The sequence below is a fragment of the Rhododendron vialii genome, chromosome 4a (genome assembly GCF_030253575.1).
Source record: "Rhododendron vialii isolate Sample 1 chromosome 4a, ASM3025357v1".
NCBI lineage: Eukaryota > Viridiplantae > Streptophyta > Magnoliopsida > Ericales > Ericaceae > Rhododendron > Rhododendron vialii.
The window spans coordinates 26,206,222-26,278,310 of NC_080560.1; the positions used below are offsets into that span (position 1 = coordinate 26,206,222).

At 40.1% G+C, this 72,089-nt stretch overlaps 4 protein-coding genes and 1 long non-coding RNA gene across 8 annotated transcripts in view; 3 read left to right on the plus strand and 2 right to left on the minus strand.

Annotated features, from left to right (window-relative positions):
• The first annotated feature begins 20,156 nt into the window (after positions 1-20,156).
• Positions 20,157-21,314, plus strand: LOC131323848 (uncharacterized). The gene is made up of 2 exons (XM_058355685.1): positions 20,157-20,386; positions 20,552-21,314. Exons 1-2 carry the CDS (start codon positions 20,157-20,159, stop codon positions 21,312-21,314), a joined length of 993 nt encoding a protein of 330 aa, XP_058211668.1.
• Positions 21,315-23,770: 2,456 nt separating this feature from the next.
• On the plus strand, positions 23,771-24,358 carry LOC131323849 (uncharacterized). The gene has a single exon (XM_058355686.1). It carries the CDS (start codon positions 23,771-23,773, stop codon positions 24,356-24,358), a length of 588 nt encoding a protein of 195 aa, XP_058211669.1.
• Positions 24,359-33,286: 8,928 nt separating this feature from the next.
• LOC131323850 (uncharacterized) lies at positions 33,287-35,417 on the minus strand. The gene is made up of 3 exons (XM_058355687.1): positions 35,359-35,417; positions 33,643-33,967; positions 33,287-33,523 (listed from the first exon to the last, which is right to left on the minus strand). Exons 1-3 carry the CDS (start codon positions 35,415-35,417, stop codon positions 33,287-33,289), a joined length of 621 nt encoding a protein of 206 aa, XP_058211670.1.
• Positions 35,418-40,582: 5,165 nt separating this feature from the next.
• LOC131322508 (uncharacterized) lies at positions 40,583-43,895 on the plus strand. 3 transcript variants are annotated; one of them, XR_009198861.1, is made up of 4 exons: positions 40,583-40,821; positions 41,059-41,124; positions 41,781-42,726; positions 43,404-43,895. It is a non-coding gene; the product is annotated as an uncharacterized LOC131322508 (long non-coding RNA). The 3 variants fall into 3 exon arrangements; XR_009198862.1 differs by lacking the exons at positions 40,583-40,821; positions 41,059-41,124 and having other exon boundaries at positions 41,172-42,148; positions 42,444-42,726; XR_009198860.1 differs by lacking the exons at positions 40,583-40,821; positions 41,059-41,124 and having other exon boundaries at positions 41,135-42,726.
• Positions 43,896-58,971: 15,076 nt separating this feature from the next.
• Positions 58,972-72,089, minus strand: part of LOC131322494 (uncharacterized protein At5g41620) — a 15,225-nt gene continuing 2,107 nt past the window's right edge. The window contains exons 2-3 of one of the 2 annotated variants that reach the window (XM_058353834.1): positions 66,740-66,856; positions 58,972-60,651 (exon numbers count right to left, since the gene is read on the minus strand). In XM_058353834.1, coding sequence (XP_058209817.1) covers positions 59,248-60,651; positions 66,740-66,856 — 1,521 coding nt within the window. In that variant the 3' untranslated portion in view covers positions 58,972-59,247. The remainder of the gene's footprint in view (positions 60,652-66,739; positions 66,857-72,089) is intronic. The other variant, XM_058353836.1, reaches the window with a different exon arrangement.

A 72,089-nucleotide genomic window follows, 5' to 3' on the forward strand; every position in this document is an offset into this window, starting at 1 on the left:
GAGTTTAAACAAACTAGGAAGCCCCTGTTTTGGAGTGACGTGCACAGGATGAAACCAGCATGCACTGAACAAATCACCGCATGCTGTTCACACCTGCACGCACAACTCCAAAACATGTGCGCGCCAGTCAACTCAAACCCATAGCTCTTATTCTCAAACCCTCTGGGCTCTGGAAGGACCAGTGCACACCTAGGACAAACCAAGCAGTTATAAGCAGTTGATAGGCAGTTCTAAACAATGTTTAAAGGCTGAAAAAGCCTTACAAACTAACAAAACACCCCATAAACAGTGTGGGACAAAATAATGGCCTAAGGTCGAGCTACCCGTGCAAGGCCACTCACTGGTCAGAGGCAGACCATCGCGCGCTTATCTAACTTTGGCGCGTGACGGTGCGCTCAGGCACGCGATGCTCGCGCCCTGGCGCGCGATGGTCTGAGCCTTTTAACCAGTGTGTGGTTTACACATTTTTGGTTTCTGAAACATATTCAGAAAGGTTCCTGTGGTACTCCATAACAGCAGAAATGCAAATTGAACTACAACTAACAATTCTAAGAAAAGAAAGCAGTAAAATGGTTGTTAACATGCTTTAGAGTGATCTATATGTAAATAAATACACGAAAACAGCAAGACACCAATCCCCACGAGGACTTTCGCTCGCAGACTAGAACAGTCGCGCGCGTGAGTGGCTCCATCGCACTCTGGTTCTTTCCACAACGGTTTTTGAAACCTTGCCAGCTTTAGGACCAGGACTGGTATTGATTACCAGCCTTGGCCTGCCAGCCCCCCTCAGGGATCAGAACAGAAAATAGTAGGTATCCTATACCTTTGGTTGAGTTTGATACAAATTTGAGCTTTAAGGTTTGATTGAGGTGTTTGAAAAGGTTGAGGTGGAAGAACATGCTTTGTTCTTGGATGTATGTTTGATTTGCTTTGTAACCCAAGGTATATGGGCTTTTCTAACTCTTCAAAATTTGGAACCCTTTCAATGGAAGAACCATGGGGGTATAAATAGGGAGAGAGAGAGGTAGGTATGAGCTGCAAACAGAGGAGTTCAGCCAGTCCACGAGGCCTGGCTGAGGTTGCATTGGTGGCCGAGTTTCCTCCTCAAGAAAAGTTGGTGGTAGGTTTGATCGTCGCGCGATGGAGTCAGTCTGTCGCGCGATGGTGCGCCCTGGCGCGCGATGGTCAACGGTCAAGCTTTGACTGTTGACCACCACCTGGCAGTTTGACCATCGCGCGCGGGAGTCAATCCGTCGCGCGATGGTGCGCCTCGGCGCGGGATGGTTGAGCCCTAGCGCGCTGTGTACCACCTACTCACGCGTTGGTCAATGGTCAAGCTTTGACCATTGACCAACACTTGTCAAGTTGATCTACCCGTGCAGGCTTCAAATCAGCACACGTTAGTAGGGTTTCTGACTTTTGAAGTGGCTTAAGCTAGGATTAGGTTCAAGGGTTTTGCAAACACTCAAAGCTCAAACATTTATCATTCTCGGGGTGTTCTTGATCCAATTCATCATCGGGGAATCAAATATCGTAAGCAAACTAATCTAGAAGCCCAGATTGGGGTGTCTATAGTAGCCCCTCTTTGACGGCACTTGAAGTACCATCGACTTGGTACAAGTAACATCAAAGAATTCTAGACAGCCCTCAAGGCAATCCAGAGCAAAGCATACTAGCAAAGTAGACAAGTAAACATAAGGAACCTGATTGGTGGAATGGACAAGCGGTCCATTGCCGGGGCTGAAAGTAGAAGTGGACGAGTGAGTCGCCGCTTGTTGATCGAATTTGGAGAGGACAGGCTATCGCTGCAGATTTTGGACGAGACAGGCCGTCATTGTTGTGGATCAAGCTATCCTCCGCACAAAGTGTTCCAACAAACACGGGTATGTCGCGTTAAGCAGGTTGAATTCCATCTGTTGGGAATCAGAGCCAATCTCCTTATCAAAGACCATCCGAGAAAGAGCAATAAGGCTGCTGAAAGATGTGGGTGAAGCTAGATTGAAGTAGAGGTAGTTTTTCAGGGCAGGCCAAGGCGAACTCTCCTGGGGAACAACTAGTTACGGATGAACGGACCATCAGACGATAATTTGATCATTGTTGGGGCCTGAAAGGATGATACAGATGATATGGCTGACCGTTGTTGATGATATGGCAGATCACTATACAAAATGATCGAGCCATTGAAAATTGGACAGGACCGGCCGTCGTTGATTTGAACAGGGGGATCACTAGACAAAGTGATCGAGCCATTGAAAATTGGACAGGACCGGCTATCGTTGAATTGGATGGGCGGATCATCAATCTAAATGATCAAGCCGTTGAGAAATGGACAGGACTGGCTGCCGTTGATTTAGAGACGGGAAGATCAGTGTGCAGAATGATCGAACCGTTAGAGGTTGGACAGGACCGGCTGTCGTTGATTTGGTTCCGCATGAGATTGCATCGCATCCTTCGAGAAACAAGTCATGGATTCAAGGAGATTTCTTCGCATCCGCTAACCAACAATAACAAAATCGTAGGAGATTGCATCGCATCCTTCGGCAAACAAATTGTGGATTCAGGGAGATTTCTTCGCATCCGCTGATCAACGATAACAAAACCTCATGAGATTGTATCGCATCCTTCGGCAAACAAATCATGAGTTAGAGAGATTTCCATTGCCTCTTCTAACCAACAATAACAAAACCGCAGGAGATCGCTCCGCATCCTTTGGGAAATAAAGTCTTGAGTTTAGGGAGATTTCCATTGCCTCCGCTAAACAAATTGAAACAAAACTGTAGGAGATTGCATCGCATCCTTCGGCAAACAAAGACTTGATGGAAACCATTCGGGCATAAACTCCCACAAACTGGCCACCTTCCTGTTTTCAACAGTTGATATACACAATATACAAAGATGTATGCTATATGAATACACAAACTGAAAATGCAGACCCTAGCTAAGGGTGGCTCCTAGGAGGACAACGATGTTTAAGGACTATCACTGAGCCGCAGTACTTTACAGTCTTTGCTTCTGAGATGCGCACCCAGACAAAGAGACATTGAGTGGGCTAGTGTGCCCAATTGATATAGTAACGACATTGGGCCTACGCGCCCTTTCTTCGATGCTTGGGCGGATGAGCCCCATAGATGCTTTGCTTGGCCTTGGGCTGACATGCCCTTGCCTTTCACGAGTTTCCACAGCTTGTGGATTTCAGAAGCTAGGATAGCAATGTAAAAATTACATTTTTCCAGTTTATCGACATATAAACCATGCGCTAATATCTAATTTGCATTGACAAGTGAGCTGAGTCGACAGACAGATATGCGCACATGCACAAACTCGCCTAGCTCAAACGAAAAGGTAGAAAGAGCCCCAGGATACAACGCGGACCCTTAGACACATGGAACATAATGAAATTTTGGGCATTAACATGCCAAAACTCAAAATATCCCCTTTAGACAGGTGAAACTGACGCTTATGTAAGGTCAAATAGCTGTACAATGACCTTTACGAACTGACAAAATTGGGAAAAGTATCCCAAAACGACAATGGATTAAAAAACTGGAAAAATGCCACAAAGACGGACATAAGACGCAAATGATGGCACATATAGGCCCGGACTGAAACTGACACCCCGTGCAGTCACATTAGGTCTGCACTGTATGATAAAACTTGGCAAAAACTCCTTGAACAATATTCGAGGTGCTTTGAACCTGAGATGACAAGTTGGAGGCAGTAACTGACTGCTTCTAGCTGCTATTGGAATTAAAGCAGCGCGCGCAGGTTTGAGACCAACGCGTATATCTTTGAACAAATGCGCGCGAACCTCAAACTAGAGCGCCTGAATACAAGTTCGCTACTGCTACTTACACCAGACTCCGCTGAACTTAGAATAAACTGTGAGCCGTTAGGCCTCGCCAGCATTTCATTCTGTATTTTATGCTTAAATCTTTTAAGGCTTTTACTCAGTTTTGAAATTGAAGTAGTAGTTTGAAACAAGATTGAAAGACAAAAGGTTTTTTTTTTTTCCCCTTGCATAGATGAAGTTTGTCTTCTCCTCAACCTTATTGACCCTTGATGTGCACCAAAACGTCAACCATGGATCTAATCAATAGATTGTGACTGAGTCTCAAAGAGAGACTGCCTATGTATCCCATTTTTGGGAATTAGGTCAAAACGTAGTTCAGGCTAAGGTTCACTCGAGTGTTTTACCTCACCTTTTACGCTCTAACTTTTGCCTAGAACCGCCCATTTGGGTATTCGGTCTAGCAAGCATTCAAATATTTTCTTTACTTTTGCCTAGACCTCCTTCATAGGTTCTCAGTTTAGTAGGCTGCTCTAATTTTTGCTTGGAACTGCCCACCCTTGGGGTTTTCAGCCCAACGAGCTTCTCTCAGGGAAAAGGCTTTTGAATTGATCCAGGTTGACCAAGGCATTGAATTGATTGCCATCGAGGTCGGTGATCTTTGGCCACAGCCCCAGATAAAACGGCTTTGATAGCATAGGGTCCAGAGTGCTTCAGTTGACATGCCTCGCTCCAGGCTACTTTTGAACTTTCTAACTTGTACTTGGCGGAATGCTGTTCCTGCAAACTTGAACATGGTATGAGGTGCTGGACCCTCTGAGCTTTGCATTACATGATTTGGCATTCGGTAACAAAGGGATTTGATGTTCCTTTATCTCCGGATCAACGTCAGGCATGTCATTTGAGAGACCATGACAAAACATTGATGAATTCTTCGAGCCTGTCCTGCTAGGCACAATGCTCCTCTGGGGACAGTGTTGAACCAATTTGAACCATTCGGGGGTCTACTTCATCTTTCAATTTTATTTGAAAACTACTATTTCAATTAATAGGCTGAGCATGCTTTTCGTCTTCCCTTCTAACTAGGGAACACATTTCCTTGGAGACGAACCCATCGAAATCTATCCCTTCATCATCAAGGTCGACACAGTTTATTCAAAAGCCAGCGAAGTACTTAGAAGCAAGAATATGCATATCATAAGAAAGCCCCTCGGGATTGCCAAGGACAGAAAAAGATTTGAATAGAAGCTATAACATGGAGGGCCAAGAGGCACAACCTCCAACTCAGAGCTAGACTTGACAGACACTGTGTCAGACTCATACTCAAAAAGTGTCAATGCAAAATAGACGCGATTTGAAAATGCAACTTTTATAGAGTTACCCTTGGCTTCCTCACAAAGAGGTGGGATCTAGAGGACATCAGGCCCAAGCAATAGCACTTCGGCTTCCTCACCTTCTTCGACCAAACCTACTCGGTGCTCCTTTGAATAATGGACCTCAGTCACTCAGTCCGCTCCTTTGTAAGCTCCTCATTATTGTCAATCTAAGTGTCGGCAGTGAAGACCTCAATTGCCCGACCTATAGCCATCATGTTAATCTCCAGTTCGAACGGGACGGATATGATTGGTTTGGGTTGGCTTTCTGGGACAATATAGTGGCTAGGGTTGAATATGGTGGAGCTCGGGTTGATTTGAGTGGAGAAGATAGATATCTGACCAACCAGAGGATTAGAGTGGTGTTGAGGCAAGGGTTTGGAGACAGTATCGGTTGTTGATGGAGATGGGGTTGTGATGATGCCACAATCGGTGAGATCTTGAATGGCATGTCGAAGCCGGAAGCAGGCATTGGTAGAATGGCCAGGCGTTTGATGGTAGGTGCAGTAGAGGTTATGTTTGAAATTGGCAGGGGGATTTTTTGGGTAATGGAGTTGGATTGAGGGGCTTGATGGAACCAACATCGAGGAGCTTCTCATAAACCGAGGCCAAAGGTGTAGTGAAGCATGAGAAAGTCCCCGGTGGGTTCCGGCAAGTGAATTGAGAATTCAAAGCGGAACCCTTGTTTGCTTTGCAATTGCACCACATTGCCTCATCAACAGGATGCATTCTTTTGCCTTTGGGGTTGAATTCATCACTAAGCATGTCTTCCCCTTTGGCAATGGTTGTGAATAAGGACCCAGCATCCTCCTTTGGGTATGTCCTAGCCTCATGGAATTCAGCCAGGTCTTTGAACATGTCTCTCGAGCACAACTTGATTCCGACCGCTGAAGAGTGGTAGGCTTGAGAAGGTTCTTTGGCTAACCCCATATCCGTTTGCGGGGCTATGGAGGTAAAGAGGCCAACCAATCCCTAGACCATAACCATTTGTTTGTCCATCTTGTGACTGAAATCCTCTACAGCTTTCTTGAGCTCAGCCAGCTCCATTTGTGCTGACATTCTGGATTGAAGAACAAGGAAGACGATATGACTTTGGAAGCAAAGATGTAACAACCCCGGTAGACGTTCTCAAGCAGGTTTGGCTCTTCCTTTCGGTACCCTCTTGCTTTGTAACAACTCCGATTTTTCGTTCAATAAAAATCTCGTTGTTATTTGAAAATTTTTAATTTCTCTTAATTGCTCGTTGATTTTCTATTTGATTCCTTGTGGTTTGTATTTAAGCAATCGATCGCTTTATCATCGTATTTCTCGACTAGAAACCCTAATCGCACTTTGGACCCTCAAGGATCGTTTCTTGACTTTCGAGCCCTACTTAGCAAGTCTAGTTAGCTTCCAACCGGCTTGTTGAAGAAACCAAACTAGGAAGTCACCTAGTTACTTTTCCCTAACCAAAGATGGACAGTTTTGCCCATCTTGAACCTTTTGAACCTTTTCAACCCTAGACGAGAAATTGTTTAATTGTTTTCTTTTATTGTTTCAACTTCATTCTTTATCCTTTGGACGATAAATGTTAGGGGAACTATTACCCATTGGATAATAGAAACTCATTTCTTTATATTAAAAGGATTTTGAAAGATTTAAACAAAGTACTATGATAGACATTTATAATTACTTTAAAAGTACTTTTCGATTATTTTACTAATAAAAGTACCCTTGTAGCTATGGTCCATTGGACAATAACCATTAGGGTAATCTTTACCCATTGGACAAAAGCCTTTCCTTTATTTTATTTGGTAAGTACATATATATATATATATAAACACATGTGTAATGACAAAGGACACGTAGTCTTTTTCAAAAACTTAGTTTAGTATTTAAAGTACTCGTACCTTATTATCCATTGGTTAATAACCGTTAGAGGTTTTATTATCCATTGGGTAATAGGTTCATCTTCCAACTAAGTACTTAACCCATTAAAATAATATTTTGTTAAGATTCCCGGGAGTACAAAAGTATATTTTTATATTAATTAAAGTACTTGTACCTTTTAATTGTTTATTGGGAGAATCTTGACCCTTTTAGCCCTAGTATATATTAGTACATATGTATATATGTATATAAGTACTTGGATGATGTAAATTGCCTTAGTACACTTGTACCCATTGTTAGTTTATTAAGGAGAATCTTGACCCTTAAAGGCTAGTTTGATCTTTTGTACAAAAGTACCCATTATTTTATTTTTGTCTTGCATTAGTAGTACATATATATATGTATATAGCTAGTACTTGAGAGAGAGAGAGAGAGAGAGAGAAGCCGAGAGAGAGGAGAGGAGAGAGAGGCCGAGAGAGAGAGGAGAGAGGCTGAGAGAGAGAAAGAGGGAGAGGGAGAGAGAGAGAAGGAAGGAAGGAAGGAGAAGAAAGATGGGACTTGTACTTTGATTTTCTTCATCTTTTCAAACTTGGAAGATGAATATCTTCCATATCTACCACCATTGTCCTCCTTTGTACCACTTTCAATTGTTTAAACCAAGAATCTTGTAACAATGTCTCCTCCTTTCCAACAAATCTCCAAAATCCAATCCTTGGTACAAATCTTAGCCATGCAAGCCTACCATTTAGCCATTAATCTTCCAACCAAGCCTTAACTTCACCCATCAAGCTTTCAATCAAGCTTGACAAGTGAAAGAAATCAAAGATGTAGAGAGAGAGAGAGAGAGATTCGGTTGAGAGAGGGAGAGGAGAAGCCTTTGCCTATAAATAGAAGCTCACTCCAAGCTTAAACTCACACCTTCAACCATTGCTCTCACTTCTCTCTAGAAATTCCAAAAGTTCTTGCTTTCAAAGTTCTAGTTTTCTTGTGTTCTTGAGTGTTCTTGAGAGAAACCACTAAACCACCTTCCAAAACCACCTTTAGATCTTTTAAAGTAGCTTAGTTAAGTTAGAAAGTTGTTTCTAGGAAAAGAAAGTACAACTCTTTTCCTTTCGAAGCAAACCGACGCCGTTATGCCGCCGAAATCCAAAACCGACGACCGAATTTTCATAACCAACTACTACCGCCAAGAAGCATGGTAGGATCTCCTTAACTTCCATCCCAAGTAGTTATCCTACCTATTTTCCCAAATATAGTCTTGCAACCAAATATAAGTTCGTTAGGAAGAAACTTTAATCATGTCATCTAAAGTAGATAATGTTATCTTTTGTTGGAAGTGTATGAAATGCATGATGTTTGTTATTAAGTGATTCAAGCATGTCAAGTAGTTTGAAATGTATGATCTTGTTAGATTGAATAATACAATGAATGATATCGTATGTGAAAAGTCCCACCGCGGAGTCTATGCATGAGAAATGAGACACGGAAATCGAGAAAGTAGAAACATGACACTTAGGTTGTGGTTCATGAAAAGGGCGTGTTTTGAAAAGTGTGAAATGTTTTGAAAACCGCAATGTGGCCGGACGTTGTAGCCCATTGTGTGGTGTGTGTTTTGTGTGCCAATGGGAGACCGGGACGGCGGAACCATTGTGAGGATACTCGGGAGTCCGAAACGGCGGAACCGAGGTTGGGTGTGTGCTTGGTTATCCGCGTTACGGAGCCAATGCAATGTGTGCCAATGGGAGCCCGGGACGGCGGAACCATTGTGAGGATACTCGGGAGTCCGGACCGGCGGAACCGAGGTTGGGTGTGTTAAAAATTGAGTTTTTGAAAAGGTGATACGTTTATGAAATATGGAAAATGTTGACACGGTCTACGAGGAGTCACGTAGGAGAAACTCACAAATCTTGGACACCAATGTTGATGGTTTATCATATACGAATGTGTTGTTATTAGATGAGCATGCTATGTGGAAATCTTGACTATATGTTGTATTGTTATAAGTTAAGGGTTAGAGGGTTTGGATTATTCTATTGAGCGTTTAAGCTCACGGTGTTGCCTTTTTGGTGACCCTGACTTATTATATTGGTGGCGACGCCGGTATAATATGTCAGACCTCATAGATGAACAGGGTGAACTTTACACCTTGGAGGCATTTGGAGCCGAAGAGCTAGCTCGGATGGAAAAACAAGCGGAGCAGTAGTTAGGAACCTTAGTTCCCTTCCGTTTGTAATAAAAGTACTTCTTTTAAGTTTTGTAATAAAGAGCCAGACTCAGTTTATTTTCAATAAAATGTCTTCTTTAACGTACCCAAAATTCGGGGCGTTACATGATTGGTGCAATGGCTTTGAACTAGACAGTAAAGTAAGTGAAAGCTCAGTGGCGTTCCTACTTGCAGCAGCAGTTAATTGCAAAAAGAAATGCAATGCACGCGTCATCGTCGCCAGTGTCCTCCTAGACTCTACAACTACAGACGAGTTTGTCTCATGATGTTCGGACGCTGCAAGAATCCTCAGAAATCTTTTCGAGGGTGTATCCTTATTTGAATCGACTAACACTAAGAGATGTCAAAACAGTCTAAGCCTTTGACTACTCCATTCTTGAAGTTTCAACTTTGGAGTAGGAACAACTCGGTGTAGATGACATGATACCTTAACCGGAGTGGCGTAGGCGACACAGCGCCATAGCCTAAACAGTGTATGTGCTGCGCACGATAACCAAGGTGGTATAAGCATCACGATATTCTCTCCGTTGTTCCTTGTTTTCTGTTTAAAACCTCGATCGGGTATTTAGACAAAGACTTAGAAAGTCTTGATTTCCCAAAGTCTTGTTGATCCAAGGACTTTGAAAATTGATAACATGCACCATCGAGATGCATGACTCTTCATCGGGCCATGGCAGCATCCTAATAACCATAAGGCATACTCGAAAAGGGGACAACCTAGAAGTCGCCCTAAACATGCTCCTATGCAAAACGACATGTATGTACAGTGCATGCGATAGGAAAAACAGTAACACGTAGACAGTATATGGGGTTAGATGCAAGTAAATCTTACCCTGTAGGTACTTGTCCTAATTTGGAGAGTTCTAGTGCTTTGTATATGCAAAGGCTGGTTTTGGCTTATAACAGGTTCCTCGGACTAAAGCCAAGATATACCTCCCACTGCCCGCGTAACCGCAGAGCAACAGTCGAATGGTAAAATGACTTATCATCATCGAAGGTTGTTGGTTATTTGGGGTCCCCGAGCTCCGGTAAATCATGCCGGATTGCCAAAACGATCCAACGAGGCTTATCCCACATCGATGCAAATGAAGATGCTAAAGAATTTGATTAATGGAATAGAATCGCAAATTCGCAAATGCCTTTTCAAATTTGGCTCTCTTTACTAACCAATACTTAGAAGAAACTACACAAGAGAACAATCGGAAAAGCCCCAGTCAGGATGGCCGGACATGAGATCCTATTAAATCACCAATCCTTTCTTTAGCAGCACGAAGCTCACTATTTTGACAGACTTTTATGGGATTGTTCTCAAGTGTATTAAATCTAAGTATAGATCAATAATGATTCGATCCCCAGAGGAGTCGCCACCGTGGGCAGCTTGCCCGGAAAAAGGCAGATCGATGAGCTCGCTTTTTTTTTGGCAGATGAGCGCTCAATGCAGAGTCGACACTTGGGTTTGAAGGTCCGACACCCAAGGAACCGAACTTGAAACGCTCGATGCGCTGTTTATTTTGAAAAAGTAAAGGAACCAGTCTGTCATAATCATATCTGGGTTCGGGAGCCAGGTTACAAGAGGGGAGGGGTTTTAAGGCACCCCTCTCGCCCAATCCGGAGATCGGTCTCTACTTAGACATTTGCGAAAACATTTGCAATTCTGTTTGATTAATCAATTCTTTAGCCAATTAGGGGTGGGGGAACAGTTTAATGGGATTAAAACCGTAACAATTTGCAAAATGTGATAGATGGCATGGATGAGCAGTTAGTATAGGATGAAAACAGACTGCTGTGGGAGTTTAAACAAACTGGGAAGCCCCTGTTTTGGAGTGACGTGCGCAGGAAGAAACCAGCATGCACTAAACAAGTCACCGCATGCTGTTCACACCTGCGCACGCAACTCCAAGGCACACACGCGCCAGTCAGCTCAACCCCAGAGCTCTTATTCTCAAACCCTCTGGGCTCTGGAAGGACCAGTGCACACCCAGGACAAACCAAGCAGTTATAAGCAGTTGATAGGCAATTCTAAGCAATGTTTAAAGGCTGAAAGGGCCCTACAAACTAACAAAACACCCCATAAACAGCGTGGGGACAAAAGAATGGCCTAAGGTCAAGCTACCCGTGCAAGGCCATTCACTGGTCAGAGCCAGACCATCGCGCGCTTATCTTACTCTAGCGTGCGACGGTACGCTCAGGCGCGCGATGCTCGCGCCCTGGCGCACGATGGTCTGAGCCTTTTAACCAGTGTGTGGTTTACACATTTCTGGGTTCTGAAACATATTCAGAAAGGTTCTAGTGGTACTCCATAACAGCAGAAATGCAAATTGAACTACAGCTAACAATTCTAAGAAAGGAAAGCAGTAAAATGGTTGTTAACATGCTTTACAGTGATCTATATGTAAATAAATACATGAAAATAGCAAGACACCAATCCCCACGAGGACCATCGCGCGCAGACTGGAATAGTCGCATGCATGAGTGGCTCGATCGCGCGCAGGTTCTTACCACAACGGTTTTTGAAACCTTACCAGCTTTAAGACCAGGACTGGTATTGATTACCAGCCTTGGCCTGCCAGCCCCCCTCAGAGTTCAGAACAACAAATAGTAGGTATGATATACCTTTGGTTGAGATTGAAACAAATTTGAGCTTTGAGGTTTGATTGAGGTGTTTGAAAAGGTTGAGGTGGAAGAACAAGCTTTGTTCTTGGATGTATGTTTGATTGGCTTTGTAACCCAAGGTCTATGGGCTTTTATAACTCTTCAAAATTTGGAACCCTTTCAATAGAAGAACCATGGGGGTATAAATAGGGAGAGAGGGAGGTAGGTATGAGCTGCAAACAAAGGAGTTCAGCCAGTCCACGAGGCCTGGCTGAGGTTGCATTGGTGGCCGAGTTTCCTCCTTAAGAAAAGTTGGTGGTAGGTTTGACCGTCGCGCGATGGAATTAGTCTGTCACGTTATGGTGCGCCCTGGTGCGCGATGGTCAACGGTCAAGCTTTGACTGTTGAACACCACTTGGCAGTTTGACCATCGCGCACGGGAGTCAGTCTGTCGCACGATGGTGCGCCTCGGCGCGGGATGGTTGCTCCCTGGTGCGCATGTACCACCTACTCACGCGTTGGTCAACGGTCAAGCTTTGACCATTGACCAACACTTGTCAAGTTGATGTACGCGTGGAGGCTTCAAATCAGCGCGCGTTAGTAGGGTTTTTGGCTTTTGAAGTGGCTTAAGCTAGGATTAGGTTCAAGGGTTTTGCAAACACTCAAAGCTCAAACACTTATCATTCCCGGGGTGTTCTTGATCCAATTCATCATCGGGGAATCAAATACCGTAAGTAAACTAATCTGGAAGCCCAGATTAGGGTGTCTACACTGTGACCCATAGAATTTCTGGTGATCATATGGCTGGTCTTATTAAACCTGTAACATAGGAAGAAATTAGGACAGCCATGTGGGCTATTAAGGGTGACAAAGCTCCTGGTCCTGATGGGTTTTCCTTTAACTTCTTTCAAAAAATTGGGACATTGTTGGATCCGATGCGGTTCAAGCTATTCAACTTTTCTTTGACACTTCTTATCTCCCTAGACAATGGAATTGCACTACTCTCACTTTGATTTTTAAGGTTTCTTCTCCTAATTCTATCAGAGATTTTAGGCCTACTGCTTGCTGCAATGTGTTGTACAAATGTGTGACTAAAGTATTGGCCAATAGGCTGCAACCTTTGCTCCCTCTTATTATCAGTGTGACTAAAGTATTGGCCAATAGGTTGCAACCTTTGCTCCCTTTTATTATCAGCCCTTGTCATCCTGCATTTGTGAAGGGTAGGTTTATAATGGACAACATTTTACTTATGCAAGAACTGGTTAGGAATTATCACAGAGATGGTGATAAACCAAGATGTGCTATAAAATTGGATCTTATGAAAGCATATGATTCTATGGAATGGGGCTTTCTACTGAATATTCTGAAGGTCATGGATTTCCCAAGCTAGATCATTCAATGGGTGGAAACGTGTATTACCTCCCCTATGTTTTCAATGGTGCTTAATGGAAAATTGGAGGGATTTTTTCTAGGTAAGAAGGGGCTTAGGCAAGGGGATCCATTATCCCCTTACCTATTCCTTTTGATAAGGGAAGGCTTTATGGCCTTGTTACAATATAAGAACAGTCAGTATGGAGTTTTTGTCTTCCATCCTAAATGCAAGAGTTTAAATATTTCTCACCTAGTGTTTGCGGATGATTTGTTTATCTTTGCTGGTGCTAATGAAGGATCTTTTCATCTAAAAGCAGAGGTTTTGAAGGATTTTCACTTGCTCTCAGGCCTTCAGCCCAACTTGCTAAAGAGTTCAATTTTCTATTCTGGTGTTATTGAGGCAGTGAAGACCTCTTTGGGCAACATCCTCCCCATCAGTGAGGCATCCCTCCCTGTCAAATACTTAGGGGTTCCTTTGATATCAACAAGGTTGAAAGCAGCAGATTGCAGCCAGCTAAAGGAGAAAATTTTGAGTAGGATTCAATCCTGGGCAAACAATACTCTGACATATGGAGGTAGACACCAATTGATTCAATCTATGCTTTTCAGTGTTCAAGTCTATTGGTCCTCTCTTTTTATTCTACCACAGAAGGTGTTGCATGATATAGAGCAAATATTGAAATCCTTCCTGTGATCAAGTCCTGACCTCAAGCATTCGGGGGCCAAGGTCGCTTGGCAGGCCTTATGTGTACCTAAGGAGGAAAGGGGTTTAGGTTATAGATTGCTCAAGACCTGGAACAAGGCCTCAATGATTCAACATCTATGGACAGCATGCTCTAAAGCTGATACGTTATGGATCAAGTGGGTGCACACCTATATCATAAAGGATCAAAGTGTTTGGTAGGAAAAGATACCACATGAGGCTTCACGGACCATCAGGAAAATTTTCAAGTTACGAGTTGATGTCCAGCCTTGGATAAAGTGTGTAATTGGGGATGGCAGGGCTACCTTCTTGTGGTTTGATAATTAGCACTCTCTTGGACCTTTATACTAGAGATTTGGCGAATCAGTTGTTTTTAATTTGGGAAGGTCCTTCCAAGCTAAAGTGGATTCTATCATTCAAAATGGCATGTGGAAATGGCCTCGCCCTAGAAATGCAATCACTAAGGAGATCATGGCTAGTATTTCCCTTGGTTTGATCCCAAATACTGATGTTTATGATTCTGTGTGTTGGTCTTTGAATGATAGTGGAAAATTTACACTCAAATCTACATGGAATGCCCTGCGTACTGTGTATCCCGTGGTCCCGTGGGCTAAAGGTGTGTGGTTCTCTCACAATGTCCCTCGGTGGGCCTTTATTGAATGGTTAACTTTCCTAGGCAGATTGTCCACTAAGGATAGACTTCTAAGTTGGGGTCTAGAGGTGAATGCAACATGTGTACTCTGTTGCCTGGAAGATGAGTATCATGAGCACTTATTTTTTTATTGCGATTACTCCAAGTATGTGTGTACTCGTATGCTTGGAAAAAACAACATTGTTAGGCCTTGTTATGGGCTGGCTAGGGAAATTGATTGGTTATGCACTCATATGAGGACCGACTCTTATACCAAAAGGACTTATAAATTGTCCTTAGTTGCATCCATCTGTTGAATATGGAGGGAGAGGAATGCTAGGGTGTTCTAAGGAATTAGCACTTCTGCTGAAAGTTTGTGGTCCAAGATTGCAGATGAAGTCAGAGCTTGAATGTGCTCTTGGAGGAAGATAAAGCCCAACGATGAGAATAGGCTGCTGGTCAGGAGCTGGAATGTGCACTCCAGTATTCTGACTTTGAGTTAGTCTTGCATAGGAGTTTAGTATTGTTGTTTCTTGTAGCATTGTTTGCTTTCTCACTTTGCTTTGTTTTGCTTTCGCCTTTTTGGCCTGACTGCTTGTAAAGGCTATGCCTTATGTTTGGGTTTGTTTGTATTTATTGAAATGGTTGAGTTACCAAAAAAAAAATTGGAAGACAAAAGTAGCAGATTTGAGAAGGAGAGAGGGAGGAGCGAAGGTGGAGCTGATGGAGAGAGAGGGGGTGGTACGATGGTTGGTCTGTGAAAGAGAGAGGGAGGAGAGAAGAGAGGTAGTCATAGGCATTGAGAAAGAGTGAGTGAGAGAGAGAGGTGGGGTGTGGGGAGCGACTGAGAGAGAGACGTGGGGGTGTGGCGGTTGAGGAGAGAGAGAGATGGATGCCGAAAGCTAAAGAGCAGCTATGTACATGTTTGTATGAGTGGGGGAGGGGATGCTAGTGTCATGCATAAGAAACGTTTTTGTTTTATTTTTTTTAACAGGTATGGAGAAGAAGTTGAATCAGCCGAAAGTGAATGAGTAGTGGGGTTGGGTTGTTGGTCTCTTGGGCGGGAATGGGTAAAGTACACAAAGCAACCACTAAGGTGGTAGCCCAGTTGGTGAGGTTCATTACCTCCCTTAACGCAGGAGGGCGTTCGAGTCTCGACAGGTACTCGAACCTTGTCTGCGGACCAAAGGGGGGGAATTTTCACCAATTGTGCACTAAAGTGGTGCCATGGTAACGTTCCGTCCTCCCGAACGGTAGCTATGGCTCGAACTGGTCATTCCATTGGTAGGTAGGGAGCCCCTATGGTCACGCCCAAGGTGAGTTGTTACGCTCGTCGCCCCCTCTTTATCACGCCCTGCCCCAAAACAACACCCTGAGTGGGCCCAAAATGGCACGACCATGTGGCATTCCACACAAAAGAACAACAACTAAACGACAACCAAACAGGAAATAGAATAAAAAAAACCCAGCGGAAGACTTAACATTAATATAAACAAAGTGTCAACAAACTTTGCAAACATACATAGTACATAAGATGCCTCATAATGCAACACAAGTAATTAGACATAAACGGAGCTCCTAACATAATTACAAACTTGAAGTCATAAAGTAATTGACCACATTAGTCACAAAATGAGTTTAGCAAAAGTAAGAGTTTGACCCAACATAACCAACTCGATCACAAACACTAACACTCGATGCAAAAGCAAGTGTTCCCAAAATGTCGACAGATAGTGGACCAACTCTACGACCACCTATGACTTGGCAATCCAAAAAGGAAAACTAGAGTATGTGAGATATAGAATACATTCAATAAAATTCCACGATACCCGAAGGAACACCTCACTTGAATATAACTCACACCAACTTAGCATAAATATTCAAATGAGCAACACACATATAATCACAACACATGCGGTGGCACGTCTGCCACGATCCCATATACCCCAGGAGTGGTGTCTCACTCACCATGCTCCCAACTACCGTTAATTAGGCAGCATGGCTTACGACATGGTGTGCCTCACACGCAATCCTTCGGCGGTATAATCAACATCCAACAGGCATGCATATCATTAGCTAAATCTCAAATAGCATGATACACAAACACCACCATGCAATATCTCATTGAACATAACTATATCAAACACACTCACCTTTGTATCGACCAAAGTATGCCAAACTATGGTTTCAGCACCTCCTGAATGACAGGTTCTTTACCTAACCACAACCTAACTTGTATTAGTTACAAATTCCATGAATACTGGGCACAAAGTTATAAAGCTAATAAGAAGTTAAACAATGTCCAACAAATACTAATATGTGCATATCAATACCTAGAAGTGTCCCAAAACAAGCATAAAGTACCAATATGACATAACGCCTAAAATCAGTTTGCAAACTTACGACCAGCTTGTCTTATTTTGGCTATAAATTCTTGTTAGTCTAGAATTAGATCATGAGACTACCACCAATGAAAAGTAGACTTTCAGCACATCAATTTTGATACATAATATGCCCAAAATAGAGTTCGGATGAAAAAGCTATGCCCAACCAAAGTTTTTCCAAAAATGTTGATTTTCAATCTCTACCTGTAGGACAAATTTCCTACAGGTAGAAAACCTCAAAAACACAAAAATGACACCACTGGACAGTGTTTCTATCGGTAGAGACAAAACTCCTACCGGTAGGACCTGGATTTTCAGCCAAAAATCAAGCACAAACACATTCCACACCCCACCAAACTCATACCCAAACTTCACCAAAACACACATAAACACCAACCTCCTCACAACAACACAATCATATGCATCAAAACTAGTATAACTACACAAGTGAGAGTATTCAAGCTATGGGGTTCCTTGAGTTCAAGAACACTCAAACCATACCCCCATCCATGGATTTCAAACCACAAGAATCCAAATACAACACAAGAGAGTATGTAAGCACAAAACCCACTTCTCCTCTTCTTCTCTTCTCTCTCTCTCTCTCTCTCTCTCTCTCTCTCTCTCTCTCTCTCTCTCTCTCAACGTACAAGGGATAAGAATTGTAAAGACCCGTAAATTTATAAAATTGATTTAAATGTTTCATAAGGAATAAAAAGAGGAAATTGATTTGAAATATCAAAAATTGGGGCTAATGTGATAAGGTGTTACAATGGAGGGGTGAAAGTGTGATGTGTGTGTAGTGTGTATATTGTGAGGGTGTAGGGAATAACTTTCCCATTCTCCACTCTCTCACTCTCCCGACTCCTCTCTCTCTCGGCTCTCATCTCTCTCACTCACTCCCACTCAAACTCCACCCAAATCACCCAAAACCCCCCACAAAACAACCTCAAATCCTTCACCCATACGCGTATTTCAGTCCGTATATCGCCGGTTTGAGCTCGGTGGAGGCGTAATCCTTCCATTTTCAAAGTTTAGAGCTATGGCTTGGATACACTCTTTGAATTCGTTCTTCAATCTTGAGGTAGGGAGTTCTAACTTTCAATATATGCTTATCACTTGTTTCTTGTAGCTTGATTCTTGCCATTGATCGTTGTTGATATTGTTGTGGTTGTTGTTGTTGAGAAACCCATTGAAATCTGCAGAAAATCTGCTCAAACAGCTATGTTATCGATACTTTTGAACTCCAAAACCCAGAAAATCTATTGTTATCGATACCTTTGGCCCTTGTAATCGATACTCTTGCATCTGGAATGATTCTGGACCAAATGGTATCGATACCATTTCACTTGGTATCGATACTTGTTGCTTATCTCCAGCTTTTGCTGTTTTGATTTGTACTTCACCGTTTTGGTTGTCAATCACTTCCAACCCATTCCAATACTCCCCGAATGATCCCTTAACTTGATTACTCATACCTAATGACTTCATTGAACGTATCTATGACCTTAATGCTCATTTGAACTTGATTTCACGAAAGTCATTTTATAAATCAAAGTTGGATCGATTTGAACGATACGAACGTGTTGATAAAAGGATTTTGAAACTTACGGACACGACGAGAACATTCAAGACATCCCGAATGGGTAAAGAGCCTGGCAGAGGCATCGGGGTCCTTTAATTGGCCCGGTATGAGCTATACGCTCGTAATTGATACTTCAGGACATCCCGAATGGGTAACGAGCCTGGCAGAGGACATTGGGGTCCTTTAATTGGCCCAGTAAGAGCTTCGGCTCATGACACGTGTACGAGACACATTTGACATATGGTGTTTTCAAAGTTTGTTCTGTAAGACACACGGTTGGTTTTGAAAACGAAAGGTTGATGTTGAATTGTTATTGTTGTTCTCCCATTGGATATTGTAACCATTGTTCATCCTATGACCGTTCCTGCATTTCATCTGCATACATTGTTAGATTAGAACTTTCTACTGGGCTGGTGTTGCTCAAACCTTACATTATATTTCAGGTACTAACCTTGGGCAGTAGTTGCATGCTTGGAGTGCTTGAGCGTGGACACTCTTTTGGAATCTAACATTGAAGAAGTTACTTAGCCATCTTTGTAAATCACTTTTTGGCAGATGTATTTGTAACTCCATTTGATACTTTTGTTGGTTTCGGAGCCATTGAGCCAATGATGTACTTTTTGTAAACATTTGAACTTTAAAGTGTAATTTATGGAAATGGACTTGTTAAATCCTTTTTGGGGTATCGTAAGGATAATTGTGAGGTTTTATTTATGAAAACCCTCTATATTTATATTGAAAATCGAGGACGTGACAACTTGGTATCAGAGCTTAAGTTTAGAACACCTAGAGACCGTGGGGAGACGTTTCGTCTCATGGGTTCAAAATGTCGCGCCTTCTAACATAACTTGTGCATGCTTATGTGACTAACTTTCATGAGACTACTTGGCATTGCATTTTCATTATCGTAGACTGGTGTAGAGTTGTTAACTCGTGTTGGGAAGGTGGGGCTTGACCTCATGGTAATAGTGTTGTGATTAGTAGTTTTCCTTTCTTATATCATGTAGTAAGATGCCTCCAAAGACGAGTGGTAGACGAAGTGGGGTCGGAAATCGGGGTGGTCGAGGCCGTGGTCGTGGCCGTGGGGCGCCACTTGAGGATGAGGTTAGTCAGCTTGGGGAGAATCCTGGTGGGAATCCGGGGGCTAGGGTCGGTCGAGGTGCAAGAGTACCTCCTAATCAAACTCAGTTTGCTAGGGACCTCGTCGCAGCACTTACAGCTGCATATCTTTTGAACCAAGCTCCTAGGGAGAGCGTCGAGGATCGCGCTATGGTAGCAATGAGGGAGTTTAGCCATAGGAATCCTCCGGTATTTGATGGGACTAGTAGCGACCCGTTGGTAGCCGACCACTAGCTAGCTCAGATCCGCAAACTCTTTAGAGCTCTAAACATCACTACGGATGACATCAGGGTAGGTATTGTGGCCGTTCAGCTAGTTGGGGAGGCAGGCGAATGGTGGGAATCCATCCTGGAGAGTAGAAAGGATGCAAGGAGGGCAGCAAGGACCGCAGGTCAAGTGAACGAACCGGACGTTGAGAATTTGACGTGGGCTGAGTTTGAGGCGCTCTTTGAGGACCAATACTTTCGGGAAACTTCACGTGAGAATTTGAGAGATCAATTGAGAAACTGGAGCAAGGCAATATGACCGTTTCAGAGTATGTGCAGAAGTTTCAATCCTTGTCTCGTTTCGCTCCGGAGTTGGTGGCAACGGAGGAAAGGAAGTGCCGACGGTTTGAAAAGGGGTTGCATAACATTGTGAGAAGAATGGTGACGGTCCAATGTAAAATGAAGTTTTCTGAAGTGGTGGAGTGCGCGAGAAGTATTGAAATACCAAAGGAAGCTCAACGAAATGCAAGGGCATGGGAACCAAGGCAACCAGTGGGATGTTTGAGTTCTTCCTCTGGTAGTTTTGGTAGCCAAGGATGAAAAAGGCAGAGGGAACCGTCTCAACAACCACCCAATCAATCCAATTTTAGGGTGCCTTCTTCTTCGGGAACTCGGGGTGCCTCATCTAAACCTCCGATTGTGTGTTACAGGTGTAACCAACCCGGGCACGTCCGTACTCAGTGCCCTCAGCTTCCTAAGGCGTGCTATAATTGCGGTAAGACGGATCATATTGCTTGGAATTGCCCTCAAGGGGCGGGAGCGCGTAGTGAGTCAGGCTCGGTACAACAATCGAGGGCAGGGCGTGGTGTTGACCACCAGTCTTTCAGGGGTACTCAGAGGCAGCAGCCTCATTTCCGCCAGACATCGTCAGTTCAGAATTCTGGGGTTGACCGTGGAGCGAGTCCATCCGCACCTTCTCAAGGTTCCAGTCATAGAGGAGGTTTTGTGCAGGGTCAGGGTACCCAGGGGCGTGTTTTCAACATCAACACCAATGCTTCACCTTCCGTTTCTCAGGCTCCAGAGACATTTGTTGTAAAGGGTACTTTTCTTCTATTCAACTCTTTTGCTAGAGTACTCTTTGATTCTGGAGCATCGCATTCTTTCATTGCTATGTCATTTGTGTATGCATTGGAGTTGGACGCCGAGGATCTTGATTCGCCTTTGTTTGTTAAGACACCATTAGGGGGACAGTCATCTCTAAATCGTATCTGTAAGGAGTGCGAACTCGTTATTTGTGACCGTCGCTTTGTTTTTGACTTTATCGTTTTAGACATGTCGGTTTTCGACCTCATTCTTGGAATGGATTGGTTGTCTACATTCCATGCTACGATTGATTGTTTCAAGTGTCGTGTTCGCATATGTCTGCCTGAGGGTGTTTGTTTCGAATTCCATGGGAACGTCGAGAACTGTTAGCACCGTATTTGTGTGGGTCTCGGGAAAGGGAGTCGATTTATGCTTTGTTGGCAAGCTTAACGTTAGATGAGGATATGTATGTCTTCACGTGAGGAGCTACCCTTGGTAGTTCGTGAATTTCCCGATGTATTTCAGGAAGAGTTACCCGGTTTGCCTCCCGAGAGAGAAATCGAGTTCACGATAGACTTGCTTCCAGGCACCACTCCTATTTTGATTCCTCCTTATCATTTTGCACCCACCAAACTTAGAGAGTCGAAGGTTCAACTGTAGGAGTTAGAAAATTTGGGGTTTATTCTAGTACATCACCGTGGGGAGCACCGGCTTTATTTTCTCAAAAGAGGGATGGTTCACTTCGTTTGTGCATCGATTATCGTAAGCTTAACCACGTAACCATTAAGAATAAGTATCTAATGTCGAGAATCGATGACTTATTTGATCAACTCCGAGGTGCCACTTGCTTTTCCAAAATCGATTTGAGGTCCGGTTATCATCAATTGAGAGTTTACAGAGAGGATATTCCTAAAACCGCTTTCCGTACTCGCTATGGTCATTACGAATTTGTTGTGATGCCATTTGGTTTGACTAATGTTCCAACTACTTTTATGGACCTAATGAACCGCATCTTTCATGCCTACCTGGATCATTTTGTGGTTGTATTCGTTGACGACATTCCTGTTTATTCATCCACGGAAGAGGAACACCAAACTCATCTTGCCATCGTTCTAGAACTCTTAAGGGAACATCGTTTATATGCCAAGCTTAGTAAGTGCGAGTTTTGGTTACCCGAAGTTAAGTTTTTGGGTCATGTGGTTTCGAAAGGAGGGGTATCCGTCGATCCGGGGAAGATAGAATCTATTATGAATTGGCAGCGACCGAAGAACGTGTTTGAGATTCGAAGCTTCTTGGGTTTGGTCGGGTACTACCATCGTTTTGTTCTTGACTTTTCTCGTTTAGCGGCACCGATGACTAGACTAATGCGTAAAGGGACCCATTTCGTTTGGAATGACTCTTGTGAGACGGCTTTTGAGGAGTTAAAAAGGCGATTGACTACCGCACCAGTTTTGATCGTGCCAGAACGTGGAGTTGGCTACTCCGTGTATTGTGATGCGTCTAAAGAAGGATTGGGGTGCGTATTGATGCAAGCGGGGCGAGTGGTAGTGTATGGTTCGAGGCAATTAAAGACTCACGAGCGAAACTATCCGACTCATGACTTAGAACTCGCGGCCGTCGTCATTGCCTTGAAGAGTTGGCGTCACTACCTCTATGGTGAGAAATTTGAAGTCTTTTCCGATCATAAGAGCCTAAAGTACCTATTTTCCCAAAAATAGCTTAACTTGCATCAACGTCGTTGGATGGAACACTTAGAAGATTACGATTTTGAATTGCATTATTATCCAGGTAAGGCGAACGTCGTGGCCGATGCGTTGAGTAGAAAACCGATACACTTAGCGAGCCTAGCCATACGTGAGTGGAAGATGGTGAATGATCTAGGCAATTATGCTTCGCACTTCGAGGAACTTCAAGAAGGGGTTACATTGTGCAATCTCACTGTTCAATCGACCATATCGGCACGAGTAGTGGAGGCTCAATAAAACGATGAAGAAGCGGAGGAACTTCGTACCAAATTCCTAAATGGGAATGCTCGAGATGGGTGGATGATTCACACCGACCAAAGTTTACGTTATCAAGGGAAGTTATTTGTACCCGTTTCGTGTCGGGGGGAAATTCTACGAGAATTTCATCATTCACCATTAGCCGTTCATCCAGGAGGAACAAAGATGTATCACGATTTGCGTAGGCAATTCTGGTGGCCTGGGATGAAAAGGGATGTTGTGATCTTCGTGTCCAAGTGCCTTACGTGTCAACAAGTAAAAGTTGAACATCAACGACCCGCGGGAGAACTACAACCGTTACCGGTGGCCGAGTGGAAATTGGAAAATGTGATGATGGATTTTGTTACGGGTTTACTGAGATCGCCGAGGGGGCATGATGCCATTTGGGTTATCGTGGACCGTTTTACCAAAACAGCCCACTTTCTACCTATCCATGTTACCGATTCCGTAGAAACGCTTAGCCGTTTGTATATTCGGGAGATTATTCAACTTCATGGGATTCCCGTATCTATCGTGTCTGATCGAGATCCAAGGTTTACCGCACGTTTTTGGCAAAGTTTGCAGGCCGCTTTGGGCACGAACCTCTTGTTTAGCACCGCCTATCATCCGCAAACCGATGGTCAATTTGAGCGAACGATTCAGATTCTGGAAGATATGCTTCGGGCTTGCGTTATGGATTTTCGGGGTAATTGGGAAGACCATCTATCATTAGTCGAGTTCGCGTACAATAATAATTATCAGTCGAGTATCGAAATGGCGCCATATGAAGCCCTGTATGGGAGACCGTGTCGATCACCCGCGTGTTGGACCGAATTGGGAGAGGCTACGTTAGTGGGGCCAGACATGATCAAAGAGACCACCGAGAGTATGAGATCGATTCGCCAACGACTTTTAGAGGCTCAAAGGAGAACAACCGAACAAGTCAAGATGATTCGCCAAAGGTTGCTAACCGCTCAAAGTCGACAAAAGAGCTATGCCGACCGTCGTCATCGTCCATTATCATTCGAAGTGGGAGATCACGTGTTCCTTAAAGTATCACCACGTCGAGGCTTGTCACATTTTGGGAAGAAGGGAAAGCTTTCACCGCGTTATATTGGTCCATTTGACGTTATCGAGAAAATCGGGGAGGTTGCGTACCGTTTGGCCTTGCTGCCAAGATTATCGAATGTGCACAATGTGTTTCACGTATCTATGTTAAGAAAGTACGAACCGGATCCGTTGCATGTGTTAGAATGGTCTGAACTCGAATTGGAAGCCAACGCATCATATAGGGAAGAACCGATACGTATCCTGGATACGCGTGATCAAGTGTTGAGGGGTAAGATGATACCACTAGTGCGAGTATTGTGGAAGAGTCAGGGTAGCGAGGAGTCGACGTGGGAACGAGAAGACGAAGTTAGGGAGAAGTATCCGCATCTATTTCCGGAATGAATCGATGTGAGTGTTTAATATCGACGTGGCATATTATTTGACTTGTTGCATATTGTTGTGATGTATGGTTTAGTTGAGCATGGTTGTTTAAATTTCGAGGACGAAATTTCTTTAAGGAGGGTAGGGTGTAAAGACCCGTAAATATATAAAATTGATTTAAATGTTTCATAAGGAATAAAAGGAGGAAGTTGATTTGAAATATCAACAATTGGGGCTAATGTGATAAGGTGTTGCAATGGAGGGGTGAAAGTGTGATGTGTGTGTAGTGTGTATATTGTGAGGGTGTAGGGAATAACTTTCCCATTCTCCACTCTTTCACTCTCTCGACTCCTCTCTCTCTCGGCTCTCATCTCTCTCACTCACTCCCACTCAAACTCCACCCAAATCACCCAAAACCCCCCACAAAACAACCTCAAATCCTTCACCCATACGCGTATTTCAGTCCGTATATCGCCGGTTTGAGCTCGGTGGAGGCGTAATCCTTCCATTTTCAAAGTTTAGAGCGATGGCTTGGATACACTCTTTGAATTCGTTCTTCAATCTTGAGGTAGGGAGTTCTAACTTTCGATATATGCTTATGACTTGTTTCTTGTAGCTTGATTCTTGCCATTGATCGTTGTTGATATTGTTGTGGTTGTTGTTGTTGAGAAACCCATTGAAATCTGCAGAAAATCTACTCGAACAGCTATGTTATAGATACCTTTGAACTCCAAAACCCAGAAAATCTATTGTTATCGATACCTTTGGCCCTTGTAATCAATACCCTTGCGTCTGGAATGATTCTGGACCAAATGGTATCGATACCATTTCCCTTGGTATCGATACCTGTTGCTTATCTCCAGCTTTTGCTGTTTTAATTTGTACTTCACCGTTTTGGTTTTCAATCACTTCCAACCCATTCCAATACTCCCCGAATGATCCCTTAACTCGATTACTCGTACCTAATGACTTCATTGAACGTATCTATGACCTTAATGCTCATTTGAACTTGATTTCACGAAAGTCGTTTTATAAATCAAAGTTGGATCGATTTGAACGATACGAACGTGTTGATAAAAGGATTTTGAAACTTACGGACACGACGAGAACATTCAAGACATCCCGAATGGGTAAAGAGCCTGGCAGAGGCATCGGGGTCCTTTAATTGGCCCGGTATGAGCTATACGCTCGTAATTGATACTTCAGGACATCCCGAATGGGTAACGAGCCTGGCAGAGGACATTGGGGTCCTTTAATTGGCCCAGTAAGAGCTTCGGCTCATGACACGTGTACGAGACACATTTGACATATGGTGTTTTCAAAGTTTGTTCTGTAAGACACACGGTTGGTTTTGAAAACGAAAGGTTGATGTTGAATTGTTATTGTTGTTCTCCCATTGGATATTGTAACCATTGTTCATCCTATGACCGTTCCTGCATTTCATCTGCATACATTGTTAGATTAGAACTTTCTACTGGGCTAGTGTTGCTCAAACCTTACATTATATTTCAGATACTAACCTTGGGCAGTAGTTGCATGCTTGGAGTGCTTGAGCGTGGACACTTTTTTGGAATCTAACATTGAAGAAGTTACTTAGCCATCTTTATAAATCACTTTTTGGAAGATGTATTTGTAACTCCATTTGATACTTTTGTTGGTTTCGGAGCCATTGAGCCAATGATGTACTTTTTGTAAACATTTGAACTTTAAAGTGTAATTTATGGAAATGGACTTGTTAAATCCTTTTTGGGGTATCGTAAGGATAATTGTGAGGTTTTATTTATGAAAACCCTCCATATTTATATTGAAAATCGAGGACGTGACAAGAATGGGGAGAAATATCTCCCCCAGGATATTTGTAAGCCTATAGAAAAGTTATCGTATGCAAGCGAGACCAATTGTTAACTTATGTTCCAATCACAAATCACACACAAGACCCTCGCAAGTTCTATTGTTTACGATTTAAACCCCCAAAACACATAGTTTAATTAAAATATGAATTCAAACACTACATATCCGGGACAGGTATTACACTCTCATCCTTTTGAGTATAAAAAAAAAAAGGTACCCAAAACAATCTAAGCCAATGCTTGAAACAAAATGTAAATCTGTACCCGTAATTTCTAAGCTAATGAAATCTCAGCCATTAATTTAGGAAGAAGTGATTAGAAACCATTGGATTTATGTTGGGATTCAAAAACAATCCTTCCACATAATAATAATAATAATAATAATAATAATAATAATAATAAATGTTCTATTTCCATAATAAATAAAATCACTCAACAAATCATTCCTTTCAAGGAAAAATGTCACACCCTCAATTTTCAACATAAATATATATGATTTTTCACAAATAAATTCTCACGATATTCCATACGGTACCCAAAAGAATTATTGTATTTCCATTTCTCATAATCATAGTTCCAAGTCCATTAAATTACCAAATATTAAATCATCGGCGCAATGGCCCCAAATTAACATAAGTATCAAATGTCATGAGAGTCGAGAGTTTACAAATATTCCATAGTCAAAAGATTTACAATTTAAGTTCAAGTACATCTTTCAAAAGAAATTTACAAAGATGAATAAATAACTTCTTTGGTTAGCTTTCAAAAGTAATGTCCACAATCCAAGCACTCCAGGCATGTAAGCTACTGTCTCGAGTTAGCACTTGAAAATGATGTAAGGTTTGAGCTACACTAACCCAGTAGAAAAATCTACCCAAACCTTATATGCAAATGAAATGAAAGATGCCGATGAGACAAACTTTCGGATAACAAAGGAGCATAGATAAAACACAAGAACTATATTAGAAATTAAGAACTTAAACGAACACTTCACTCTTATCAATCAACCTATCATTGTCTTTTGAATTCCTTTTTACTCAACTTTCGATCTTAACACATCCACCACATATGGTTACATTACAACCGCTTCGTATCTCATATGTTCCCTATGGGTCCTAGATAGGCACACAAGAAACCCTTCACAACGTCACATCACGAGATCGATCGAAAGACATTCCGGGCATTAGGACCCCGTATATCCAGTCTACATTCCGGGGGATCATGACCCCGTACATCCAATTCTCATTCCGGGTACTTGGGACCCCGTATATCCGATTCTCATTCCGGGTTCTCGGGACCCTGTATATCCGATTCTCATTCCGGGTTCTCGGGACCCCGTATATCCAAATCACACATTTGGTTCCCAACTTCAGGTTCAAAAGATATAAACCTTTACAATTCATGTTTCTCGTTACATCGAATAGCTACCCTTTATGTCATTGTATTCTTCGCCTATTCTTAAACCGTCATTAATTCCCCTTTAGGTAATCTATTAACCTTTCACTTCAAGTTAAACCCATACTCCACGCATCAACTGCTCACTGTGGTTTTCAGTTCATTTTAAGCGGTAACATATCACATTATATCCGTTATCCATTAACGTCAATCCGTTGATTCTAGTTTCCATAACATTAACTCAATAAGTTCATTCAAGTCCATCAGATACGATTCTATGCAAGAAATAGGTACTATTCACCAAACACTTGAAAGAATGCGTAAACAAACCCAATAGAGTTGACGAAAGGCTCCAAAAAGTGATTTGAAAGATGTAGGAAAAATAGCTTCAGGACACTGCACCTACTGGTAGGTGAACAAGTCCTACCGGTAGAAGAGGAGAAATTGCACTTGACCTACCGGTAGGTGAAGAGTTCCTACTGGTAAAAATTGGAAACAGAAGGGCCAACATTCTGCACGAAACAATCTTCCACTTGGCCTACTGGTAGGAAATGGGTATCTTTGAGTACTTCCTAGCGGTAAAAATTGGAAACAGAAGGGCCAACATTCTGCACGAAACAATCTTGCACTTGGCCTACCGGTACGAAATGGGTATCTTTGAGTAGCTAGAGTACGTTTGAGCTGAAATAACTTCTCACTTGACCTATCGGTAGGTGAAAAGTACCCACCGGTAGGGGAAGTACGATTCAGGTGATTTTGACAGAATTTACAGATTTCGATTCCAAGCTCAATAACAACATTCAAGCATGATTTCAAGCATCAAATCACTTATAAAACATATAAAGAGAGGTAGAAATCCCTACCTCAAGTCCGGAAGGCAAAACCTCGAAGATAGTACAAGCCCTAGACTCCGAATCCTTGAATTCGACCGAATACTCCTCTCTGAGCCAAACCCAAAGAACTACGAGCTCCAAATCATGCGCAAAAGGTGGAATGAAGGCTAATCTTCATGGGTTTTGAATTTGGAGGTGAGAATTTGAGAGGTGGTGAGAGTGAGTGAGAGAGAACCGAAGAGAGAGTGAGAGAATTAGAGAGAGAGAGACAGCCGAGAGAAATGGGAGAGGAAAGTTCCTCTCTTGGGAATAATTGAGAAGGGAATGGGAAAGATTATCCCATGCTCCCACACCACAAACACACACATGCACCTCTCACCTAATTACCCTTGTACTCTCCCACTAGTGCGCGTTTAATCCCAAAATAAACAACTACGACATTCTCTCACGTGCAACTCGTATTTTGACATTTCATAAAACCCCGGAATAATTAAAAAAATATATACAGGTCTTTACATCCTATCCTCCTTAAAGAAATTTCATCCTCGAAATTTAATAAACTATGTCCAATTATGCCAAGCATCACATCAACATACTCCAACTGTAATGCTATCCATTATACAACAATTCAATAACCATCAAAATCTATGTCAAAGATTCATATCAATCAAACCACAATAAACACGTGTATATCTTTCGAACTTCATACCCCCATTTCCACATAACCTCGCACTAATGACATCGGCTTACCTCTCGACATTGACTATGCAAGTCTAGGATACGTATCAGATTCTCATCATAGGACACATTGGCTTCTAACTTGAGTTCGGACCCTTCTAACACATACAACGGATTCGGTTCGTTCTTCATCAACATCTATAATTGATACGTAGAGCGCGTCACAAATACTAGGCAGTCCAATTGACTTCTCAAGACTTCCATCTAGAATGGGTGGTGATCAAGCGCCTTTTCCAAGTAGATGTCATCGGTAGTCGCTTGGCTATCCAAAACACACACGGTATCTGACACCCAACCTATCTTTCTAGCGGTGAACGCTTCCCTTCCTTCCCTAGATGAGACAAACTCTAATGCAATAATGCCTTATGAAATATTCAATTTCCCACTTCAATTGACAATGGGTGACGATGGCAATTGACATTATCCTTTGGTCGGTCTTGCACGGACGAATCACTTTGATATGTTCGGTCATTCTCTCTCAAGTTCTCAAATGTCGTTGGCAAATAAATTCCATCACACTCCTTGATACCAAGTCTAGTAGTTCTAGAACTCATACCAATTCTTGTAAGAGTCACATCAACTCCTTACTCCAGGTTAGGTTATTCTAGGCTATTAGAAGGATTCAGTCATTATCTCAAATGAAACAAGCAAGCTCCAAAACTCGATTCAAGCTGATCAGGAATACGAGAACGATAATAAGGCACCTGAATTTAAAGGGGACATGAGATCTTTAAAATCGTTAGGCAACAAACTTTGTACAAATTCATGATAATTCGAGGAATCTTAAAACAACCGATCATAACTTTACTGAGGACGAACCCAAAAGAATTAGACAGATCCCTAGTAATCCAATTCATACAAGGTTGAAAGTTGGTCCAATACCATATTTGAGCAATACTTCTAACAAACTGAGGCTGAGCATTACAGATTGAACCATCATATGCCTTCCGAGTTAAGGAACCACAACAAAGTTGAATGGCATTGAGGACAACTACCACAAATGATTTCGAATTGAATGGAACCAACAATTAGATATCAAGAAATATGCCACCGCAAGATTTGGCTCAATTTTCGACATGAGAATTTGTATAGGATGATACATTCCAACAAATAAACTAGTAGCTGCAACAAGGAACTCAAACCAACTAAATGAGTCTAGGCTAACAAACAGATACAAGGCAGATACGGGCAACAATAGCAACACGTCCGAATTTAACGACACCAAAGAATTTGTATATCATAAGGTATGTAACCATAGATTGGGTTTAATAGATTAAAGTAGCAACATATATAAGAAATTGCGCGGAATAATAGTGACAGATGAACAAACTGATAGTCGCAACAGAGGGATCTCAACCGACCAATGAAAACTTAACTCAAGCAGAATAATGTCAGAAAAAAACTTCGAATGGAATACAGGAAATAGTTACCAATAGCAATAGCAAATGTGTCAAGGGGAGTGCCTCACCACAGGACTTCGAATACTCCCAAGAAAAGTTAGGAATAGATTGTGTGATAATTAACTTAAATGTCACGAACCACCATAGGCTAACGGTGTAACGACCGTAGCCCGACCCTAGGGGTTATGCCAAAACAAAGTGCCGATGGAAATCCCACCAACGACATATCAAGTAACAAACCTTATAAGCAATGACAAAGGAACAAAATATATATTTAGCAGAAACTAAACATTTATTACCATATCGAACATCACATGTTATATACATAGTTATCCTTGTCAACCACTCAGAGCTGTGCCTTCTACATATCTTACAAGATTCCACTACAAACAAACAAGCCTCTAAAGTAGAGCTTCAATATCTACAACAAAAGTACATGTCTTATATTTACAGCCTATCCACACAAAAGAGTCCACGTCAGCCCTTTAATCTTCACATCCTGAAAGGTGGAGAAAAATACATAAGCTAACACTCGTATGAGTGACCAATACATAATTTACATGTTTTGCATGGAAATGATAAAACATTTCATAGAGATTTCAAACATAGAAGCATAGCCTTTATAAAGCACATTTCCCATAGTTGGTGTATCGACCAGGCGTCCCCGGTAGTGGATAAGCTTCGACGTCTTAGCATTACCCCTAGCGTATAAGTGTCACATAGTAGGAATGTCTTTCTAGATAGGAAAACATAGCCACCTTTCATTTATTTCCATGGAATTCAACTCATAGTACAAAACATGTAGAACAAGCTTTGAATTGAAAAACTTGCATAAAACCATGTAATTTAGGTATTGAGTCACTCACCTCGATTCATGTGTCACACGAACCTCCTAGACATTAGGCAACAAAAAACATGATTAGAAGATGCTAAATAAGCCTATCTTTAATGAACATAAGGTCCTAGAGTGAAAGATATGAAGTTAGACAACCAATCTCAAGAAATAATTTGAGAATCTGCAATTTCATCAACTTCAACTTAAAATCTGACTTTGCACAGAAATAACTGAGGTACAAACTCCACATACTTTTTAAGGCCTATGAATCTGTTTTCAAAATCAGAAAACGGTTCGTAATTTCATCGCTCGAGCTAAAAATTATGGCCGTTTCCGAAAATGAGTGATGCTCGGTTAAGAATTTTTATAGAGCTCAATACTTCGAACTTGATCCTGAAATTTTTACCATACATAGAAGACTCATATAGGAACTCTCAGTAAAATTGTTTGAAATTTAAGAAGTTTCAAACTATCTCTATAAAATTTCCCAAAATCAGACAAACATGAATTCCAATTCTGCCGAATTCTAAACCAAGTAATTTCTGTTCTAAACTACTTTAACTACACAAAATCCAAACATTCAGTAGGGCTTTCATGAGTTCTTCAACTCCCAATTCCAATTAAACTTGAAATCAATCAACTAGAGCAACAAGGAATATGAATTTCACACTAAAAACTTGGAATTCATACCTACTTGAATTTCGATCAGCAAAGCTAGGATTTTTCCTTCTAGGTTTTCCCTTTCTTCTTTCTGCTCTTCCTGTTCCTGTTCGGTTCTCTCTCTCTCTTTCTCTCTCTCTCTCTCTCTCTCTCTCTCTCTCTCTCTCTCTCTCTCTGAGGAATGAAGCAGTGGAATTCTCAGTAGGAATACACGTACGTCTTTTTCCTTTTCTTTTATCTTCTTAGGAAAATTATCAATTAGTGTGTAAGTAACCATGTGCTATTTGTATTCTAGCCTAACTTAGCAAATAAGATTAAGCCTATAACCACATAGTTAATAGAAGCACAACAATTATCCATGCATTAAGCATAATTTGAATGAGGGTTATTACAAACGGTACGACGAACTTCACGGAAAATAAATTACGATACAACTCTAACCAAATTTCAATTAGGCCAACGAAATAGGGTAATAAAAGAAATAGCTTTCACGAGATCACACTCGGAATATTACCAACTTGCACGGATGCAACCAATCCCTTCCCAAATCAAATCAATCCTCACCATACGCAAAATAAGAACGTCAATGACAAAACAACAGTCTGGAATGACTAACTCACAACCTCACAAACACTATCTAGGGGTATTACTCAATAGATATAAGCAGACTAAAATCCTTGGGGCTTAATCTCAAATCACAACGAAAGATGCAAATATGAACTGATGAGATGTTCTCGAATCGAGAACAAAATCCTTAAATAAGAGAAATGTACCGCACGCAACCAGGATCTCCGAATCCTGAGAAGTGGCATGACTCACCCTTGCTCAAACACGTGATCCTTGACCCGAAGTAAACTGGGGAAACTACGATTGTTGCCAAATATAACTCTGTCCAGGCCTCGGCCACTGCACTAAACTTGACTCACTATACTCTCTTGTTCTTTGAGGACACTTTCTAGCAAGATGGTCAATCTCACGGCAAATGAAACAAGACTTATGTAATTGTGAACATTGAGCACGGAAATGACCCAGCTGACCACACCTGTGACACATAATTTGTGACTTGAATGAAGCTCCGTATGACCCCGAAGCAACAGACGGCTTAGAACTTTGTAACTTGTGATGGTTGTGATGGTTCCCTTTGTCTCTTCCTCCTTGGCTCCCAGAACTCCCCGAAGGCAAGCTTACACTAGCGGTCGGTTGCCTAGATTCCCACACTTCCACATTTCCCTGCGTACCTATCGGAATCTCCGCACTCCTCGCACACTCAACAATATAATCTTAGAAAACTTCCCAATACGCTGACTTGCTACTAATAGCTTGACAGACGAATGCAACCCCTTCTCAAAGTGCCTACACTTCCTTTCCTCTGTCGCCACCAATTCTGGTGCAAATCGTGATAAAGATTGAAATCTCCTGGCATACTCAGACATGGTCATATTCTCTTGCTCTAACCTCTCGAATTGGTTCCTTAACTGCTCGTGATATGTTTCAGGAAAATATTGATTTTCGAAAGTTCCTCGAACTCAACCCAAGTTAGGTTTCCTACATCCGACTCATTTGCTTGAGCCGCGGTCCTGGCCACTCTCCTCACATCTTTCCTCAATTCCAAGATAGACTCCCACCACTCATTTGCCTCTCCGGTAAGTTGGACAGCCACGATATTCACTCGCAAGTCATCTTTCGTAATCTTGAGAGCTCTAAAGAGTTTGCGGATTTGTGCTAGCCAGTGATCGACTACCAGAGGGTCACTACTAGCCCCATCGAACATCGGCGGATTCCTACGGCTAAACTCTCGCATTGCTTCCATAGCACGATCATTCGTGTTAGTCTTAAGTGCTGGATTTAGAAGGTTCGACTCTGCAAGTGCCACTACAATCTCTCTAGCAAGGTTATTCTCATGCCTCAGAGGCATCATGCTACAAGAATATAAGGCAGAAAATAGTTAACAACAATAACATCGCTGAGGTCAAGTCTCCAATTTTCCCCAAACACGGGTCAACAACTCTACAACATTCCACGTCAATGGAAATACAATGCCACATAGTTTTACAAATGTCAGTCATGCAAGCACACACATGTCACATGAAAAACGGTGATATTTTGAACCCATAAGATTAACGTCTTCCCACGGTCTCTAAGTGTTCTAAACCTATGCTCTGATATCAAGTTGTCACGCCCTCAATTTTCAACATAAATATAAAAGATTTTCACAAATAAATTCTCACGATATTCCATACGGTACCCAAAAGAATTACTGTATTTCCATTTCTCAAAATCATAGTTCCAAGTCCATTAGATTACCAAATAATCAATGGCGCAATGGCCCCAAATTAAGATTAGCATCAGATGTCATGAGAGTTAAGAGTTTACAAATATTCCATAGTCAAAAGATTTACAATTTAAGTTCAAGTACATCTTTCAAAAGAAATTTACAAAGATGAATAAATAACTTCTTTGGTTAGCTTTCAAAAGTAATGTCCACAATGCAAGCACTCCAGGCATGCAAGCTACTGTCTTGAGTTAGCACCTGAAAATGATGTAAGGTTTGAGCTACACTAGTGCAATAGAAAAATCTACACAAACCTTATATGCAAATGAAATGAAATATGCCAATGAGACATAAACTTTCAGATAACAAAGGAGCGTAGATAAGACACGAGCACTATATTTGAAATTAAGAACTTAAACGAACACTTCACTCATGTCAATCAACCTATCATTGTCTTTTGAATTCCTTTTTACTCAACTTTCGATCTTCACACATCCACCACATATGGTTACATTCCAACCGCTTAGTATCTTCATATGTTCCCTATGGGTCCTAGATAGGCACACAAGAAACCCTTCACAACGTCACATCACAAGATCGATCTAAAGACATTCCAGGCATTAGGACCCCGTATACCCAATCTACATTCCGGGTGATTATGACCCCATAAATCCAATTCTCATTCCGGGTTCTTAGGACCCCGTATATCTGATTCTCATTCCGGGTTCTTGGGACCGCGTATATCCGATTCTCATTCCTGGTTCTCAGGACCCCATATATCCAAATCACACATTTGGTTCCCAGATTCAGGTTCAAAAGATGTCAACCTTTACAATTCATGTTTCTCGTTACATCGAATAGCTACCCTTTATGTCATTGTATTCTTCGCATGTTCTTAAACCGCCATTAATTCCCCTTTAGGCAATCTACTAACATTTCACTTCAAGTTAAACCCATACTCCATGCATCAACTACTCACTGTGGTTTTCAGTTTATTTTAGGCAGTAACATATCACATTATATCCGTAGTCCACTAACGTCAATCCGTTGATTCTAGTTTCCATAACAATTAACTCAATAAGTTCATTCAAGTCCATCGGATATGATTCTACGTATGAAATATGTACTATTCACCAAACACTTGAAAGAATGCGTAAACAAACCCAATAGAGTCGATGAAAGGCTCCAAAAAGTGATTTGGAAGATGTAGGAAAAATAGCTCCAGGACGCTGCGCCTACCGGTATGTGGACAAGTCCTACCAGTAGAAGAGGAGAAATCGAACTTACCTACCAGTAGGTGAAGAGTTCCTACCGGTAGAAATTGGAAACAGAAAGGCCAACATTCTGCACGAAACAATCTTGCACTTGGCCTACCGGTAGAAGAAAAGTGCCTACCGGTAGGAAATGGGTATCTTTGACCAGCTAGAGTACATTTGAGCTAGTTATGAAACAACTTCTCGCTTGACCTACCGGTAGGTGAAAAGTAACCATCGATAGGGGAAGTACGATTCAAGTGATTTTTGACAAAATTTACAGATTCGATTCCAAGCTTAATAACAACATACAAGCATGATTTCAAGCAACAAATCACTCATAAAACACATAAAGAGAGGTAGAAATCCCTACCTCAACTCCGGAAGGCGAAACCCTAAAGATAGTACAAGCCCTAGACTCCGAAACCCTTGAATTCGACCGAATACTCCTCTCTGAGCCAAACCCAACGAACTACAAGCTCCAAATCACGCACAGAAGGTGGAATGAAGGCTAATCTTCATGGGCTTTGAATTTGGAGGTGAGAATTTGAGAGGTGGTGAGAGAGAGCCGAAGAGAAATTAGAGAGAGAGACAGCCGAGAGAAATGGGAGAGGAAAGTTCCTCTCCTGGGAATAATTGATAAGGGAATGGGAAAGATTATCCCTTCCTCCTACACCACAAACACACACATGCACCTCTCACCTAATTACCCTTGTACTCTCCCACTAGTTCGCGTTTATCCCAAAATAAACAACTACGACATTCTCTCACGTGCAACCTGTATTCTAACATTTCATAAAACCCAGGAATAATTATATATATACATATATATATATATATACGGGTCTCTACAAAAAAGCTACCATGAAGATATTTGTTATCATTTAAAAAGTTAAAATGAAACTAAAATTGTGAATGGGACACTTGTCACATCCACGTTCCTTCTCTCAAAACATCTTCCTGCTATACTATAAAGTTAGAGGTGTCAAATGGGTCAGGTCGGCACGGGTACGACACATTTAAATGTGGCATAGCACGTCATAGGCACGGTCTTGGCCTGACACGACATGGTCTTAGTGGGCACGGGGCACAAAAGTGGGTGGACACAACAAGAAAGTTGGCCTGGCACGACATGGCATGGCACGTGTAGAGACCCAGATAATTTTAATTATTGAAATGCTTATTAAATGCTTAATTGGGAAAATATGGTTTATGGTTTATTTGGTGGTTAATTGAGTTGAGGATTGAAGTGATAGAATGAAACCTTGAGGGAGTGTGTGTGTGTGTGTATGATTAAAGGATATAGGAGTATATATAGGGTGGGTGTGTGTGTAGGAGATTATTTCATCTCCCAATTCTCTCTCTCTCTAGCCGAATTCTTTCTCTCTCTCGTCTCTTTTTCTCTTTCTTGCTCTCTCACTCAAACTTCACTCCATCTCTCAAGAACCTTAAAGATCAACCTCACTTCGGTCTTCCTATCGCGTTCTTGAGCTCGGAATTCCTTGGGTCAAGCTTGGAGGGAAGCTTTTCTTTGATATCAAAGTCTTTGGAGCTAGAGCTCATTCAAATCTCTTGGATCTTGATTATCGTTGCGAGGTAGGGACTTCTTTGCTTCTACTATGTGTTTATATGTTGATTAGGTGTAGAAATCGTACCTTGGATCTTTGGTTGCTGTGTTTTGGTTGCCCTTGAATTTCTGCAGATTCACTGCTCGCAACGTATTTGTATTTATACAACTTTTTTTGTTGTATCCATACGAGCTACTTATCCTGAATCCAGTGGCACCATAAGCTTGTTGTATCGATACAACCTTTTTTGTTGTATCCATACCAGAACCTTATGGGACAATTTTGTTTATGCTGTACCCACATCGATTGTCTTGAACCCCGGACACTTCTAGCACCTTTTTGACATCTCCTAACCTATCTCAAGCATGTTCAACTAACTTCCTATGATTAATCGATGTTGTCCTTGTTCCGTTGGCCTTCTGTTAGTGATGAATGAATAGAAGTTTTCTTGGTTAAAACTACGTTGAAAATGCATCTTGTTGATTGATTGACTACTTGTGAACGTTTGTGGCATATTTATGGCATTGTTGGCATGTCGTATGATGTCTCATGTAGGAATGTGATTATGGAGAAGCCTTAGCTTGCATATTGAATAAGAAAGTAGTTATTTGGATCGAAAGTTGGGATAAGGAGTGCCGTAACGCAAGGGGTGGTAATATGGTGACTTAAGTGGGTCTTGTAACACAATGGGTGGTAATACGGTGATCCAAGTTGTTAGGGCTATTTGTAACGCTAGGGGTGGTAATACGGTAACCCTCATGGTGTTATACTGTAACGCAAGAGGTGAGAATACAGACGGTGGAAATTGGTGATCGCAAGTTGTGTCAAATTTACTAAAGTTGCTTGAGTCTTGTGAACAATGTGGCTAATTTGTGATAGTGGCATGTTCTAGGATGATTGTAGTGAACAATTGGCATTCCTATGAGTTCATTACTATCCGTCAATTGAGCCATATCTTTTTGTCTTCTTCCTTTTGCACCTATCGTTATGTTTGCACATAGAATTGGTAAAGATTTTCCTACTGGGCTAGTGTAGCTCAACCTAATCTTTCTTTTCAGGTTCAAATGTTGGGCAGTAGCTTGCATGCTTGTGTGCTTGGAAGTGAAAGACTTTTTGGAAGCTAACTTCTTTAGTTACTCAATCATCTTTGTAATTGGCTTTTTTTTGTTAAAGATGGGTTTGTAACTATTTATTCTAGAATTTCCTTTTGACTAAAAATTTGTAATATTCTAAACAAGTTCGTACGTGTACCTAAGTTGATTTGGGCCGTAGTGCCAGGGTTGTAACTCTATAAACTTGGGAACTCTTTTGGGTAATATTTATGATATGCGAAGATCTATTATTGAAAAAGGTTATTTATTTATGTTGAAATTAAAATCGAGGGCGTGACAGCATGACACAGTCTTAGCGGGGCACAATATGAAGTGAGACGGGTATGGCACGATTCTAGTCGGACACGGCACCGGCACGAAAGGGCACGAGCAAGGGGCACGAAAAAACAACTGAGAATTTTAATTTTATAAAAAAAATTAAATTTTATTTAGTGAAAATGAATTATTTTAGTTTATTACTTTATTTTAGTCAATAGGATTTTGTTTGTAAAGTTGAGATAAAATCAAATTAAAGTAAAAAAAAAAAAGCTATCAATAAATAAGGAAAAAAATGGCTAAAGCATATGTAATTATCTAATCCTAATTGGCTAGATTTAACAATAAATAAGGAAAAAAATTGGTTTCAAAAAAGGACCTTCCTAGGATTCGAACCTAGTTCCCAGGAACCTTGCTCACATCACAAACCACCAAGGCCAATAGTCAAGTAGTACTTTTAAATGGAACAACTAATATTTATTATATGAATCCATTGTAAAAAACGGGTCCCGTGTACGGTAGCTACACAATTACAACACAATCATGATAATCGATATCGTTCATTTTGTTTTTCTTAGTGTTTGCATCATTCTCACAATTTTTTGGACTATCGGATTTTGAAAGCCTTTCATCGGGACGCAGATTCATAGTTAAAATAGTTTTTTTTTTTTTTATGTCCGATCAAGTTTCTTGGCATGAATGATCTAATTATTTCTCCCACATAAAAGTTAGACGGTTCTAATTTTAAAAAAATAGCTCAGGCGGCAATGTGCCAGCACGGGCAAGACACAATTTAAAAAGGCACGGCATGAAACAACATGATTAAGTAAACAGGTCGGCACGGCGCAACACGATTTAAAAATGGCACAGCATGACACGATACGATAAAGTAAACGGGCTAGCGCGGCAAGCTTAAATAACGGCACGGCACGGCACAGTGCGACATGTTAAGTAAATGGGCAGGGCATGACACAGCACGGTTGGCATGAAGCTAAATGGCACGGCACGACACGTTTGACACCTCTATATATAGTACAAGTTCAGTTACCAAGATAAGAATATATCTAGAGCAGATTGAGAGGAAATAAGGCATGTTCCATTCACGCGATTGATGTCCATTTGATTTCTTAACAGAAGTTAGTAAGACGATGTAGCGGGCCGAACATCACGGCTCGGGCCAACAAGACCCGTCTGACCACAGGTTAGGCTTTTAGGCTTAGCCTAGAGCTAGGCCGGGGTAGCAGTCGCCGACGCTCAGAGATCATACCCGCCGGACTACCTTGGGGCTCGACCAAGTTGCTGGACTCTTAGGTTCAGCCATGGCCTAGCCCAGGCAAGGGATATGTCCAAAATCTCCCGCACTGGAATCAACACTACTTGTCGAGAGCCGAGCCCTAGGCTCAGCATTACTCGAGCATGCCAGCACATACTGTAACAACCCTGATTTTTAGTAAGTAAAAATTTCGTTAAAACTTTGAATTTTTATTTTTAATTACTTGGATTGCTTTTGAAATCCCTTTTAATTCCTAAAAATCCATCATAATTAGAATTTTAGCCTTTTAAAATTATATTTCTTAGCTAGAGATTCTACTTGGCAAGTATAGCTAGATCCTAACCAATTAGTTAGAGGGACCTAATTACCAATTCATCTAGTTATTTTATCCTAATCCTAGATGAGCCTTTTGAACCTCCTTGAACCTTTTGAACCTTTCAAACCCTAGTGGAACTCTTTGGACCTTTAACCTTTACCCATTGGTCAATAAACATTAGGGTAATCTTTGTCCATTGGACAATAGGCCTTTCATTAGAATAATTTGATTGGTACAAAGATATCTACCTAATAAAACATAATGGTGTGGGCCTCCACACAAACACAAACACATCCAAGGGCTGAGGATCATTTAATCTAAGGGTTGAGAGGAATTCTTTCTATTTCGTTAAAGTGGCCATAGTTTTTAACTAAATTACATAAACTGCCATACATGTCTTTCCCAAAAATTAGGTCGGATCCTTTCACGTTTCAAACCCCTATCTCTCTCTCTCTCTCTCTCTCTCTCTCTCTCTCTCTCTCTCTAATATAGACTCCGGAGAAGTCAATCACCGGCAACTCCGACCATACCACTATGTGGTCAGCCCTCACCTCAACTATTTACTGATTGATATTTCTCTCTCGGATCAAGCTCTCTCTCCAACAGTTCATGACAATCGAACCCCAAAATGAGGAACACCACCACAAAAATCAAACCCCTCTTGGCCCTCTTCCCTCTCTGCTTTTGCTCACGGATTAGACCTCGCTAGCATCTGAGAAGGTATGTTTTAGTTCTTTGAAAGATGCCTACAACGTGGTTGTGAAAATGCATGTTTAGGAGATGTAGACAGAGGGGAGGGAATTGAGTCTTTATTGATCCATTTAGTTGCAAATTTATGGTTAACGTGATTTTGTCTTAAATTAGTAACAACTAGCAAGTTAGTTAAGAAGTTGTTTATCATGATTTGTGTGTTGATTCCAGGTTTTGATTTTCGCTTATACTTGAATTGTTTTCCGGGTAGTTTGACTCTAGATTATAATTCAGACTCATGATGCTCATTGGAGCCATTATCAAGCTTCATAATTTGGTAAGATCTTTCTTTTTCCATTTTTTTTAAGTATGACCAACTTAACATTTGCCAGTTTTCGTATCTGAATGTAAACCTAGACCTATTTTGGTGGATTCTTGAAATGATACCAGTAGAACGTGTGTATTAGAACTCTAGGTTGGGTAAAGTTTGTTATTCTGTTTATGAATTGATACAATTTGGTTCTTAAATCTTATTTTGTTTTCTAAATATTATTATAGTAGTGTTCCCCATCAAAGGGCGAAGGGAGAGCACAACTTGGTGTCTCCCTTTTTTTAATGAAAGTGTGGTTTCACGTGTAAAATGTCATTGCCTTTTAAGTTACTTTATGTGTAGGTTCATCTTCTTCAAGAAAAAAAAATGTTAAAAGTTCTGATCCACGGTGAGTAAAATCTCAAGTCTCAACGCACTCAGCATTACCGAGCGAAATCTTTCGATTTCTTTCAAGAAAAATTTTGCACTTCCAAACTCAGTATTGACAAGTGGATGATGCAATGATTGTGGTTGTTGGATGTACCCTTCTGTTCTTAGCACTAAAATAGGGTTGACCTTTGGGTTCATCTTAGGAACTTCCACTTTAGTATTACTACTGGAACTATTTTTGGGGTCAAAATCATCTTTGCGCTAACCATCCCTTGCCTCCTTCCTTCAACCAGGAGAACCACTTCCTTACACTATTGCAAAGGTTTGATCTAGGATTCTAGGGGTTCGGGCATTCCAGAGGGCTTAGTTGGTAACCGTTTAGTACTTACATTTCTTTTGTTCATCAGATGTTTGTATTAACACAGGTAACACACTAATTTTGTTCTTCAGGTGTTTTGATATGGGAATTTCTATTGTTCATCAGGTGTTTCGGTTTGGGAATTTCTATTGTTCATCAGATGTTTCGATTTGGATATTTGAAAGACGCCTATGGGGTGTTTGTTGAAATGCATGTGTAAGATTAATTCTTTTAGGGGCTAATTCTGTTTCTAGAGTGTGGAATTAATTCTTTTGGGGGCTTATTTTGTTTCCAGAGTGGGGAGTAAACTATTTTTAGGAGCAAAAATTTATGTTTTTGTTTTAATAATTAGTCCCAATACTTCCTGCAAAAATTCCCCGTACTTGGGGTTGGATGCTCATTTCCATTGCAATAAGAGGTTGTTTATTGCCATTATCCACCTTCGTTCACTCAAAAGGAGTTGATTTCTTTCCATAGATTTCTGTTTTAGATGTGATTTATGAAAAATTTGTATCTCTTAGTAGATATGTTTTTTTGTATATCAAAAACATGTTTCAGTTCAATTGATGTATTACTACTCAACCTAATTGTTTCACAGATTTTTTTGGTTAACATGTTTTGTGCTATCAAGTTTTTTTATTGCCCAATGTCAACTTTACAAAGTTATGATTTCATTTTGTTTCTTATTCTTCAGGTGTGATTGATTTTAAGACCATGAGAGCCTCGAGGGAATTGTTGGGTTCTAAGTCCAGATTATTGGTTTAGGTTGATGGAGTAAGCTTATGCACGAAGCACTCCTCAAATGCTCTCACAAGGGTGTGAGCCTCCACACAAACACAAGTTGATCCAAGGGCTGAGATTCATTTGATCCAAGGGATGAGGTGTGCTCTCCAACTCTCTTAAGAAAATCGATTGATTCAGATTTTTAATGTTCTTGGCAAAGTCAATAGAATATTTGAACTATCTTTTTCCCGGTTTAACTTAGTTGTTTTTACTGTTTTGTTTGTATTTTTGATCCACGGAAATTCATCATTTTGATTTTGGGGTGTTACTAGCCCGGAAAGTGTAGGGATTAAGATTTTCAATTCAAGATTACTGCTAAAGTTTGCAATTTAAGAAACTGATGTAGGATATATTCCGTTAATATGACGGTGAATATATGTGGGAAATTTTTGTTCAAAAGTACTCCAATGGGAAAATGAGGAAAACTTTAGGGCACCTTTTTCGACTTATCTTAGGTAGCACCGTAGCAACTATACGAACCATTTGGAATGTATGATCAAAGTGGTCAATGTTGTTTGTGATCTTTAAAATCAGAAATGCTCATGAAGCATTGAATCAAGTTTAAATGTTTAATCAAGCGTTGCTAACTGCTTCTGTTCATTCTATTTTTATTCCTCAATGGCGCCTTGGCTTGAATGTTAGTTAAGACTGTTAATGAACGTTTAATTAGCCCAAATCACATTTTTTTCCTGCACAACGAAGCCGAATTAGTTGATTGTTATCTGGTTGAATTTATTGTGTGTGTACTTACAAGATCTTTTTTGCTCATATGTAGGAAGATTGGACTAACCATAAGGCTTCCCCTAATAGTTCCATAGTTGGTCTCTCTCGAAGCAACATATGTAGTGGAGATAAAGATGGGTTCCTCTTGCAAAAGTTCAACAAACTTGTGAGGGATTTCCATTTGGCTGGCACCAAGGCTAGTTTTTCTCCCAAAAAGGATGAACTATTGGGAGAGTGATGAAGAGAAAATTTCAAGATAGTTAGAAGAGTAATGAGGAAACACTTTTGGGACAATGATCCTTTTATAGATTACATCCTTTGTAGACAACCCGTTTTTGTTACATTTGTGTTTGAGTTTGCCTCTTATGGAGTCTTTTTTCTTACAACCCATTTTTGTTACATTTGTGTGTGAATTTGCCTCTTATTGAGTCTTTTTTTCGTGTCATATTTGAACTTGGCTCCTATGAATGCAACATGGTATTAGTTGGATTTGGATCCTTTCAATGGAACTTGGTGTTTAACGAAAAAATTGCATGTTTTAAAAGGCCTATGTTTACAGATCGGACATTTATTTTGAGACGGAGGGAATAGTTGGATTTGGATCCTTTCAATGCAACTTGGCGATTACATGATTTGCACCATCGTTGGTAATCCTATAAGCACGAGACTGGGTGGGTAGTGCCGTAGGCACGGGCAAGCACTAGTAGTAATATATTGGTGTATATTCACATTTGCAAAGGACAAATATGCATTGTTTATTAGATATCATCCCATCCAATTATTCATTGGTTATTAACCGCTAGGGAAACTATTGCCCATTGGATAATAACTACTAGGGGAATTGTTATCCATTGGATAATAGCACTAATCTTCCAACAAGGTACAAGGTTTTTATTAAATAATCAAGTTTTGGATTTTTTCCATGTGATTTTGTGCATTAAAATATTGGGTAAATCTAAATCATAGATTCTAAGTACTTCTAGTAATATTATAGTACTGGTACTTTATGATTATTTTAATAGGAGAATCCTAACCTTTTATTTAATTGGATACTTGGTACCACTCCCATATTTAAATATTGGGTATAAGTACACATATATATCATAGTATATTAGGCCCTAGATTTGGCAAGGTACATAATCTATTTATTTAATTCTACATGTGCCTAATTGGAATTCTTTAATGGGATATTGGATTTGAAAATCTAGTACTTTGTACCCTTAGCCATACTTATATACATATATGTATGTACTTTATATATTTCCCTAAGATTTCCTAGGTACACTAGGTTATTATTTTAACAGGAGACATGTGCTAATTTGGATTATTTTAATCAAGGATTTTGATCTTATAATTTTTTATTGGATTTGGAAATCTTCATAGATTGCATAGTACATACTAATATATATATTTGTGTACTTGAACTTATTTATATATATATGTACACATGTGTTTAATTGTATTGTTTATTAGGAAAAGCTTAGTTTTAAAATCCCATAGTATTCTAAGTACATTATTGTGTGTATATATATATATATATATATATATATATATATATATATATATATATATATATTTGTACATAGATGAATATATATATATATATGTACTTGTTCTAGGAGAGAGAGAGAGACAGAGAGAGAGAGAGAGAGAGAGAGAGAGAGAGAGAGAGAGAGACAGAGCCGTGAGAGAGAGAGAGGGAGAGGCCGAGAGAGAGAGAAGAGGAGAGAGAGAGAGAGAGTTGGCCGAGAGAGAGAGAGGAAGGAAGAGAAAGAAAGATTTGGTTGTACCTTGACATTGATCTTCCATGATCTTTTCCATATGTATGGTTTTTTACTTTCCTAGCAAATCTATCTCCCATTGTCCTTTTATGTTTGTTTAAACACCAAATCTTGTACAACCCCTCCTTTCCTCCACCAAATCTTCCAAAATCAAATCCAAAGTACCAAAATCTAGCCATGCAAGCCTAGAACTAGGCCTTGATCTTTCAAAGGAAGCTTGACAAGTTGAATAAAAAAAAGAGAAAATCCAAGATATAGAGAGAAAGGGGCCGGCCATGGGAAGAGAGAGAGGGAGAAATTTGGCTATAAATAGGACCCTTGTCCAAGCATTCAACTCACACCTTCACCTAGCAACTTCTCTCTCTAGAAAAAACTTGTATTCTTCCTTTGTTCTTGCTTAGTTCTTTTTGTTCTTGAAGTTTTTCTTGTGTTCTTCAAGAAACTCGTCCTAAGCTGCCACTAAACTGCCACCCTCCCACCCTCTCGATCCAAAAGTAGTAGTAGTAGTAGTCAAGATCTAGTTTCAAGAGAAACCTTTCTCTTTCGAAGCTACCATAAGCATTCCCTAGGAAGTTATTCCACTCGATCACCGACGTACTTTCCGTAGCCGCCCTACCGCCAAGAAGTAAGGTAGAGTCCCATATACACTATCTCTAAGTATATGCAGAGTCCCTCGTCCATTAAACCCAAGTATAGTGTAGAACCATATGTTGAGAAATAGGATGTCCCTACTTTTTAGTTCAAAGTATAACTTGAAGTATTTTTAAGTAGATAAGGTTATCTATCATTTATTATATTTAGAATGCATGATGGTTAACAACCTCGTTAAGCTAATGGTGGTATGAACATGTTGAATAATTGACTTTTACTTCAATAAACATATGTTGTTTAGAACTTGCCAAAAAGGAAGAAAGAACGGCTTTCGAAAGATAAAGACTTATCGTTGATAGAAGTATTCATATTTTGATCTTTAGGATGGTTATGAGCATGATTACTAATATAGAATTGGATGATCTTGCTAGTTGAGTTTCAAGATTTCAATGAATGATATCGTATGTGAAAAGTCCTATCGCGGAGTCTATGAATGAGAACGAGACACGAAAATCAAGAAAGTAGAAACATGACGCCTAGGTTGTGTTAATGACAAGGCGTGTTTTGAAAAGGAGAAAGAGTTTTGAGACCCCAATGTGGCCGGACTTGCCCATTGTGGGAATGTGTGTGTGTGTTCCAATGCGGAACCATTGTGAGGTTGTGTGTGTTCCAATGGGAATCCGGGAAAAGCGGAACCATTGTGAGGTTGTGTGTGTTCCAATGGGAATCCAGGAAAAGCGGAACCATTGTGAGGTTGTGTGTGTTCCAATGGGATTCCGGATCAACAGAACCATTATGAGGTTGTGTGCGTTCCCATGGGAACCCGTAGCAGCGGATCCATGGTGAGGAATGGCTTGGTTATCCACGGAGAAGAGCCAATGCAATTGTGTGCCAATGGGAACCCGGGACGGCGGAACCATTGTGAGGATACTCGGGAGACCGGAACGGCGGAATCGAGGTTGGGTGTGTTAAAAATGGGTTTTTGAAATAATGAATGGGTTATGAAATGAGGAAAATGAGACACAGTTTACGAGATGTTGCGTAGGAGAAACCCAGAGAATCTTGGACACCAACGCTAGTTGAATAATGAATGCGGTGTGTCGTTGTCTGTCAAGTATGTTTGATCTATGTGAAAATCTTCGATTTTTTATGGTTTAATGTTTGTACGTTAAGGGTTAGTGGGTATGAGTTACTCTATTGAGCTTTTGTAGCTCACGGTGTTACCTTTTGGTGACCCTAACATATTATATTGGTGGCGACGCCGATATAATGTGTCAGACCTTGTAGATGATCAAGATGAACAATACACATTGGAGGCTTTTGGAGCTGCGGAGCTGGCTAGGATGGAGGAGCAGGTGGAGCTGTAATTAGGAACCCTAGAACCCTCTTCATTTGTGTAATTATTGAACTCTTTTGGGAGTTTTGTTGTATTAATGAGCCAGACTCCATTTGGTTTTATCAATAAAATGTTTATTTAACGTACCCAAAATTGGGGGTGTTACACATGCTCATATGAGTAACCGCCTCATTACGTTGAAGGATAACAATGAGCGCATATGGGGTGCCAGTTCACACTAACTGTCTTATTCGCTACACCACAAGTGACGTTAGCTGACACATGCGAGGCACATGTGCAAACTTGGAGAGCAAGCAAGGAGACCTCTATAAATACCCCTCGATGACAACCCTAAAGAGGTACACATGCTTCTCCCCCACTCAAACCCTAGTACTTTCCTTCTTGCTGTACACATTTTCTCATCCACACACCAGAGGGCCATTCCGGAGCTCCTCCGATGTGGTCTCTAGTCGTGCTTCCTTGTGCAGGCTAGGTGGAAGCTAGGAACCACTCTCATGCCAACCGCAGTCCCAGAGGAAGCGAGCCAGATTCACTGGAGCCCCCACAAAGGAAAACATAAACTACAATGCAATATTTGGAGGACGAAATAGACAATTTTGATAGTTTTTTGAGGATAAAGTAGAAAAAGTTGTGATAGTTTGGGGGATATTTTCATTAAAAAAACTCTTCATTTTTTAAGCTTTCATAGTATCACATGGTGATCGATAACATATCTTTTAGTTTGATTTGGCTTAATAAGTCAGTTGGCTTATTATATGTTATCTTTATTCAATTTTTTTTTTTGTATTTGTTGGTTTTGCGTTGGACTTTTGTGGATAACTTGTTCTTCTCGACAAAATAAATTGAAAAAGTAAAATATTATGATCGAAACTCAAAATTTTTTAATAGATTTTATGGCTAACATTTGTCTTTATTCAAAATTTTTGAGTTGCATGATGATTCATAGGTAGCAATTCGTATGTGTTAGTTTTCTGAAAATATGGTGGCTAGATATTTAGCTTAAGTTTCTTTTTTCTGGCAAATGAAAACATAAATTTCAGTTTTGTTACTTCATCAAATGAACACTCACAAGAAAGTAGATTTTATTTTTCTTTACTTCACATCAATTTACTATTTTTAGGATTAATTTTTTTGCAAAACATTCCAAACAAATAAACGGAGCCTAAGGGATACTTTGTCCTGCAAAGTTCAATGATAAAGCGAGGGATTGGCTGACAACCGAGATCCCTCGAAGTGCTAAAAATAAATATACCTTTGCTTAAACAATAATTCTAACACCATACCCAACTACATACCCATACTCACAATAGGAGTGGGTCCCACATACATTGGGTGTGTAGTGTATACGGGCTCTACCCCTATTGTGAGTATGGGTGTGTGATTGGGTGTGTAGTTGGGTGTGGTGATAGAATGATTGTTAGTTTGGTATGTTCTGAAATTAAAGGACGTAGATGCACAATTAGGCGATCTTATTATTTTCATCTATTTTGCCTGAATCTCAACTGGTTTCGGGTAGAAGAGATACATACCTCCACATGTACAATATCATTAGAGCATCCGCAATGGTAATAATCAAAACCAATAACCAAAATGTGTCACGTCAGCATTTGATTATCCATTTGGTCTATAATCAAACTTAACAACCTCTACCTCCGCATTAGTTATTTTTGCATTCATAAAAACAACAAAAACCCCTCACAATACACAATGCACATCTATCCAATCGCAAATGAGTTTCAATCACGCACCCGACCACACCAAATTATTCGTCTCAATGAGAAGATTCAGAAACTGAGAAGCTGGCCACCGGAAACATCCTCACACGCCGCCTAAAGAGGCTACACGTGATATCACACACCTTTACTCGATTTGGCGCGTTCTACGCGTGATGCGAGTGGATCTCACGCACAGCCTCTTTAGGCGGTGCGTGAGGAGGTTTACGGCGACCAACCTTTCACTTTTGGAATTGTCTTGTCGAGACGAATAATTTGGTGTGGTCGGGTGCGTGATTGAAACTCATTTATGAAAAATTCGAATTTGGTTATTGAGTTTTGGTTATTAATAAAAGTTGTTAAGTTTGGTTATGGAATGGGTGAAATTTGGTTATTTGCTAAAAGACTTGTAACTTTGCTTATTATAATGTGGGGTGTTTTTTGAGTATTGTTATTAAGTTTGCTTATCCATACCCATTTGCTTATCACAATGTGGATGCTCTTAGCTATACAAATGAACAAAAGAAACTTACTTTTCGTTTATTTACCCAACTTGAATCATATACAAGCTAATTTTAAGAGAGATTTCCGGAGAAGAGAAAGAAATGTACTTAAACATAGTGGTAGAGTTAGGATTTTGATTCGAAGGGGGGCCAGAGTAGTAGACATATTTTTTATCATAACGTATACTTATTATATCATAAAATTTTTATTTTTCAATATAATATATTACATTTGTATATTGAAATGATTCTAGCCTAATGCAGTTAAAATATGCCAATTATTTTATTTTTTTCTTTAGACAACTTCAACAGTCACGTGATTATTTTTTATTTATGAAAAAAACTTGAGAAATGAGAATGAAAAATAACCGGTTTTTTATCAAATCAAACAAAAATTATTAAGATTATAAATAGCTATACACGAATAATTATCAATAATATTCAAAATTAGGTATATACAAAATAAAAAATTTAAAACTCGGGGGCTTGGAGGGGGTCTGGAGGGGCCGGGGCCCCCCCGGACCCCAAGGTAGCTCCACCGCTACTTATACATAACATGATCTCATTCTAAACTATTCAAATGTTCTAAATTGACTAATCTCGATTAAAATAACCAAAAATTCTATCGAGGCTCTTATATTCTTCAAAAATAGAGGTACTTTAGTTTAAACATGCAGAATCATGCATGTATTGCAGTTTTTGAAAGTAAAGTTGAAAAACTTGTGAATATATATGCAAACCTAGGTTACCCATAGTTTCGTCTCTTCTAAAATTAAAGGACGTAGGCACGTAGATGCTAATTGCCCCCAGTCTTAAATCGTTTTTCTCATGTTTCGTTCAATTTTTTTGTATGCATTCCAAAATGGAGTACTTCTCTGTTCTGCGTTGGACAAGGATGGTACAGGTTGGTGCTCGAGCGGGTCAGGAGGTTGGTTAACAGGGCTAGTTTTGGCCTGTTTGTACAGATCAGACTTTGGAGTTGAAGAAAACGAACAGGTTGCACTTGACAGCACTTACCGAGTGGTGGTAAGATACCACCAATACTTTTCACTTTCCTGGGGTTGGGGAGATGACGATGAGTCCTAGTGACTTTGCCTTTCTAATGGGAATTTCGGTAGGGGTGCTCCTTTTCCTTGTGACCCTGTCCTATTCACCCACCCATGGGCTTTGGAGTACTTGCTTAGGAAGAGGCGGGATGAGTTCCTTATTTTTGACATGGACTCCATCCCTTATGATAAGTTGAGAGAGATTTTCACAGGTATCGACATAGGCTCCATCCTTTATGACAAGTTGAGAGAGATTTTCACAAGTATTTGGGAGGATTCAAATTGCTCAATTTAAAGTATTCAATTGATGATTAAAATTTGTATGTGATTTACATATTTATAAGTTTTGCAGCTGAATGCAAAGATTGCTTTGCAGAATGAATTAAGAGAAAAGCAACTGTCACTTGTTCAGGATGTAGAAGCAAAAGTTAAAGAACTAATCCAGATCATTACTGGTCTTAACAATCATCAAATGTCCTTGAAGGCTTCTATCAAAAAATAATGAAGAAGGCCAAAGAAATGCATGAGAAGGTGTGGTTTTGACATTTTAGTACTACTGAATTTGTTTTTAGTTCATTAATAAAGGGACAATATGTAAGCTTGTTCTTTGCCTTCTTTTTGAGATCATTAATGAAGGGAAAACACATAAGATTTTATGCTCTAGAAAACGAAGCCGTGTTGTCTGAGGGTAAAACTAATAAGCTAATTCCTTGAACTTGTATAAAGCTCGTGAAAGCAATCTGTGGTATGTAAGGCTTATGGCATTCTTCATAGAACGTGTTCAGAACTATATTACAAGCAGAAACAGCAATTTCGTTATTGCTATTGCATTAAGTTATAAGTTTCCACGCTAAGTTTCATGGCTTCACATTCCTGCTTCCTTCCTAACCTTGTACAGATTGTGTCTTCGTATTCATATTCTTTATTTCCCTAATATCTTCCATAGAATTATACACAAGAGTATACCCTTATGACTTTGCTTTGTAATTGTCAGAGGTCTTAGTAAAGAATAGTTGGTAACTGGTGAAATTTTGTACTCCCTACGTCCCCTTTTTAGAGTGTCATGTATTCCATTTTGGGTTATCCCTTAATAAATGTCCATTTCGTAAAATTAGTGGGTAAAAATTGGTGAATTTTCCATTTTGCCTCTAAAAGTATATTCCATTTTGAAAAGTTAGTGAGTAAAAATGTAATGATAATGTTTTAATAGAGGGTGAGGAGGGAAAATGGAGGTAAAAGTTGATGTGAAAAGTATAATGATGATGTCTTTTTAATAAGTTGGAATTATGAAGCAGGACTCTAAAAAAGGACCGGAGGAAGTATCTCTCTTGAGTTAGTGGTGGCATTTTGGCTTGTGGTATGAAGAGAATCAGAGTCGCCGAAATTTCTATGTTGGCATTCTGCACCAGCAGCTATTTGCAGCTTAAGAGCTTTACCTTTAGCACCTTAAAATAGCATTGAGATATAACGTTTAGCTTTTACACAGGACCGAAGCCGAGAAGGGAATGGGTGGCTGACTTGGTATCAAGAAACAACGTCGTTGTGCGGAGCTTGCCAACTACGTGGGCGACATCTCTCTATTGGCGGTTCTCATTAATCGCAGAATTTCGGGCATACCTCCTGATGCCAGTAGGTAAAAGTAAAAACCTTTGCTTCTTTACTTACTTGCTAATTGTATATACTACTAAAAGCTACACACAAAGTGAGGAAATGGTAAATGGGATGGAAAATTCTGATTGTGTTTGTGCATGAGATAAACTTTCTTTGGAAATTTCAATTTGGTCATCAGAACATATTTAATTGGAAATTCAGATGACCTGAATCGTGTAGAAGTAAAATTGTATGTTGGAAATGTGATTTGCTTATTTCCCTTAAATAGTTTGAGAAATGCGTATCTTTGCACAATGAGAAAATCCAACTAGAGTGGAGTTTTGGCATGACCATTGGAGAAGAAAAAATGGGACTCCTAGATTAAGGATTGGTTAGTTTGAACAATGAGAAATTATGTATTAATCGTAAGAATTGAATGCTTTCATAAGAGAGCAAGTTTAAAGCTTCAACCATTTATAGTAATCCATCAATAGCAGTATGCAGCCACAAAAATGCAGAAATATCAGTTATAGAAATGCAAAAGACATCAAAAGCATTAAACATCACTCCAAAATCAAAGCCAATTTATGTATTGTAGTTCAACAAACTTATGCAGCCTACGCTTTCAAAAATATTTGACACTATTCAATTCAACGTGCAGGACGGACATGCCTTGCACGTCACGATGTACCTAGTATATATATACAGTCTGATTCAAGTCCACACATCTCGTTTTCCAATCGAATTTTGATAATCCTAACCGTTCAATGTGTTTAAAACGTGATTTTAAGGGTACCTGTGAAAAATGGGCAAAAAAATATCAAGAAAGGCTTGATCCGTGCAGTTTTTCATATATATATATATATATATATATATATATATATATATATATATATATATATATATATATATATATATATAGTTTTTTTCAAGTCCGGACGCCTTACGGTTCGGACCGTCCAGACCTCCCATTTCCTGATCGATTTTCGATGATCCAAGCCGCTCAATGTAATCAAAAAATGATTTTAAGGGTACCCGCTAGAAATCAACAAAAAAAATATCGGAAGAGCTTGATCCAAGCAGTTTTTTACTGAACTAAGGGCTTGATCCGAACAGTTTTTTATTGAACGGTTGAGTAAAAAAATGATCGGGAAAAACTGCTCGGATCAAGCCCTTCCCGATCATTTTTTTTGCTGATTTCTCACGAGTACCCTTAAAATCACGTTCTGAACACATTGAGCGGCTCAAATCATCACAAATCGATCGGGAAATGAAAAATCCGAACCATAAGAAAATCCGGCCGAGTGGACCTGAAAACTACTGTATATATACACACACACACACACAAAAATCTTTACCTAAGGGTGTCCGCATTGTGTTAAAAATGCGGACGTCCGTTTTCCCGATCGAATTTCGATGATCCGAGCCGCTCAATGTGTTCAGAACGTGATTTTGATGGTACTCGAAATTGACAAAAAAATGACTCGGAAGGGCTCCATTCGAGCAACTTTTTTGAACCATTCATTGAAAACTGCTCGAATGAAGCCCTTCCCGGCTTTTTTTTTTTGCTGATTTCTAGCAAGGACTCTTAAAATCACATTCTGATCATATTGAGCGGCTCGAATCATCAAAATTCGATTGGAAAATGGGAGGTCCGCACTTTTCTGAGTGATATATATTGTTCCGTTTCAAAAAAAAAAAACATATATAGTTAAAACTTTAACCAATTACTCCTTCCGACCCTTTTTAAGTGTTCACTACGGTTTTACAAGCTATTTTTAATTTCTTATATCTCTCAATGTATATTTTTTAAAATATGCAATATGAATCTTTTTTATAGATCTCAATTATTTTTATAAGACAATAATTTTAAAAACATAAAATATAATATACGTCGAGAAATATAAGCTATTGAAAATGACACGCAAAAACATAGTAAACACTTAAAAAGAGACGAAAGGAGTATAACTATCGGTGTGCATATCCAATTTAAGAAAATATTTTTGAAACCTACTCGATGAGATCTTTCAAACAAAGTCCATTTTGAATATGAAATTATGTACACATAAGAAAAAAGTAATTTTATACCCCTTAATTAGGAATTCACACCCTCCAAAATAAAAAAATTCACACCCTCAAATGCAGAGTTCACACCTCCTCTACACAACTCACACCCCAAGATACACAGTTTACATCCTAAAATGCAAAATTCACACTCCCTATAATAGGCAATTTACACCATCTGTGATACAGAATTCACATCTCTTATAACAGACAATTCACACTCATTTAAACTCATGTTGTGCATAATTCACACCCTTATTATACACAATTCACACCCCTTTTAACAAATAATTCACACCCCTAAAATCTCTTAAAACTCTTTTTGTACAATTCACACCCTTAATGACACAATTCACACCCCCTGTTATACACAACTCACACCCCCTATAACAGACAATTCACACCCTCTATTATACACAATTCACCCTTAAACAACCATTTACACTCCTATGAAAGAGAATTCACACCCCTTAAACTCCTTTTGCACACAATTCATACCTCTATAAAACAATTCACACCTCTTATAACAGATAATTCATACCTAAAAAATACACAATTCTCACACCCCTATAACAGATAATTTACACCCATTATTATAGAGAAATGATAATGTCAAAACTGTTTTTGTTGGTACCAAAATTCTAGTACATAAAAAGCTTATATCATGTGCAGTATACATAATTTTTATGCATTGGAGTTTCAGCACCAATAAAAATAGTTTTGGCATTATCATTGCCTTTATTATATACAATTCACTGCCCATATTTGCACAATTCACACTCTCCTATATCAAACAATTCACACCCTCCATTTTTTTTTTCCTCCACATAATTTTGTATTCAATATGGGTCTTGTTTTGCATATCAAAAAAAAATATGGGTCTTGTTTGATTGATCTCCTTGAGTATGTTCTAAAAATCTAAATTTCAAAATTTTGATATATAATAATAATAGATATCGAATATTAAACTTTGTAATGCAAAAAGTAACAAAACATTATACCCATCCAAGCCCTCTCCACAACACTACACTTCCTTCTAGGCCCTTTTTTTCCCAATATACACACACTAACATTAGGAATTATCCTATGTGGATCGAATTAGATTGTGGTGCTCAATTCATATATAGCTAAAACTTTAAATAATTACAACAATGTTGTGCATATCTGATTTTGAAAAAAAAAATCTAAAATTTACTCCACAACATTTTTCAAACAAGATCCATTTTGAATATGAAATTATGTACACGTAAAAAAAAGTTATTTTATATCTCTTAATGAAGAATTCACACCCTTGTCTAGACAATTTGGATAATTCACACCCCCCCAAAGGAAAAGAATTCACACCCCTCAAATGCTGAATTTACACCCCTATAAGAGACAACTAGCGTTGTGCCCGTTCAATGCACAGGACAATTAATAAAAGTAGGTTCGAACGGGCAAAACGCTAGAACAGGTTAGTTTTGCCCATGCATAGAACGGGTTGAACGCTACTTTATGAAAAATATAATGGTAGCATGTGAACATTAAACACAATTACTTGTAGCAATCATGCTATAGTTTATGAAACAATCACGTTGGTTTTTTCGGCTCTGTGCATCGAACGGGCACAAAAAAAAAAATGCGACATTCAATGCATGGTAAGACATAGATCTATTATGCGTCAAAATGCCCGTTCGATAGAATAAACAATGAAACTGGCTAGAAAAAATCAATTAGCCTGTTCAACAAATGATTGAACAATAATTGTGTTCAATGCACAATAATTGAACGGGCTAATTGAACAATGAACGGGCTAATAAACTTAAGTTAGGAAAATGCCCGTTCAGGCATAATTGTGTTAAAGTTAAGCGTTTGTACCCGTTCAATGTACTGAATAAAAAAATAACATTGATTTTTTTTGACCCCGTGTATCCAACGGGCACAATGCTAGTGATAAAAAATACTATAATTTAATATTTTTTCGGTCTCATGTTCTATGCACGCTAGTTGGTCTTATTCTATGCACTGAAAGACGTATGTGTGATGAAAAATGAATTTGGAGTATCACGTGACAATTAGAACAGGCACGACTCCAGTTAACAGGAAGAGACCAATCAAGGGGTGCAGAGTCTGCGGACTATTTTTCTATGAAAATTCACTGATAAAAGTTAAAAAGAAAGTAGCTTCTTGTGAGGCTCTTTTTTTTCGAATTGGAAATTTGTTTGTTAATTTATAACATAGAATATGGAAAAAGACGTGTGAGAGAGGGGAACTTATCTAAAATAATCGAATGGGCATGGATTAACATTGTTCCCTTCGATGCACGAAAATATATCTATATTGATCATTGATGATAAATTTGTCAAAGTTGGCATTCTTTAAAAAAACTTGGTAACCTTTTTATAAATCTTATAATTTTAGTTACAGAAAAATTGGTCGTGCATCTTTATGTAGTAATTGGGTTTTGTTCCTATCCCCCTCCACCTTCCCACGTTCTCTCTCGTGTATTGAACTCTCTCTCTCTCTCTCTCTCTCTCTCTCTCTCTCTCTCTCTCCACTCCTACGTTTTTCTCTCACATTTAAAAAAAAAAAAAAAAACTCAAAATTCTAGTAATTTAGGATTAAGGGTTGAGAGGCTTTTGGCTTCAACTAGATTCCTATGGTATATTGATAGATTCACAGCTCCTCTTATACACAATTTACACCCATATACAACAATTCATACCCACCTATAGTAGACAATTCGCACCCCCTCTTATACACAATTTAACAATTCGCACTCCCCGATAACAGATAATTCACACCTCATATAACAAACAATTCACACCCCCTATAATAGATAATTCACACCGTCTTAACTCATATTCTACACAATTTACATCTCTATACATAAAATTTGTGTCCCCTATTATACGTAATAATTCACTCATATACAACAATTCACACCCCCATTAAGAGAGTTCACAAGCAAAACATACACAACAATTCATACCCCCAATAACAGAAAATTTACACCCCCTATTATACACAATTCACGCCCATATACAGAAATTCACACCGTCTATAAGAGACAATTCACGCCTATAAAATATTTCTACACATAATTTCATATCCAATATGGGTCTTATTTGATAACCTCGTCAAGTAGATTCTAAAAATATAAATTTTACAAAAAAAAATGGATATATAGAATAAAAAATATTGCATTTAAAGTTTGTAATGCAAAAGGTTATAATATATATCTACATCAGCATGAGTCCACGCGCCAGGGCCTATGCGGAAGGGAGATGCAATAAAGGGCTTGCATGGGATAAAATTCTAAAAGCGCAGAAAGTGAGATGGAGGATTCAAAACACTACAACACATGAACCCAGATGAAACTTTGTAGGACCAAAAAGTGAAGCATAAGCTAGACTAGAACACCAAAGTCCGGCGATATAAAGAGGCAAATTGGAATAAGAAAACTTGTTACACAGGAACACTAATCTGAAAAAAAGGAAGCATGTGATTTAAGTCAGATGAAAATGCTAACATAACTCTGCAAAGCCATGGAGACAACATTAAAGTACTGGATGCAACAATTTCTCTAGCCTACATGGTATCCAAAAATACTAGAAATCTCAGATATGTAGGAGTCTCCCAGACAACCAGCAAAATAGTTGCCTCAGGCCATTTGGGTTACTTATTGGTTAATGACGCCATGTTGCAATAACACGCACAGCCATTCCACTCAAACAACAACATGAATGAATGACAGCCAGCTAGGAATCAGTACACCAACGTTTTTGAAGGTTTTCAACAAATATTGAAACCTCCCTATAACTTCTAAAATGGTCCTTATATCTTTGAAATAACAAACTATGCATTCCAGAACTTGTCCATGTACTACATACTTTTCGGACAAACATAGCTATATCCTAAATTAAGGGGATCTAGGAGATCCGATCTTAGACACATGCAATGAGAGGCACAAAAAAGTCATCAGAGTTTGTGTACCAATGTCCGACAGGAATACTCTTTGGACACAACAAACACATGTTTGACACTCAAATCAAAAGTGTCCGACTTTTTTTTTTTCATGTGGACAATCTCTTCATCCTTCTATCCACCGCCCAAGTTGACTTCATCTCATTGGCAGCCGTCTCAATAGTAACATTCCCAGTTTAAGAAGATTCCTCCCCTTGAAAATTTTTAGCTTTGTGGTTCCTACATAAATACTCCCTCCGTCTCAAAAAGTTGGGCACTTCTGTGCTTTTGCTTGTCCCATAATATTTGTCTAGTTTGAAAAGTCAATAGGAAATCTTGGTTAACTTCCCATTTTATCCTTTTCTTTTGCACATTAGACAGTAATCAATTCAAGTAGAGAAAAGTACGCTTTTCATTACACAGTGCGTAGTTTGCCACCACATCTCTGCAGAGTGCAGAGTAATCAATTGAAGTACATCAATTGAAGGCAAAAGCTGACAGTTTTTAGTGCCAAAACATAATTTTGGGAAAAAAATTTGAAATCTTCAAGTACTTGTGAAAGTACACTGGTAACATTGGAAAGATTGCATTTCAAGTGTACATCAATTTTTTTCTCTTAAAAAAAAAAGTTGGAATTCCCAAAAGTGTCAAACTTTGCGGGAGGGAGGGAGTATCTCTTTTGATCCCTTAATGTAGGAATCTGAGTTATTGAAAAGTTTTGAAGGGAAGCCTGGGTGGAATCCTCTTAAACGTGCAAAGTCTTATCTAACGTGTTGTGTTGTGTGACTTGTGTCCTCTTACCTTTTAGAAATTTGTGTGTCTCATTTTTGGGTAGAAATATGTGTCCACTACCTGTCGCGTGTCCATGGCTCTCAGTATTGGTATTGTGTCGTGTGTCCATGGCACCTCTCTGGAAGGTAGTTATCGAGTGTGAAACTGAATCAAGTGAGCGTAACTATAGGGAAAACCAGAGGAAAACCCGCTATAGGGAAAAATGCAGATATGTAACACTAAAATGTAGAGCAAAAACAAACCAGAAAGAGTATTTTCTCGCATACATATGAGAGTTTTGTAACAGCAAAAACTTCACACCAATCATGATAACTATCTTACATAATGGTCACAGATCTCTTGCTCAACTAGAGCAGCTTTTGGTGATATACATGCAAGAAACAAACATCAAAAAATTTAAACCTTTGATTCTCATCTCAACCTGGGATATTACTCAGAGCTATACCCAGCGTTACAGAACCACAACTGCAAATTTAAGCAACACCCACGAAAACACTAAATATAGAAAGGAAAACTCACTTTTTTGATCTTCTTACGGACTGGCCTTCCCCTCTGGATTCTGCTAGCCTTGAGGTCAAACCACTTCCCTGCAGTGTAGTTGGTTTCTCCTGGATTGTATTGCAAGGATCACGTGAAGGCCAAGCCTGCCTCCATTGCCTAGTTGGACTACCATAGTCTTCTCTCAAAGGTCCTACCCTTGAACTAGCCAATATTTGGTCCCTAAGACATTTTACTGTTTTGTATCTCATAATATCATCCTCACAACTTCTCCTTTGAGCTTGTTTCTCAAGCTCATAGAGCCTCTCCCGATCTAAGCCAATGCCTATGTTCTGAATACTTTCAACTCCATCGGATATGCTCCTTTGAAGAAAAGTGCTTATCCTCGATCCTCTCCCAGATCTTAAAATTTGTCCTTCAGTTTCATCATCAATCAAAACTCTCCTAGAATAATGATTTCCGTTTGAGGAACTTTTCCCTTTGCAGGTCTTGGAATTGTTGGCCGTGTTCAAGTCTACAGAACGAGTATCACTTACGTCAGACTCTTCTTCAGAACCAACTCCATCCTCCACTTCCCCATACCCTTCTTTAATATCACTCTCATGGGTAACAAAATGGGTTCCCCTTAAATAGTCACCATTATTATCATCGTTGCCACGACTTGGAATCGGAGAAAGGCATCCCTTTTGCTTACCTCTTTTCATAAAGGCTTCAAGTTGATTCCTTAACTTGTCAACAATAGTATTTTTCTCCTCAAATTTATTCTTAGCTTCCAAAAGTTTCATTTGGGCTCTCTCTTCCTTTAATTTATCGGCAATATGAAGTGTCTCCCTATCATTCTCAACCTCTTCATTGATTCTTACAGACTCTCTCTTCATTTTCTGGACTTCATCTTTGTCATCACCAATATCTCTAGCTATATCATCACAGATTTGTTCCATTATTCCTCTTGCTCTCTTCTCACTCTCAAGTTCATTCACTGCCTTCAAAAGTGATGATTTTGTCTCTGCTAATTCATTTCCCAGTTTTTTATTCAAACTCTCAAATCGCCGCCTCAGCTTCCTTTCAACCTCAAGTTCACCCGCGACCGATTCAATAGCTGCTTCCACCACTTGTTTCTCCTTGTTTTTCCATGCCACTTTCTCTTCAGCGAAACACTTGACAAGACAATTGATTTCATTTTCTTCGAGACGCTGTTCTTGGATCAGTTGATTGACCAACAAGCGAGCCCTCTCAAGCTCCGCATGTAAGGCAGAGATTAGGGACAAGCTTGATGAAGGCTGATCATCACGAGACCAGACACGGTTGATTATTTTCAGTAGCTCTTTAGATGTTGTCAAAGCATTACTAATATCCTTCAAACGTGGCATATCTCCAACCATGGACCCGCTAGGAGTCTGACCTCGGGATCTAGTCTCAATCTGCATTATAATTGACACGAGAAATACAGTTATTGCCACAGTGTATAACTCTTCACTCTTCAGAAACGACCTACCTGTTGTAACATAAATGGTTCACATTTTCCAATGGTTTGAAAAGAAAAATAGACTTCAATTCAAAATTCTTAACATTAAGCTCAAAATAGGTATTGGTAATAAACAGGGGCAGGTGCACAGGCACACACTAAATTGTGGTACATAAGAGAGTAAGGGTAGGCTGTTATAAATAACATAATTACAAGAATGTTCTTTGTTGTTAAAGACAGACAATTAAGAAACGTGAAAACTTTAAACTTTTTGAGTCAAGTTGATTCGACTTTTTTCGAGTAAAAATCCAATGAAACCAAGTACTATATTATAGTTCAGATTATTTAAGCACATATCCACATTTTGAGGAGCATAATGACCAAGTTCTTCCACATTTATCTTTGCCGAAACCTCACTCACACTACAATTTCAAGTTAATAATATTGCATTTTGATTGGAGGCAAGTGCTTATATATTGCACATCCTCACAAATTTGGAAAGAAGCCAAGTGTAGAAGAAGACTTGGAACCTATGGCCGGCCCACCCCTGACCTGCTGGGTTGGGTGGCCGGGTTAGCACCCCTCGTCGCGTCTATACCCGAAACAGATGCGCTGCGCTACCCAGTGTGTAACCTTGTCTCCCCTACCCCTCTTCAGGTTGTGCCAATACCAATCACGGGTTCACCGGGTGTTCCCTCTCCATTCTAGCTTTCTAAATAAGTCAGATCGGTGCAGGAAAAACTCCTAAATCAGTAAATCCGGAAGTTCCTGCCTTCCCCAGAGTTCTTCTAACGAGGGTTGGCACAAAAGCAGCAGATATTTTCACTAACAGGAAAGAATTCCATTTCCTCGAATCAGCTTCTATTAGATCTTCCATTTCCCATATTACTCAAACTTCAAAATTCTAGATTGCATGTTTACATGTCATATAGGATAACAAAACGTAACTAATTAGGAAAATTCCTAATTGACATGCACTACACGCATATTCTCAACCAACATTATTTATCAAGCACTCTTCCACTAGTTCAACATAAGCACCCTCTACTTGACTTAAGTCCCACTAACAACGCTAACACCATTAACATGCAAAGACGTTTTATTACAATGCAATGTTAGAGGAAAATCCGGTTGCCTAATTGATTGATTGATTGAAGATACTTGATTGTAGTATAGGAATATTGTATATTTATTCTTTCCTAGTTTAACTTCCTTCCTAGTTTAGTTTCTTTGTATATAAAGGGCTTCGTATCTTTGTAAATAATTCATTCAAGAAATACAGAAATATTCTCTCAATATTTCGTTCTCCTAAATTCAACATGGTATCAGAGCTAGGGTTCTATACCTAGCATTTTTTTTCCCCACCATGGTTATTTTTCTCCGTCAAAACTGGATACAAGTTTTGATTTTTCTGAAGCCTTTCATTCTCTCTATCAACCTATCATGGGAGATGACAGTGCTTCTTCTAGTCTCAAACTATGGCTTGACCCGTCAAGCCGTTATTATTTCCATCACTCAAATAGTTCCGCCACCAAGCTTTGCTCACAACTACTGGATGGCGAAAATTGGGCAACACGGAGCAAATTCGTTGAAATTGCTCTTTCCATTAAGAACAAATTAGGCTTTGTTGATCCAGATGAGTTTGACCTATGGGAAAGAGCCAACCATATGTTGATTTCATGGTTTTCTCATTCAGTTTCACCGGATCTAGTTCCAAGTGTGATTTTTGGTCCCACAGCCCAACACGTTTGGGAGGATTTTCAAGCCCACTTCGCTCAAGGTAATCTGCCCCGAATATTTCAAATCAAAAGTTCCATTGGTTCACATGTTCAGGGAACTATGTCAATAGCAAACTACTACATGAAGTTGCGTGGATTTTGGGATGAGTTAGATTCTTACCGCCCTCTTTCCACGTGCGATTGTTGTCAATGCAGTGAAGGAAGTAAGAGGCATCACATCATAACGAGGATCGTCTCATGCAATTTCTCATGGGGCTCAACGATACTTACAATCCCATTCGAGGCCAAATACTACTTCTAAAGCCGGTACCCGATATTCGGGAAGCTCAATATGGTGACCCAGGACAAGATATAGCGAGAAATTGGGAACAATTTGCTCACGAAAAATTTCTCAGTTGCAGCTAACTCGTCTTTTTCACCTTCCAACTCCAATACTGAAGGATTATTTTGCAAATATTGCAAAAACGATACACATACCATTAAAAACTGCTATAAGTTGTATAGATTTCCCCTTGGGCACCCACGGCATGATCCCAATTTTAAACCAAAAAGCAACCTTTCAGGGAAAACCAAAATCAGCAACATGATGCCCGCTCCAATCCTGCTGCTGTACATGCCGCATCTCCCAACGGTGCCACTCCGCCTCCCTCAGGGCTTTCTGCTGAGCAGTATCAACAATTGACCACTGCAATGGCAAATGCGCCACAATTATCTAAGGTAATAATGATGTTTATGCAAATGTCGCAGGTTTGTGTAATAATCCTACTGTTAATTCTATCCCCTCAAATTGCTGGATTTTAGATAGTGGTGCCACGGACCATAGTGCTTTTGATTCTTTTTTATTCGTTCACTCACATCCGCCCCACACACCTTGTGTTAGTTACCCACCGTACCCATTAACTCTACTGGCACACTCCCCTTCAACAAAGATGTTTTAAAAGATGTTCTCCATGTGCCTTCCTCTATTAAATCTTTTGTCTGCCAATACTGTTACCCAATCCTTAAACTGTTGTGTGATTTTATGTTCGAATTTATGTGTTTTGCAGGACTTGGCTATGGGGAAGATGATTGGCTGGGGTAAGCAAAGTGGCAACCTCTATTACATGTCACCTGATCACACCTTGCCAACTGCTTGCCATAATACCCATCCTAATGCTACCTGGCACCATCGCCTTGGCCACCCATCACCTGCATGTCTACACCTCACCTTTAACTCCAATTCTTCTGTTTCTGTTCCTTTTGAAAAAAATTGTAATGTTTGTCCTTTGGCCAATTAGACAAGTTCTATTTCTTCTACCTTTTCAATTAATCCATTGTGATATTTGGGGTTCACATAGACATCAAACCCATTTTGATGCTCGTTATTTTTTAGCCATTGTGGATGACTTTACTCGCTATACATGGTTATTTCATGTCTCATAAATCTGATGCTTCTTCCTTACTTAAATCATTTTTTACCTTTGTTCACAACCAATTTAACGCACACATTAAAATCTTTCGGAGTGACAATGGTAGTGAACTTCTTTCTCTACAATCAATTTTTATAACTCAAGGTGTTGAATTTCAAACCTCTTGCGTCTCCACTCCACAACAAAATGGAGTTGTCAAACGTAAGCATGGTCATATATTGCGAGTTGCTCATGCTCTCCTTTTCCAATCTCATATACCAATTCGTTTTTGGGGTGAGTGTTACCACAGCCGTTTATTTAATCAATCGATTGCCTACTCAACTCCTTTCTTACATTACACCTTTTGAGCGCTTGTATGGTCATCCACCCACTTATGACCACCTTAGTGTTTTTGGAAGTTTATGTTATGCTACTGTTGTCAAACCTGTTTCTAAATTTGCTTCTCGTGCTAAGGCGTCGCATTTTTTTGGGCTATCCAACAGGCCAAAAGGGTTACAAATTGTTGGATTTAGATTCCCACAAAATTTTTGTTAGTCGGGATGTCTGTTTTCATGAGCATATTTTTCCCTATAAAGGGACATCTTCTCTTGATTTCACACCCCGGTCCTACACCTGCACCCGACCTCAACTACACCACACGACCTCAACTACACCACACCTTTACCAAATTCTACTAACCCAACCACCCCCCCCCCCCCCCCCCCCCACACGATACACCAACCGATTCAACTGCCCCACTTACTCCACCAAACTCAACCGATTCATCACCCGATCAGTCTACCAACACTCCACTACCAATCACTCAACCGATAACACTACTAGACCCACTACCTTCCGCTACTACTTCCACACCACCCAATGCTCCTCGTCACTCCAGCCGACCTCGCGCCCGACTTGCGTGGCATGCCGACTATCAAATGCACTTTGCCCATACTGCTTCCCCACAATCATCCATTCCGTCATCATGTCCAACCCAAGGTACAAGGCACCCTTTTTCTAATTCTCTCTTATTCACGTATTTCTCCTGCCCATTATTCTTTTCTTGCTTCTATCTCTGGTCTCCGTGAGCCTACTAACTATGATCAAGCAATTCTTGACTCAAAATGGAGGGATGCTATGCAAGCTGAACTTTATGCTCTTACTCACAATAACACTTGCTCTCTTGTTCCTCTACCTGCTGGTCATAAACTCATTGGCTGCAAATGAGTCTACAAGATCAAATACAATTCAGACAGGTCTATTGAACGTCACAAGGCCCGCCTCGTAGCTAAAGGCTCACTCAAATTAAAGGAGTTGATTATATAGAGACTTTCTCTCCCACTGCCACACTGACCATTGTGCGCTCTCTTAGTGGTGGCTACTTTTCGCAATTGGATCCTCCATCAAATGGATGTTCATAATGCCTTTCTGCAAGGCGATCTTGATGAGGTTGTTTACATGGACATTCCTTCTGGCCTTCGCCGACAGGGGGAGAATATGGTATGTCGGCTCAATAAGTCATTATATGGTCTAAACCAAGCTTCCCGTAATTGGTTTGCCAAATTTTCTTGTGCTATTCGAAAAGGCAGGTTTCACTCAATCAAAGGCTGACTCAAATATTTTCTTGCCATTCAAGTCTCCTGGTCCAAAATTTTCATTTCCCAACGGAAACATGCATTGGATATTCTAAACGATGTCGGTTTATTAGGATCCCGTCCTAATTCTTTCCCAATGGAATCATATTTCAAACTGAATCTCGATGATGGCGATCCGTTATATGATCCAACAAAAATTTGAAGATTGGTTGGGCAATTGATTTACCTAACAGTAACACGGCCAGACTTAGTATACTCTATGCAAATCCTACGTCAATTCATGCAGAACCCTCGGAAACCACATTGGGAAGCCGTTCTAAGAGTTTTATGTTTCATCAAAGGGAATCCTGGTCAAGGATTATTCTTTCATTCTTTCAATGATCCTACGTTAGGCTTATTGTGATTCAGAATGGGCAGGTTGTGAGACAACTCGACATTTGATTACAGGATTCTATGTATTTTTGGAAAAAAATTTAATTTCTTGGAAGTGAAAGAAGCAAACCAATGGAGCTCGTTCTTCTGCTGAAGCCGAATATCAAGCCATGGCTGCAACATGTTTGGAAATTACATGGACACAGCACATTTCGGAAGATCTCAAAGTTCCACAAAGCCAGCCAGGATCCTTATTTTGTGACATCTAGGCAGCTCTCCGCATTGCCAAAAATCCAGAACGCGCGAAACATATAGAGATTGACTGCTACATTGTTCGGGAAAAATTACAAGCCAAGGTAATTGCACCATCCTATGTTCAGTCAAGATCTCAACTTGCAGACATCTTCACCAAACCTTTAGGAAAGGAACAATTTCAATATCTAAGTGGCCAGTTGGGACTTCATGATATTCACTCTCCAGCTTGAGGGGGAGTGTTAGAGAAAAATCCGGTTGCCTAATTGATTGATTGAAGATCCTTGATTGTAGTATAGGAATATTGTATATTTATTCTTTCCTAGTTTAACTTCCTTCCTAGTTTAGTTTCTTTGTATATAAAGACCTTCGTATCTTTGTAAAGAATTCATTCAAGAAATACAAAAATATTCTCTCAATATTTCGTTCTCCTAAATTCAACATGCAACTCCCATTATACAAATAAAACTAAGTTTATACTTGCAACTTTTCACTGGAGTAATGGTGTTCCTTGGTAACACACAGCTCTGTCTAAAACAATCCTTGTAAAACGCCCTAAAAAGAAGTATGTTGGCAGTGTAAAATAATTACTAGTCAACCAGAAGTGAGAGATTGTGTGAAGGACTGAAAAAAATGAATCCAAAGGACCAAAAGGATTAAGAAGTTTGTGTCAGAGAATGGAAATATTTAGGTGTAACCTCCATTAAACTAGCACTGCTAAGTGAATCCAAAAGGCCAACATTCTTGTCTGCAAGCCTGATCCTATGAGATATTGATGAAGTCCTCCTATGGCGACTACCTGTACGATCCATCCTCTGCAACGTCCAAAAGAATCAAAAAATTAGAAGGGAAACCAGAAATTTGGTAACAGATACAATCAAAAGGGAAAATAGAAAACAACATAATCCAACTTCAAAGCACAAGCAATAGAAAATTTGCAATAATGCTAGACTCCATTCCACTTTAAGAAGTTTACTTCTGTGTTTCCTGTAATTTGTAGAGAAAATGGATACGAATAATTATACTACAAAAGAAATTTTTTAACTGCATACCCTAGGTAACCAATTTGGAACCATATTCCAAGAAAACTTCTCAATTAGCAATACATGAAGCTTCAATTAGTAATTTCAGAATTTCCAGCCATTGAAAAATACGAGATAAAACTTGCTCCCTCCGTCCCACTTTAAATGTCCCATATGGGGATCCATGCATTTTCAAGCCCAAAAAAAATTTTATTTCTACCTATATTTTTTTATTCTTGCACCAAATTAAAGTACTCAATGAGCTCTTTAATTTGGTGTCAGAAATTAAAGAAAATAATATGTAGAAATATGTTTTTTTGGGATTTGAAATTGCACGGATTCCTGTAGGGAACATTTAAAGTGGGACGGAGGGAGTATGTTGATTTTAAGGTGAACCATTGCTCCTTTAAGAAGCACATCAAACCAACCAAATGACATCAAATTGAAGTCAAAACAATTATGCACCAGAATCAGGCCCAAAATATCCAAGTCCTCATAGCCCACTTATACTTCCAATTGTAAACAACAGACAAAAAAATATACGAAAATATTTATTGCAGCAGCCAAACATAAACTTTGAGAGTGCTCGTTTTCCCTTTTTTTATTTCCGATCGTTTTCTCACCTACCAAACAGCCGCAAACAACCACTAAAAACTCACAGGCCTTGAAGAGGACAGAGGAAACACAACCCGAGCACGTGCATAACACATGACTGCATAGGAGCTCTAAGTGAGGGTGCACGGTACAGCCTAACAAGTGCCCTGGTAGGCGGCACCATGTGAGGAGGATGCTAGGCAATGATGCCTAATAGGTGCACTAGTAGGCGGCACCATGTGAGCTTGCTAGGCAATGATGCCTAACAGGTGTGCTGGTAGGCGGTACCATGTGAGCGTGCTAGGCGATGATGCCTAACAGGTGGTAAGCGAGACCAAGTGAGCGTGCTAGGCAATGATGCCTAATAAGTGCACTGCCAGGCGGTACCACGTTAGGGTGCTAAGAGATAATGTTGAACACGTACGCAACACCTGAGGTTGCTAGGCATACACTTGAGGTTGCTAGGCATGTTGCCTAACAGATGATGCATGTGCACAGTGGTTAGTATGCTCCATAGTGTATAAGAGACACATGAGGTTTTTTTTTATCAGAGAGACACGAGAGGTTACTAGGCAGTGATGCCGAATACGTGCTCTGGTCGGGAGTACCACATAAAGGTGCCCGTTGGTATGGCCGAACAAGTGATGTTGTTCAATGAGTTAGCCTAACACGTGATGTGGGTGCACAGTGGTTAGCGTTCACCATAACGCACAGAAGGTAAACCCTAGATGAACTGCCTAAAGTGGTGTGGCGGTATAATGTTCTAAAAGGTCATAGAATAAGGATCCTAGATGATAGGAAAGTATCCCATGAGGGATTGAGATTGAGTTATCATGTGGGAGGGAATTCCATATGGGGGAATGATTCCTAATGTGGAAGCAATCCTTGGGCAGCAAGTCTACTTGGGGAGCAAGTAAGTCTATAGCTATAAATAAGAGGTAACACCCAAGAAGAAAGGTACATGGTCATTCGTTATTTTACCTACTATGAATTAGAGTTTTGTGAGTACAAAATACTGACTTTGGCATTGGAGGGCCTTTGCCGACGAGAGGCAAAGTTGCGCTCACAGTGTCTTGTTTTGCAGAACTAGGGTTCCAGCGAGAAGGCATGTGTGTTAATCTCAAGAGGCGTTAAAACACTACTGAGTGGATTTTTTCCCCTTACAATTGGCCCATCTGTGGGAAACGAAGTAGTTCTATGAGATCAACAATGTTTTTTGGAAGCACAAAGACTCCACAAATGGAGGATGATCCAATAGGGAAAAGGAGACAACTCCCTCTCCACCTGGTGCACAGAGTGGGGCTAAGAGCAAGTCCGTTGACGATGTATGCTCCAAGGATTGGGGGAGCAAATTAAGATCCCCAGATCGAAAGTGGGGATTTGGTCTGATCGTAGGCGATCTCGAGGAGTCTGAAGCTGCTAGGTGAGCGCGCAGAGCAGTCTAAATCTGGTAGGCAATTACGCAGAGCAGTCTAAATCTCCTAGGCAATCGCATCGAGCAATCTGAATATGTTAGGCAGTCACATAGAGCAATCAGAATATGCTAGGCGATCTCGAGGAGCAGTTCAAATCTATTAGGCGATCGCGTAGAGCAATCTGAATCTGCTAGGCGACCACGCAGAGCAGTTCGAATTTGCTAGGCGACCACACAGAGCAGTCTGAATCTTCTAGGTGATCACATAGAGCAATCGCCATATGCTAGGCAATCTTGAGGAGCAGTCGAAATCTGCTAGGCGATCGCCCAGAGCTGTCCAAATCTATTAGGCGATCGCGCAAAGCAGTCCGAATCTGCTAGGCGACTCTCGAAATGATCTAAGTTAGTTAGGCGATCATGAAGACTGATCTGAGTCTGTTAGGCGATCATGAAGACCAAATTGAGTCTGTTAGGCGATCATGAAGATCGATCTGAGTTTGTTAGGCGATCACAAGGTACTTGGGACTACAAAAGGTCTCGAAGAGATACAAGCATATGAAGAAATGAGAGCGAGAAATCGAAGACTTAAAGAAAGACCTACGAAAGGCGGAGAATTCTGGTAGTGCTTGAATAGGAGAATTCTGGTCGAGCACCTTTACAGACAAAAACTGAGAAAGTGTGTAGTTGCTGCACAACCATGCTCTTGTAATAACCCCACGAGTGGGAGATTACGAAGCAGTGAGAAGCCCATCGAGCAGGATCCAGAGGAGTGAAAAGTATACGGTTCAGTTCAGGAGCAGGAATGGTGATATGCTCTCGATCTGGTGTTGGAACAAGCTGTTTAGCATAGTTTTAATACCTCAAACAATGTAACTAAGTATGACGTTTTGCTTGCTGAACTGCGCATTGTCAAAGTCTTGAAGATAAAGAAAAGGCTTGAGAAGAAGAAGGGCAAGTGGCCAGACGAGCAGTCAACTGTCTTTTAGGAGTACGGAAATACGCCAAGGTCAACCAGTGAAACATTGTACTCATCGGTATACAGGAGTGAGGCAATCATCCCTCTCGAAGTAGGGATGCCCCCCAACAGAAGAACAACTCTGGTGGAAAGTTAGGGCAACGATGAAGCCCTGGCTACCTCGAGCAGGGTGAAGCATGGAACGATCATGCTCAACGAGACAAGCACAGATCTCGTTTCTCACATCCAGCACTATCAGCAGACCGTGTTCATGCTTGCAGGTGATGATGCACTGTTTTAACAAATGTTTCCCTCGAGTTTGGGGCAAGTAGCTCTGGCCTGGTTCTATAAGTTGGCTCCCAATTCCATAGAGCTGGAAGCAGATCTCCGAAGAGTTTACTGCATGATTGTTGGCGAGCTGAACGGCTCCAAAGACTTTTCAGATGTTGGCCTCAATGAAACAGAAGGAGGGCGAAACGATAAGAGAGTACGCGAAAAGTATTGGGAAACTTTTAATGAGAAAGTTAAGTAGTGGAATTACTTAGTAAGATTTAGTGTTCAATGTTTCTCTTAGCTACGAGTTGCTTTGGTAGAATTATGATTCTGTTTTGCTTGAAAGAAATTATTTCCACCATGTTTATTGAATATGTTTGGTTCCTAGCAAGAACTAGCTGAGTATGAACCCAAGGACACTTTGCCTCCATGCTGAGGAGCAGAGAGTATTCATAAGAAAATCGATCGAGTACGATCAAACTCTGAATTTGGCTAAGTGTAAATAAACTTCAGCCATGGCTATGAACAATGCCGAAATCCGATTGAGTATGATCAAACTCCGAATTTGGCTAAGTGTGAATAAACTTAGGCCATGGCAAGGAAGAATGCCAAAATCCAATTGAGTACGATCAAACTCTGAATTTGGCCAAGTGTGAATAAACTTAGGCCATGGCAAGGAACAATGCCAAAATCCAATTGAGTACGATCAAACTCTGAATTTGGCAAAGTGTGAATAAACTTAGGCCATGGAAATAAACAATGCCGAAATTCGATTGAGTACAATCAAACTCAGAATTTGGCTAAGTGTGAATAAACTTAAGCCATGGCAATGAACAATGCCAAAATCTGATTGAGTACTATTAAACTCAGAATTTGGCTAAGTGTGAATAAACTTAGGCCATGGCAATGAACAATGCCAAAATCCGATTGAGTACGATCAAACTCATAATTTGGTTGAGTTATGAATACACTTTGCCCGATAGCAACGAAGGATGCTAAGATTTGGCTAAGTACGAATACATTTAGTTCGATAGGAACGAATGATGCTGAGGTTTGGCTAAGTATGAATACACATAAGCCATAGCAATGAATAATGCTTGACGATTTGGCTAAGTATGAATAAACTTAGGCTATAGCAATGAGTGCTACTAAAAAGTCTGCTTAGGCTACGGCAACGGACAATGCTGAGAAACTAGCTAATTTTCTGCTAAAACTTATATTAAAGTAGTGGACAAGTGTGAAAGAAGTCAGCCACAAATATGCCTGGCAAAAGGGACGAGCAGATTTAGGTGAAGGGACTTGTTGCTAAGCATGAATGGACTTTGAGCAAAATATAGCGGTAAGAAACTTCTAAGGCATTGAAAGCCCGACAGAATGCATAAGCCAGTGCGCATATACGCAGTTTGCCATACGGGCAGCCCGAGCAAAGGTACCAAACAATGCCATGAGAGATGCGCAGAATAAAGTTAGATGCCATGAAGGGCTAATTAAAAAATGAAATTTAAGCGCCGCGCAGGGCGAAATACCAAATGGAAATAAAGAAGTCTAAACTACCACAAAGTGCAAAAGTACAAAGGGTAAGACTAAAGTTCGATCACGACACCCAAACACTCTTCCGACCAAGACGAGGACCCGGTTATCAAGTTGCAAAATGGGAGGCCGAGCACCACAGAGGCCAAGCAGAATAACGAGTAGCTTTATTCCATCAATTCCGAACAACAATGACGGATAAAGTTGGGGAGCAATTGAAGAGGGATTTTCCCGAACAGAGGGAACACAACCTGAGCACG

Excerpts from the sequence above, each read along its gene's own strand:
- LOC131323848 (XM_058355685.1), top strand. The coding sequence starts at position 20,157 with ATGACCGTTTCAGAGTATGTGCAGAAGTTTCAATCCTTGTCTCGTTTC. Across the intron at positions 20,387-20,551 it reads GCAAGGGCATGGGAACCAAG|GTGTAACCAACCCGGGCACG; the intron begins GCAACCAGTGGG and ends TGTGTGTTACAG.
- LOC131323849 (XM_058355686.1), top strand. The coding sequence starts at position 23,771 with ATGATCAAAGAGACCACCGAGAGTATGAGATCGATTCGCCAACGACTT.
- LOC131323850 (XM_058355687.1), bottom strand. The coding sequence starts at position 35,417 with ATGGACTTGAATGAACTTATTGAGTTAATTGTTATGGAAACTAGAATC. Across the intron at positions 33,968-35,358 it reads ACTAGAATCAACGGATTGAC|CATGATGCCTCTGAGGCATG; the intron begins GTTAGTGGACTA and ends ATATTCTTGTAG. Across the intron at positions 33,524-33,642 it reads TCTTGGAATTGAGGAAAGAT|TTAAGGAACCAATTCGAGAG; the intron begins GTGAGGAGAGTG and ends TATCACGAGCAG.